Here is a 72,089-nt window from a genome sequence, read left to right as displayed (position 1 = left end):
GAATAAGCCTTGAGTGGAAATACTCTTCTTGCACCAAAACTCTAGTTCACTTCCTTTGGAATTCCTTGGCTTGGATGAACTTTAATGTGTTTCATACACTTGGTTTTGTTGGTTTGATGAAGTTGATCATCAATTCCTCTTGGGTTCTTGTGGATGAAGAGTGGAGAGAATTCTAGAGGGTTCTTGAGGTGTGGAGTGAAAATGAAATGAAATAAATGAAGTTGGGGGTCCTTTTATCAACTTAAAAATTGGACCCGACTCGGATATACGGACCAACATACGGTCCGTATATTTTATATTGACCATATGTCTGGACCGTATATTTGATCCAGTGAAGGCCCTCATTCTGGGCAGAACATATGGCCAGTATGTTTTATACGGCCAGTATATTGGACCGTATGTTGCCCAGCTATCCGGAATTTGTTCTCGTCGACTCGTTTGATCTCCAATCCTTATGGAACCCTCTTAACACTTGTTTAACACCTCAATACCAATCTAAGGGTCATTATCACTCTTCTCCAAAACATCAATAAGCCATCATTAACATTGACACTCGTAAATCTTACCGGACACACAACATATCCCTTGCTTTCATTAACAACTTCCTCCCATTACCTCAAATGTCTTTGAAATCTCGATTAGGATCATCAAATGCTATTTCTTACTTATCAAAACATCGTATACGTCGTGCCCTTCATTAGTCTATTCGCTGTACGTTAACGGAAAATTTCCAAGGTGTAACATCCTTCCCCCTTTTTTGGAACATTCGTCCTCGAATGTTAAGCACTCGAGAAATCTACGAAAATTTCGCCAGAGTTTCCCCTGTAATATGGCACTACCATCCTATCACAACAACCCATAATAACATTGCCTCACAGGGCCACAACACAATAGCAATATAAGTTGGCCACACACGACCCATATGCATAAAAAGAAAACATACATACCTCATAATCTCGATGCCTCATCATGGATCTCTTCCGGGGGCTGAAATAAGTGCGGGTATGTGGATTTTATCTTCTCTTCCGCCTCCCAAGTCATTTCTTCTCGGTTGTTATTGCGCCGTAAGACTTTAACTGAGGCTACTTCCTTATTTCGAAGTCTCCGTACTAGCCTGTCTAATATGGCAATGGGCACTTCTTCATAAACTAGCTTTTGTCACTTGGACATCATCTACTGGAACAATCCTCATAGGATCTCCAACACACTTGGGGAGCATTGAGACGTGAAAAACTGGATGGACCGATTCAAGTTCTAAAGGCAAGTCCAATTCATAAGCTACTTGACCCACCTTATAGATAATCTTATAGGGTCCAATATATCGAGGACTCAATTTCCCTTTCTTGCCAAATCTCATCACACCTTTCATTGGCAACACCTTCAAAAATACCCAATCATCAACTTGAAATTCTAAGTCTCGCCGGCGGTTGTCCGCATACGATTTTTGGCGACTTTGGGCTGTCAATAATTGATCTCGGATCACCTTGACTTTTTCCACTGCTTGTTGGATCAACTCAGGGCCTATTAGTTGTACTTCTCCTATTTCAAACCATCCAATTGGAGACCTGCACTTCCTTCCATATAAAGCTTCATACGGAGCCATTTGAATACTGGAATGGTAGCTATTGTTGCATGCAAACTCAATAAGGGGTAAGTGGTCATCCCAACTAGGGCTGGGCATAAATACCAAAAATCGAAAAATCGAATCGAACCGAACCGAAAATTCAAACCGAACCGAACCGAACTAGTTTGGTTCGGTGTTTGGTGTCCATCGTAAAAAAAATCGAAACCGAAATAGCCGAACCGAAGTTTGATAAAACCGAATTGAAAAATTGAACGCGCACCGAAATTTAATACATTACCAAAAAAAAAATTAAAATAGTCCAGGCCCATTAAGTTTAAATAAAAAAAAACCAATTGTAATAAGTCCTCTTTTGCATTTATATCCCTAATTTTCCACTTCAATTGAGAAAATCAAATATCCTTAACAAAGAAAGGTAACTAGGATGTGTCTTTAGGATTAATGTATGTCCTTTATGTGTTTTCTTAATTATTCTTACGGTATGTATATAACACCTAGTAATCCTATATCATGATTATAGTTTTCTGTTCTGTATCCCGTTTGTTTGATTTTGATTTCAATTTATCAGTTTTATATTTTATTGCTTTTGAGAATATGAATTAGTGTCAATGAAATCTCTTCTAATATTATATCAAAAAAACCGAATTGAAAAAATTGAAACCGAACCGAACCGAACTTTAAAAAATCGAAACCGAAAGAACCGAACTAGTTTGGTTCGGTGTTCGGTGTCCACCTTCAAAAAATCAAATCCGAAATAGCCAAACCGAACCGAAAAACCGAACGCCCACCCCTAATCCCAACTGCCACCAAAATCTAGAACACATGCTCTTAGCATATCCTCCAAGGTCTGAATGGTACGTTCGGCTTGCCCATCAGTTTGCGGATGAAATGCCATGCTGAGCTTTACTTGAGTACCTAGACCTTCTTGGAAGGATTTCCAGAACTTAGCTGTAAATTGCGCTCCTCTATCTGTGATAATGGATATCGGAATACCATGAAGTCGCACAATCTCCTTAAGATACAACGTTGCATAATCTCCTGCTGAGTATGTGGTTCTGACAGGAAAAAATAGGTTGCTTTCGTCAATTTATCCACAATCACCCATATGGAATCGTACTTGCCTCGGGAACGGGGTAACCCACAATAAGATCGATGTTGATCACTTCCCATTTCCAAGTAGGGATTTCCATTGCTTGCAATAATCCTCCTGGCTTTTGATGTTCGATTTTCACTTGCTGGCAATTTGGACATTGAGCTACAAATTCTGCTATGTCTTTCTTCATTCCATACCACCAATAAATTAAGTTGAGATCATGATACATCTTTGTCGTTCCTGGATGAATAGAATATCGAGAATAATGAGCTTCTTCTTGGATTCAACGACGTAATTCTGTAACATTTGGAACACATAGCCTGCCTCGGTATCTAAGAATTCCATCTATAGAAGTTTCAAATGGAGACTTCTCTTTTTCATAAAATGTGTCTCTATAATGGCTCAACTGAGGATCTTCATATTGCCGCTCTTTTACTTCCACATTCAAGGACGAAACTGTGGGATTATTAATGCCAATTCTTGCACTACCTGTATCAATTAGACGTACTCCAAGATTAGCTACTTGGTGGAGCTCATGAATTAATTCTTTCTTCTCCGAAGGAACTTCACATAGGCTGCCCATTGATCGGCGGCTAAGCGTATCAGCTACTACATTTGCCTTCCCGGGGTGGTATAAAATATTCACATCATAATCTTTCAATAATTCTAACCACCGCCTCTGTCGCAAATTCATCTCCTTCTGTTTAAAAATGTATTGAAGACTCTTGTAATCTGTATAGATATCAACATGCACACCAAACAAGTAATGTCTCCACATCTTTAATGCATGAATAACCTATGACCACCCGCGATCATGAGTTGGGTAGTTCTTTTCATGTTTCCGCAGCTATCTCGAAGCATAAGAAATGACTTTACCGTGCTGCATTAACACACATCCTAACCCAACACCGGAAGCATCACAATATACAATATAACCATCTGGCCCTTCTGGAAGTGTTAAGACTGGAGCTGAGGTTAATCTGTCCTTCAACTCTTGGAAGCTGCGTTCACAAGCATCATTCCACTGAAATTTGGCTCACTTCTGGGTTAGCTTCATCAATGGGGCTGAAATAGATGAAAATCTCTCTACGAACCTTCTATAGTAACCTGCCAATCCTAGAAAACTACGGACTTCTGTAGGCGTCGTAGGCCTTGGCCAAGTCTTCACAGCTTCAATTTTATGAGTATCAACTCGAATGCCATCATCTGAAATAACATGACCCAAAAATGTCACAGAATTCAACCAAAACTCGCACTTTGAAAATTTTGCATACAATTCCCGAGTTCGAAGAATTCCAAGAACAATACGTAAATGGTCTGCATGTTCTGATTCTGTGCGAGAGTACACCAGAATATTGTCAATGAATACTATTACGAATAGATCTAAGAGAGGCCTGAATACATTATTCATCAAATTCATGAACACTGCCGGAGCATTAGTTAACCCAAATGACATCACCCGAAATTCATAATGGCCGTATCTCGTTCTGAAAGCTGTCTTGGGAATATCTTCTTCTCTAACTCTCACTTGATGATAACCCGACCTCAAGTCTATTTTGGAGAACCACTTGGAACCTTGTAATTGATTAAACAAATCATCCATCCTGGGGAGAGGATATTTGTTCTTTATCGTCACCTTATTCAACTGCCTATAATCGATGCACATTCGTAGGGAGACATCTTTCTTTCTTACAAATAGGACAGGTGCTCCCCACGGTGATGAACTGGGTCTAATAAACCCTTTCTCAAGCAAATCTTTTAACTGTGCCTTTAACTCTTTCAATTCTGCCGGAGCCATTCGGTAAGGAGGAATAAAAATAGGCTTGGTGTCCGGTAACACATCAATAGCGAAATCAATCTCTCTTTCTGGAGGAAGGCCTGGAAGTTCATCTGGAAATACATCTGGAAATTCATTCACTACTGGAACGGATTGAAAAGTTAACGACTTTGCTTTGGTGTCATGAACTCGGACTAAGTGATAAATATAGCCCTTAGCTATCATCTTTCTTGCCTTAAGGTAAGAAATAAACCTACCTCTTGGAGATGCTGTATTACCCTTCCATTCAAGCACGGGCTCTCCCAGAAATTAAAATCGAACTACTTTCATTCGGCAATCAACATTAGCATAACATGAGGCCAACCAATCCATACCCATAATCACATCGAAATCCAACATTTCCAGCTCAACTAAATCAGCTTTAGTCTGGCGGTCGCATATCACAATTACACAATTTTTGTATACTTGTCTAGCTATCACGGGATCACCAATCGGAATAGATACCTCAAAAGGTTTAATTGGCTCGGGTTTCACCCTAATACGACCAGCAACATACGGAGTAATATAAGATAGGGTAGAACCCGGATCTATCAATGCATACACATCATAGGAAAATACGGATAATGTACCTGTAACCACATTCGGGGAGGACTCAAGATCCTATCGTCCGGCTAAAGCATACATACGGGGCTGAGTGGCACACAGTAGATGCTCCCCCTCGGCCTCTACATCACCGTCGGAATTGGGGGAATCGCACTGCGGCGCACTGAAGAAGAACCAGCCGCTGATCCTGTGGGCTGGACCCCAACTCTACCACTCATAGACGGGTAATCTCGCATCAAGTGCCCAGTCTGAGCTCAGGCATAGCAAGCATCTGAACCTTGGCGATACTGTCTGGAATGTAACCTACCGCACTGGCTGCATCGTGGTACTGGGGGTCTCCTCTGGCTATAATCTCCCCCAAACTGAGAACTTGAGGCCCTCGAACTCTGACCCTGTCCAGAATGAAAGGAGCAATCAAATCTCCTACTTGAAAATCGTGGAGGTGCACTAGTCACCGACTGGCTTGAGTGTCTAAAATGTGACTGCCTTGATCCCCTTCTATAATCACTACCTGCCTCCATAGATCTGGCCCTCTTGCTTTTCCCTCTATCAATATCACGATCACCCCTTTGCGGATGTTGTTATCCTTCTAGATTCTGGGCATGGGCTTGAATGCGGGAAATATCCATCCCATCTTGCAACGAAGCCGTCAAGCAGTCCTTGAACAAATGTGGCCGTAAGCCACTCACAAATCTATGCACCCGATCTCCCATGTCGGCTACCATAGTCGGAGCATACCTAGCCAAAGAATTAAATTGAAGGCTATAGTCCCGGGCACTCATATTTCCTTGCTTTAGATTTAAGAACCTATCCGCTCTAGCTCGGCGGACCTCGGGTGGCAAATAGTGGCGAATGAAAGCATCTACAAATTCTTGCCAAACCGGAGAAGGCGCATTATCTTTTCTTGATGATATCCAATTATTGTACCATAATACCGCCAAATCTCGGAGTCTATACGATGCCAACTCCACAGATTCAGTTTCGGACGCATGAATAATCTTTAATGTTCTCAACATTTCATCGATAAAACTTTGCGGGTCTTCATTTGGCTTTGACCCGAAGAACTCTGGAGGATTCAGACTCATGAAATCACGGGCTCTGGTACTAGCTGCCCTGTCACTTGGACCTGTACCCTGCCGCTGTGCTTGGGCGGCAACTAACTACGTCAATAGATGAATATCCTCGGTCACTTGTTGACCCGAAGTGGCCAGTGGCGAAACTGGAGGCATAGGAGCTGGAGCTGAAGCCCCTTCTTGTTCTTCTATAATAGGCGGAGTAGAAGAGGCAATAGATGGAGCCTCTTTATGTGATTCAACCTCTTCAACATTCATTGGCGGCTCTCTTTCTACCCGCTTTTTCATTGTAATCTTGCCCTTCTGGGAGGCTGTAGCTTTTCCCTTTGGCGGTATTTCTGAAATCATAGCACACTATTAGGGCGGAGAAAATCTTATAACACAGCTCTATCACACGATCTCTTAGGATGAAAGATGGTCATTTTTCCTAGATGCCCTGTAGCCTTCTGTTTATTAGCGTGGCGCACAACACACCATAAACAAGATTCTACTAGACACGGCTCGTAGACATTTCCTAGGATTGAACTGCTCTGATACCACTTCTGTCACGACCCGACTGGGGCCATGACGGGTACCCGGGGCTAACCACCGAGCACCTCTCATTCTATTACTCATTGTACACATTAAGCGTTCATTCATTAATCTTATACGCAAATCATAGGAAAACCATTTTTCACTTGAAACATATTTACTTTATATACATAAGCCCTTCGGCTATCAAAATTAAAATAATGCATATACATACGATGAGAAACCGTGAGACCATACTACCCACACATACGTATCTAAGAGCCTCTACTAGAGTGCTAGACATAGGGACGGGACAGGACCCCGTCATGCCCAAAACATATATATACCAAAAGAATAAATCAATGGCACCTCCGGAACAATGGAGTGCTCTCAGTCAGCTAATAGCTCCTACGAGTCTGGATCACCTCCCTGTCTACCTGTGGGCATGAACACAGCGTCCAAAAAATATGAACATTAGTACGAACATTTTACTGAATATGTAAGGCATAAACAATAATAATACGTCAATGAAATAAGGAAGCGTCAAATAAGGAGCAACCTGTAACTGATTGTCAATTATAAAAGAAATAATGCATGCTGGCTTACTTCATAATCATCATCATATCATGTATGCATATACGTATAAGCTGCCCGACTTGTAGGTACGGTGTGATAATCATTAGCCTACGTCAAGGCCTCTCGTGTCCGGGGGTACCATCTCATGCCGCCCACTAGTGGTGTCTGCCCATGCCGTCTAGACATGGTGTATACGCTGCCCGCCTTAGCGGTGTCTGCCCGGCCATATAGGCGCGGTGTAACATCATCATCATATACTCATCATAATGCATGCATAGAAACTCAAAGACAACTATACTTTATCGGGGTGACATAAGGTCGTAAACCCCCGATTCCATTATGGAGCATTTATAAGCATTCTGCCTCACCTTGAAGGGATTAACATATAAGGTGAGTGTATACAATAAACAACATCATTAGCTTTGTAGAAACATCAAAGCATGAACTCTAGAATCTTTATACTTAAGCTCATCATCATCGTTATCGTGCTCATAATGTATCTCTTAGCTCATATGGCTATTCATGAACATAAACTCTTAGTTTCTCCGGAATATAGGAAATTCATGGGAAAGGAGGGAAAATCATGTCATAAGATTCATGCCTTAGAAAGAAGGGACTAGCCTTACATACATTTTTCGTTTAACTATTCTATCGCTTGCTCGTTCTCCTTCGATGCCCACGTTTCTACCTTCAAGAGAATTCGCATCAACATTAGCTAATCGATTACACGAACGTGCTTACTAATGCTAGAGAAATTTGGGAAGCATTTCCTTTGTTTATATAACTTTCCTCATATTACATATCAACTCCCAAACATCCATAACGACATTCACAATATTATAGGCAACAATCATCATTCATCAACATTATCCACATTTCTCAATTTCACTTCAATTTCTCCATAATCATGGTCATAGTTCGCTATTACGTTTTCTCACATATAATACTTATCCCATGTGTTACCTGTCATTCATAACATACTTACAATCACAACATATCAATATTCATGACTCATTCCAAACTACTACTCAAAATGTCACTATTCTTACATTCATGACCCATTTCCTATTTCCTTCTACAATCCAAGTGTTTCAACTCTCAATACCTTAAACAACATGAAAAGACTACAAAACTTACCTTAGATAGTGTAGGAATAAGCCTTGAGTGGAAATACTCTTCTTGCACCAAAACCCTAGTTCACTTCCATTGAAATTCCTTGGCTTGGATGAACTTTAATGTGTTTCATACACTTGGTTTTGTTGGTTTGATGAAGTTGATCATCAATTCCTCTTGGGTTCTTGTGGATGAAGAATGGAGAAGATTCTAGAGGGTTCTTAAGGTGTGGAGTGAAAATGAAATGAAATAAATGAAGTCGGGGGTACTTTTATCAACTTAAAAATTGGACCCGACTCGGACATACGGACCAACATACGGTCCATATATTTTATACTGACCGTATGTCTGGACCGTATGTTTGGTCCAGTGAAGGCCCTCATTCTGGGCAGAACATACGGCCAGTATGTTTTATACAGCCAGTATGTTGGACCGTATATTGCCCAACTATCCGGAATTTGTTCTCGTCGACTCGTTTGATCTCCAATCCTTCTGGAACCTTCTTAACACTTGTTTAACACCTCAATACCAATATAAGGGCCGTTATTACTCTTCTCCAAAACATCATTAAGCCATCATTAACATTGACACTCGTAAATCTTACACGACACACAATATATCCCTTGCTTTCATTAACAACTTCCTTCCCTTACCTCAAATGTCTTTGAAATCTCGATTAGGATCATCAAATGCTATTTCTTACTTATCAAAACATCGTATACGTCGTGCCCTTCGTTAGTCTATTCACTGTGTCATGACCCAAACTGATGGGCCGTAACAAGTGCCCGACCACTACTGGCCAAGCACTCCTATGCTTACATTCTTGCTCACCGACTATCCCGGGCCCATACACAATACAGAATCGAGCCAGTACTTGTCTCCCGGAACAATCAACATAAAAGACACCGTACCGGGAACTCACGGCCAACGCATACATATAAACAAAAACACTAAGAATAACAGCGTGAGTCGATTTGCCACCACACATATATACTGTACAACAAAATACACGCCGACGAGGCTGCATAGTATCATGACTACATGTCACTGTCTACAGACCTCTATGGAGTACAAACTGTAGAAATGACAGGACAAGGCCCTGCCGTACCTATATATGTACATAACCGAATAGCGTACCAAAAGGACTAAAGCTCCGGATCAATGGAGCGTACCGACTGCCGCTGAGGGGAGGTCCTACTGCGGTGAATCATCCGACTGGCTACCTGATCTTGCGGGCATGAACGCAGCGTCCACAAGAAGGGACGTCAGTACGAGTAATGTACCGATTATGTAAGTCATGAATAGTAACATAATAAGGGATGAAAAGTATGAACAATAACAGAATGGAAATATAGAGCATATCGTGAGATAAAAGAATAACCTGTACATGTGAGTGCCTCTTAGGGAGGATGCCATGCATGCTAGCTTTCTTTTGAGAAACATTTCTTGTTCATATATACAGAAAATAGAACATATCATATTGCCGAGGCGTCGGCTCCGATCCATTTAACCACACATGTCCTACGTCCGGACATCCTGCGTCCGGGATGAGATCATACTATACCAACTGATCAGGTGGTTACGCGTATATAACGCTCTGGCCCTTTTTCCCATATTCCCCATTTACATATACCTATATCATATAAGCAGCATGCAGGAGAGCCCAAGGAAAGTTATAACTCTATCGGAGTGACGTAAGGTCGGTAACCTCCGATTATTTTATGGAATGATCATCGTTTTGTCTCACCTTGAAGGAACAATTATTATAAGGTGAGACTATCAATGAAGAATAATATTGAGAGAAAACATAGAATAAGGTCATAAATCTCATAAGGCGTCAATTCATATACTTTGGAATCTTTTAAAAAAAATAGTCATCATCCATGAATAAAATTGAGAAATCAAGAAATAGCTCAACGTTCTTATATCGTTATTGAAATCATAACTTGGAACCTTGAAACATGAAATCGTTCTCATAATAGTCATCATAGAAAATATTCTCATCTTTGGCATCATTGTCATCATGATAAAAACATGTCCATCATTATTGTCATAAGAGTTTACAAAATCATAAACCACTGTTTTGGAAGAATACGGACATTTTGGAAAACGTTTATGGGTTATCGGGAAAGGAATCATGCCTTGGAATCATAGACTTCTAACTTTTGAAAACAAAGAAGTTATGAAAGCATTTATGAAATCGTAACATAGGAATTATGCCTTTGAAAGAAAGGGACGAGTATTAACATACCTTTTTGGTCGCCGTAACATTAACTACTCAATGCTTGTCTTAGTCCTTCAAATAAATCTTTTTAGAATCTACCGAAATTTCGGCAGCATCTCCCCTGTTTATATGCCTAGCCCAAAATAGTAATTCAGCAACCAACAACAACAACATCAATACCAGCATTAATCTTAATATTCTCAATACCAAAATACTCCATAACATCCCATATGGGGTTTATCCCATATTTCCACCAACAAAACTATTATACGGCTATTTGACAGTTTTATCTCCGTAACTAAACCAAAATAAACATTAATAATAGGAGATTCATACCTTACTCCTGATAATATCGCTATATCTTCACTTTTTCCACCTTAAATTTGAACCACACGCGTCGCTATATGATTCTATACTCGCAACTATATATTGCACGAACCAGAATTCAGGAAATATCGTTGATTTAGGCTTGAAATTTGGGTTTGAGAGTTGGGGAACATTCTAGAGAATTTTGGAGTAGTTTGGAAAATGTTTTGGCTGAAAAAAGAGGGGGCAAGCCCCTTTTATATTAGTTCAAATTCGGGGGGTCACTGTAGCAATACTGTAGCACGCGTTTTTGCTCGGTCAGCTGAACTTGTAACGTCCATAATTCTCTACTGCGATATCGTATCGACGAGCGGTTTGTTGCGTTGGAAACTAGACTCGACGAAATTCCTTTTAGGCTTTTGAAACACCTTAAAACTCTTAATATACTAGGAGATATACCCTTCCAAATTTGACCCAAAATTCTATCAACTTTTTCCAAATTCTCGACAAATTTATTTTTTTCGATTTGCTTGGTCCCGGAGTTTCCCATAGCTTATTATATGAATGTAAACCTTCATGACCATAGGATTACTTCGTATTATATCATACATCCTTGAAGGAAACTTCAGTATTCATACTTAGAATGTCCAATACTTATAAATTTTCACGTACGAAATTATGGGGTGTAACATTCTCCCCCCCGCCCTTGAAAAACATTCGTCCTCGAATGTTAAAGTAGAGTTCGCTCTGAGGTAAATGTCCATTATCTTACCTGCATTCACTGGTAATTACTTTGCTCACTTGCTCAATTAAAACAGAAACTTATTCGAATTACGCAGGTTATCTTTCTTCCTTTATCGTTTGCATTTTTATAATACATACTTCCATTCAGAATTTCTTGATCTCACCAATATCCCCTAACTTCATCTTCTTAGAGTTTAATTCATTCTCATTCCTTCCTTTTTAATATCCTCAAATTAGTCATATCACAGCATCCTTCGCTTTCCATAGTAGTCAAATTAATCCTTGCGATACCTTTTTATCAATCAGTTTAACACCGAAATTTTTGCTTAACTCCTCTTGCTCTTAGTTGGATTTCTTACACTTGCGCTTGCTGACGGTAGCTCTTGTACTTGGATCAAACATCACAAATCTCTTCCTTAATAATTCCTTTCCTTCAACTTATCCTTAAAGTCTCTGATTCCTTAGTTCGGCTAATAAATTAGGAGCGAACTCTTAACTAAGGGTCTTTGTCCTGTAGCGAATTCAAATCACTTGTTCTTTCCTTATCTGTAACCTCCATTCCTCCCCCCTTTTTAAGGGAAGCCATTATTTTACTTTTTCCATGAGGGTTCATTATCACCAACTGGTTTCGACCAAACGCAATATCCTTTGACCATTTCCTTTGGGGTTCTCCCTTTATTTTTGACCTTTGCCCGACTCTCACTTGATAAGTCTAATGCACTTATTTGTTGTTTCGGTTTATCAGTCAAGCGGATCTCTTAATTCCTTACATCCTTGTCGCCATCTCTTTTACCCTTACATTCCAAATGTTTACCCAAAGATAATGTGTCGCTAGTGAACCTAGTGGTTATGTCCCTTTCTAAGGCCAGTTATATCATTATCCGAGATACGTATATACGTAATGTTTCTTCGCCATTTATTATCCTTCGCAGTCCAGTTGCACTCATGGCAACCTTATAATCCGAGTTCAACTAATTTCATAGCTCGCAACATCTTTGAGCTCCTGCTACAATTTTTTCTTTACTTCCTTCCCTCACATCTATCAATACAATCCCAGAAGCATAGGACTACGACAATTCTTCTATTATGACTCTCTTGAAACACAAGTATACTTATCTTCGATTTCCTTGTATCAGCGATCGTTTCGTCAGTCGTTATTCCTTGTTGGCTTTTTGGTGTGGCCTTCTTACAATTGTAGTTGGGCATAGATTCACGTTGACGGTTCATATAATTCCATAGCATATGCTCTCATGGTCAGTATGATTAGTGGTCCATGAACTATTTCCTAAGATCCGGTGAAATCTTTTATTTCCATTCATAGGAGCAGCAGTCTTTCTTTCCTTCAAAAATTTCCAAACTACCAATTGTTGTTCCCTTTTTATTACAATTGTCATTGTCATCCCAAGTGTTCTTTCGGTTCGTCATCCTCTCTAACACCCTTTGTAAATTTAGCTTAGAGACCTTTCTTGCTCTTTTCATTACCCTTTAGGGCATGTCACTGCATACTTAGGTACGGCGCAATTTTTGCCTGATACGAGGGATTCAAATCATGGTCTAAAAATATCGTAGTTCATCTTGGCGTAAAGTGCTCTCTTTAGATATCTTCCATGCTCCCTATGTCTGCCTCATGGTACACTTATTGTTAATTCGTTTCTACTTCTTTCTGTTACCTTCCCGATATGCCAATACGCCTCGAACTCTGGCCCTGAGCTAATAAATCTCCTTTTCTGGAGCTTGAAACGTCATAGTTCCTTTCAAGTCTAGTATGTTCTTCCCCCTTATTAAAGAGGTCCTTATACGCCCATAGCCTTCGAGTAACCGTCGTCTTCGATAATTATCTGCTGCCCTTCATGATCTTTTTAGGGCCGGGGTTCCGTCATCGTATGGTCTGACTTGTCTATCTTCTTGCTAGTTACAGTCTTGTATCCAATCGGAATACTTATAAGGGTTAGATCCAATTCCGATGCCTTCTTTTCCGTCTTTTCACACCTCTGTCTTTTATGACTAACGGTTTTCCGAACCCGCAAGTTAATGGGGAGATCGAGATTCACCACGTCCTTTATGTCTATATCATTTTTTTTGTCAATATCTCCATACCCTTCCATCCACTACTAGTCCTTTCGCCCGTTTAGCTCACTTACCCATAATTCTTCTTAACTACGCGTTTGTGTTGCAGCTGTGCGTCTAAGTTTTCCGAGTGTCCTGCTACTTTTTCTCTTAGCACAGAATTCTTATAGTTTACACTCTCTCTATCCTCGTTCATCGAACCTTTATCTATCTTTCTAATGCTACGGTCGGGTGGTCTTCCATGCACGTTCCTTACGTTTCATTCCATTTCCTCTATCATCGAATCTCTCGGTCTTCACATGAATTCTCATTCCATGTCATTAATTTTCTAATCAATTGTATTGACTCATCATCCTCGTTCTTTACTCGATGAGTAATCGGTTTCCTACCGCCAACTTGTTAAATTATCCTTCTTACTCCCATGGTTAAAGATTTCCAGTTACTTTACTCCTAAATGCTCTCCTATTCCTTCGACCAACCCATTAGTATACCTTTCCTACTTTCATTCTTAACCTTCCTTGGGTTTCTTCCTCCTCGAGCACCTTTCTTCTCTTATTATTTGTAGTATCGGCTCTGAAGTTCATAAAATATTCCTTTAAACGCGCAAATCCGTTCTATTCTTAAGTCATTTTCTTGGAAAGCTTCTCCAGGTCCGAGGCAACCATGTTAATTTGACCACACACTTATCCCTTTATATACCTTTCAAGGGCTGGAAATCTCTTAACATCGTCGCAAGGCCTAACCATTCTTTCTCTTACTTCACATTCCTCGTCATGGTCACTATCCTTTTAGCCCCACTTATCGAAGCCTATTCTCTGACCCCACACATTTCTCTTTTGTTCCTTACTGCCACACTTTATCCAATTCACATGCCTACCTTCAATTTTTTTTACCTAAATAGTCCCGTGCTTGCCCATCGTCCCTCTTGGAGGCTTCACTCACTCATGTTTCCTACTTTTCACTTTTTTCGACATTTTGATCTCCTTACCTTCCATCTACTCACTTTCTTTCCTTTCCAGATGTCATTACATTAAAGCTCTCCAAGCCTAACCTGTAGTGAAAATAGCATCAGCTTACCCTGTAACATTTGTACCATTTTTTTTGTTACTTGGACTTCGTTACCCTGTTCGATTAATGCCTTCCATATACCGCAACGTTGGTTGCCGGGATACACATACCCGCTGATATAGCCACGTATGGGATATCATAGGCATATGTATATCTATAATTACTACCATCTCGCTTACAAAATATTTCCAAACGCTATTCAAACTCACCCTAATTCTAGAGCTGTGATGCACCTTCTTTCTCTTCACCGGTCTAGTCCGCCTCGTCTTACGCTACCTCTTAAGGTCTCCAATCACTCCGCATACTCCAATCTCCCTTAGGCTGCTCTAGCTTCTCATTTTCCTCTTATATCTAAATTTATAGGACTTTTTGTACACTTCCCAGGGGGTCACCCATCCTAGTATTTCTCTCACCCCAAAGACGTTTAACCTCGAAACTTTGATGAAATCCGGTGTGTTAATGCTAGTATAATCGTATCCACCTCACCGCATGACCTTCACCACATAATCTAAAGTAAGTTGAAGTCTTGACAGATTCCAAAATGTTCTCGTAACGCATCTCCCTCCGAATTAGAAAGGGTCTCTTACTCTTCCGACTACACAATTACTATTTTAGCTTTTTTAATTCTCAATATTCACCTTTCATCTGTATGCATGACTACTTTCCGTCCTAGATTTCCAGATCCCCAATAGTAGCGAACACACCTTGGTCGTCGTTACTTATAAATACTCGGTTATCGGCCTCTTTGGGTTTCCGCTCGCCACTATTAAATAATAATCTACAACAAATGCACATACATAGAAAATTCCAATAAGGACTCATATACCTGTAGCCGATCGGTCTCTAGTCTGATCTGGTGGACTATAAGGTGAAGTGTGCTCCTCATCATCGTCTACCCACCATCTGCTCATCTGTCCTTCGTCATCTCTCTCATCTGAATCCGAGGGATATAAATAACCGAGCAACTCCTGGTTTACTGACGACCAGGATAGAGGGCTAGAGTAATCCGTGACACTCACTGGAGAGGATGGTCTGACGTAGCGCTCTGCCATAGGAGCAGTTGGTACAGCCTCGGGAATCTCCTCCTCCGGTGTCCCAGATGAATACTCGGACGGATCTGTGTCATAACTGCCCTCAGGGGGGTCCTCCTCCCTGGAAGTCAAAAACTCTGGAGGAATCGTCGCTGGGTCCTCCGAAGGATCAGTCTCAATAGAATAACTGAGGCTCCTCCTGCTCGGTCCTGGAGCCTGGGGTCTTGGAGATACTCTAGGGGCCTTCTTAGCACCCCCACTATTTGAAGCTGATCTCTTTATCTCTCGTCAGTCGGTACTTACCTGTAGGAAAAGGGATCAGAAACGATCTTTCCTAGACTCTGGCTCTATCGCACGATCTAAGATAAAAGGAAAGGTCAATGATTCCTACATGCCCTGCAGCCTCCTGTTTATAAGTCTATAGACAATCCCTAGGACGAACTGCTCTGATACCACTTTTGTCACGACCCAAACTGATGGGCCGTAACAAGTGCCCGACCACTACTGGCCAAGCACTCATGTGCTTGCATTTACTGCTCACTGACTATCCTGGGCCCATACACAATCTGTAACTGAGCTGTACTGTCTCCCGAACAATCAATATAAAAGACACCGTACCGGGAACTCACGGCCAATGCAAACATATAAACATAAACACTGAGAATAACAGCGTGAGTCGATTTGTCACCATACATATATACTGTACAACAAAATACACACCGACGAGGCTACATAATATCATGACTACATATCACTGTCTACAGACCTCTATGGAGTACAAACTGTAGAAATGACAGGACAAGGCCCTGCCGTACCCATATATGTACGTAACCGAATAGCGTACCAAAAGGACTGAAGCTCCGGATCAATGGAGCGTACCGACTGCCGCTGAGGGGAGGTCCTACTGCTGTGAATCGTCCGACTGGCTACCTGATCCTGCGGGCATGAACGCAGCGTCCACAAGAAGGGACGTCAGTACTAGTAATGTACCGAGTATGTAAGGCATGAATAGTAACATAATAAGGGATGTAAAGTATGAACAATAACAGAACGAAAATATAGAGCATATCGTGAGATAAAAGAATAACCTGTACATGTGAGTGCCTCTTAGGGTGGATGCCATGCATGCTAGCATTCTTTTGAAAAACATTTCTTGTTCATATATACAGAAAATAGAACATATCATATTGCCGAGGCGTCGGCTCCGATCCATTTAACCATATATGTCCCGCGTCCGGGCATCCCGCGTCCGGGATGAGATCATATTATACCAACTGATCAGGTGGTTACGCGTATATAACGCTCTGGCCCTTTTTCCCATATTCCCCATTTACATATACATATATCATATAAGCAGCATGCAGGAGAGCCCAAGGAAAGTTATAACTCTATCGGAGTGACGTAAGGTCGGTAACCTCCGATTATTTTATGGAATGATCATCGTTTTGTCTCACCTTGAAGGAACAATTATTATAAGGTGAGACTATCAATGAAGAATAACATTGAGAGAAAACATAGAATAAGGTCATAAATCTCATAAGGCGTCAATTCATATACTTTGGAATCTTTTAAAAAAATAGTCATCATCCATGAATAAAATTGAGAAATCAAGAAATAGCTCAACATTCTTATATCGTCATTGAAATCATAACTTTGAACCTTTAAACATGAAATCGTTCTCATAATAGTCATCATAGAAAATATTCTCATCTTTGGCATCATTGTCATCATGATAAAAACATGTCCATCATTGTTGTCATAAGAGCTTACAAAATCATAAACCACTGTTTTGGAAGAATACGGACATTTTGGAAAACGTTTATGGGTTATCGGGAATGGAATCATGCCTTGGAATCATAGACTTCTAACTTTTGAAAACAAAGAAGTTATGGAAGCATTTATGAAATCGTAACATAGGAATCATGCCTTTGAAAGAAAGGGACGAGCCTTAACATACCTTTTTGGTCGCCTTAACTTTAACTACTCAATGCTTGTCTTAGTCCTTCAAATAAATCTTTTTAGAATCTCAAGAAATTTCGGCAAAAGATCTCTCTCCGTTTATATGCCTAGCCCAAAATAGTAATTCAGCAACCAACAACAACAACATCAATACCAACATTAATCATAATATTCTCAACACCAAAATACTCTATAACATCCCATATGGGGTTTATCCCATATTTCCACCAACAAAACTATTATACGGCTATTTGACAGTTTTATCTCCGTAACTTAACCAAAATAAACATTAATAATAGGAGATTCATACCTTACTCCTGATAATATTGCTATATCTTCACTTTTTTCACCTTAAACTTGAACCATACGTGTCGCTATATGATTCTATACTCGCAACTATACGTTGCCTGAATCGAAATTCGGGAATTATCGTTGATTTAGGCTTGAAATTTGGGTTTGAGAGTTGGGGAAAATTCTAGAGAATTTTGGAGTAGTTTGGAAAATGTTTTAGCTGAAAAAAGAGGGGGCAAGTCCCTTTTATATTAGTTCAAATTCGGGGGGTCACTGTAGCGCATACTGTAGCACGCGTTTCTGCTCGGTCAGCGGAACTTGTAACGTCCATAATTCTCTACTCTGATATTGTATCGACGAGAGGTTTGTCGAGTTGGAAACTAGACTCGACGAACTTCATTTTAGGCTTTTGAAACACCTTAAAACTCTTAATATACTAGGAGATATACCCCTCCAAAGTTTACCCAAAATTCTGTCAACTTTTTCCAAATTCTCGACAAATTTATTTTCTTCGATTTGCTTGGTCCCGGAGTTTCCCATAGCTTATTATATGAACGTAAAACTTCATGACCATAGGATTACTTCGTATAATATCATACATCCTTTAAGAGAACTCCAGTATCCATACTTGGAACGTCCAATACTTATAAATTTCCACGTACAAAACTATGGGGTGTAACACACTGTACGTTAATTTCCAAGGTGTAACAGGTATCTAGGTTGTTGCCTGACCGTGAGGTACATGGACTCCGCATGTCCCCCATGGGTTGTGCTAATGAAGATCCTCCGTGGGCAAAGCTCCAGAGTCTCGTTACTATTGCGCAAAGATTTGGAATGAGTGGTACATAGACTTCGCGGGTCCCCCATGGGTTGTGCTACAGAGACGATGATGCTTCTGTCTGAAGTACATGTGTACACAGCATTGCATTCATACATTATTACATTGCATTGCACTATGGCTTATATTGTGATGATATGGTGATTTGCTTGTGTTATTTGGATTCAGATTGAATATATTGAGACTCGTCACATTGGGTTTAGATGCTACAACCTAGGTGATGACGTGTACTTGGTTCTGTCTTGTGTTTGACTTATACTTGTCGATTTATCTGCTTATCTTACTTTATTGTCTCGATTATGTTAGCTAAACTTAGTTAGCCTATGATACCTACCGATCGTTGTGGTTTTGTCTTGACTTCGCACTTCGCATTCTTTTATGGTAACGCAATTCCAGGTTGGATCTACTTCTCTTTCTCGTGGCTGATAGTCGCTCCGAGATTTTCTTAGAGTCTACAGGGTGAGCATGAGACGTCTGCTGCTTTGAAGATTCTTCTTTATTTATGTCTTATTTTTCATTCTGAGACATATTTAGACTTGATGTATTATTGATATTCTAGACTTGGATATTTCTAGTTAGATGTTGTTGTATGGATTAGACCAGAATCTGGGGTGTATTTCCTTATTTTCGCACTGTTTCTTTATTATTATTGTCAAACATACGTGATTTGTTCTCTTCTGCTTATTGAATTATTTATTTACATTTTTACTATCGTTAGGTTGAGGGTTCGCTTACCCAGGTGGGAAAGGTAAGTGCCCGCACGACTTAGCTAAATTGGGTCGTGACAATCTCATGCATATATTATTTGATTTTATATATGTGGTCCGAAGGGAAATTGTTCTGGACGCGACATTGCACAGATCTGGGAATAATTGTGTATTGGTTGTTAATTTACAGATGTTGTTGTGGTTATTCACCCCCATGATTACTGTTGAATTCAACATTCATGCATGCATTACATCCTGTATTTCTCATGGTAATGTGATGTGGTTCTAATGGAAAGATGATGAGAAAAGTGATATGGTATTGATGATGAAAGTTCTATGGTAACATTGATGAAAGAAACATGTGAATCCGTGATCCAAGGTTGTTATCGGAGTGGATGATTGTGTACAGTTTTATATGAAAGTCATCTCTGGGCTGTGTGCGGAGTGACTGGTTCATGGACTTTGTGGGTCCCCCATGAGTCATAACTATCGAGACGTGGAGGACTTCCGTCTGTAGAATGTGTGTACAGTATGAGACAGTTGGCCAGTGCATTGCATCGCACATGCATTCATATTACATTCACTCATATCATTAATTCTGTTTATTGCATTCATGTCATTGCATGGTACGTTTCCGCATTGATGGATCCAATCGATATTGATTTTTTTAATTGCAGATAAACAAACCAACCTTTTGTCATTAATCTTCGGAGGCGAATTCCATATTCATATCCACAATAAAAGAATTAGTGAGACTCCCTTTCTTTTGATATCCCCAATCTTATTGAGTTTTGGAAGTCAAATCATTTCACGCGCCTGGTGAAATGAAAAACTACAAAGAGGAATTCACATGGATTTAGGAAGGGCCTGCTGTGCTTGCTAAGTGTTTCCTTAGAAACTTGATGGACTTAAGGATTGGAGGCTTTCACCTGGGCTATGACTTGAGATTACTGAGATCTATTGTGGTTCCTAATACTGTGAGTTTTGCGTGAATATGCTTAGTGACTGTACTTGACTTCTTACAAGTCTACTAGTTGATTTCTTTCTTACATGCATGAACTAATTGTTGCCAGCCTATGATACATACAAATACATAGTGTTTGTACTGATATTACCTTGTTGTACTCCTTTTGTAGTGTAGAGTTCATCACAGGATCCACGTTAGCACCTCGTGGGTGATTCCTGAGGCATCTTATTGAGTTTCCAGGGTGAGCCATGTTGCAGATCTGCAGCCCAAAAAACTCTTCTCTTATGATATCTGTCTTTCTGTTTCGAGACAGTATTTCATACACTTACGTATTTTATCATTGCAGACTTATGTAGTTTTGTTAGTGGCTCTTGTACTATGCCTTGGCCAGATCTTTGGGGTGTCGTTCATGTTTCCGCACTTAGGATTTATCTATGATATTGGGACTGCTTTTATTACTTAATTTCCATATGTGATAACTAAAAACGATTAATTAAAGGGAAGGGTTCACCCATCAGGAGGGTTAGTGTGGGTGCCCGCTCGACCCACGAGTTGGATCGTGACACTTTACCATATGGACCAAGAATGGCTTGTGCCAATGGCTTCTTCACTTCGCAAATTTATTGGCATAACTTATGTGAGTTTTAATGATTGACAAAGCAAATTAACAAAAGCAAGTGAACCAGGATGTGCCGAAGTGAGCATGTACAAAAGATAGGGGGAAGAAGCTCGTAAGAGTAAGCAAATAGGTCTGCAGAGATGAGCTAGGAGAAGATAAGCCTGAGATAGTTGCAGAACAATGGGAAGTGAAACAGGTTTATGGACATGTTCCATCTCAGAAAAGTGAGAAGATTCAGAGAAGAAAAGAACCAGGTGCTTGGACCAGGTTCTAGAACATGTTCCGACTCACCATCCTACTCGGAGTAGGATTTGCGTCTTATGGTAAAGACTTAGAGGTCAGGATGTGTAGGATTCCTTGCCAGAATTATCAAAATATTTCAGACTCCTACAAGGACAATGAATCCATATGGAAAGGCAAGAATCCTAAGTCAACTAAAATACTATTACAACTAATGGGGCGATTCACGAAGGGTTTATGTTTTGACAACCTGCTGCCAACTCAATGTCATATATATCTGAGTCTTGCCAAGAAGAAAGTTGGCGCACCTACAAAGAGAGAAAATCAGAGTTTGAGCAAAAGCTGTCAAAGCTATAATTGAGAATTTTTTTTATTACAGTCGTGCGACCTTGACACTACGAAAAAGATTAAAGAAGTTGTTTTACAGAGTTTATGTTTTATAGCTCTTTAGTCTAGACTTGTTTATTAGGCTGTTTATGAGTTGTACCTTTATCTATTTTTATAGAAGCATACATTATAGGTATAAATTATTAGTCAAATTCAACTTCAAGTTAGGATAACTTGAAGGGGGCTTGCTAGTCTAGGGAGATTAGTAATATAAGAATTAGAGTTTAGTTCCTAGGTTACAAAGTTTGTAACTTGAATTTGCACAGGCTCACAGTTGTAGTGGAGTTTGGTAAAAATCCTACATAAGTGTAGGTCGTGATTTTTTCACCCTTGTGAGCCGGGTGATTTCCACTTAAACATTGTTGTGTCTTTGACTTTACTGTTTTTTTTTACTACTCTGCAAACGGTAGTGTGGAATAGGTAGAGTAACATGTTTTATCCCATAAGTGAAGATATGGTATTGACTAAGATAGATGAACATAGAGTGTGCAGCGCAACAAGTGGTATCAGAGTAGGTTCTCTTTAAGAGCTTAACACCTTAAGAGAAGATAATGACAAATAGGTTACTAGAAATTGGACAAAGTAAAGGGAATCAATCTACAAGCCACCAGTGTTCAATATGGAGCATTATTATCTATGGAAGAATTGAATGCAGACCTACCTAATAGGTATGGCCTATAACCTATGGATAATCACATTTAGAGGACCACTAGTTCCCATGGAGTCCATGCCTGATGGACCAAGAAGACCCAAGACTGAAAAAAATTCGTGGGTGAGGACTTCAAAATGATGGAGTTAAATGCCAAGGCAGTTAGCATCCTTCGTTGCACTCTGGGAAAAGACTATTACAACAGAGTCTCAGGTTGCTCCAATGTCAAAGAAATTGGGACTTTCTAGCATAAACTCATGAGGGGATCTCTCAAGAAAAATGACTCAAATTAAGTTTACTCATGAGGAGATATGAACAATTTGCAATGGATGAAAAGAAGTAAATCAGATACATGTTTAGCAACTTTATCAACATCACCAGCAATCTTGTTGCACTGGGCAAGTGTTTTCCCACTAAAGACTTAGTCATGAAAATTCTGAGAAGTCTTCCTCCCTCGTGGAATGCACGAGTCATAGGCATTGAAGAAATATGTGAGATAAACTCAATCCAGATGGATGAGTTATTCGTCAACATGCTAACACTTGAAACCAAGGAAGAATCTTCAAATTCAAAAGTCGTAAAATTTGACTTGTAAACAAAGAAAGAGAAACAGGGAGTGTGTACTTACACAAGGGACAAGAACTACAAGATGGATAAGACTGAAATAGAAAATCTACCACATCATGATCAACACAAAGAGCGCCACATCTATGGTAAATCAAATTCCATTATTGAGAATCGCCCACCGTGGGGACCTGGATGGAAAGTGGCTATGACAATTGCATGGAATTCAAGCTCCACGAATGATTCTATGAATGAAGTTGACCACTCTGCTCTCATAGCTATCAAAGACTTAGATCTTGACTTCAAGGGAGATAGCTGGGAAGGTATCCTTGATCTTGAAAAGCTAGAAGTCGTTCCTAAGAAAAGTCTCACGAATATGATAGTAAATTTGAGTAATGAATATCGAAAAAATGAGTAACGAAAGAGTTGAGTTGCTTAGTAACATTGTCGGCTTAAAGAATGGACTAGTGAATATCGAGATCAGCAAAAGAAATACTGTGAAGGCACACTTTCTCCTGAAGGAACAAATAGCTCAACTTGGTTCACTCATCTTTGACTTTCAGGCTGAAGTTCTAAAGCTGACTAAAAAAGTCGAAGTCATTCTAAAAAGAACAAAGCCAGAACTCACGGAAGAAGATTTGAGGAGCACATATGGAGAATTTGATCATGGTAAGGTCACGCATCTAGCAAACACTGGCTACAAGGTAAGGAGACTAAAAATTGTAGACTAAAGGAAGGATGAAACAACTAAAGAAAAGGGACCCAATCCAGGTTGGGCTCTAAATACTAAGATGTGATTGTCTTGCAAGAAAGAGTGACATAAAGAAAGCAAATATATAATATGAACATGCTTGCTCAACAGGACATAACAAGAATGAATCACTAATTCTGTTCACTGTAAATGGTAGAAAAGGAGAAGGATTGCATATCGATAGGGGGAAAACATATTGAAAAATTAAAAGAAGAAACTAAAAGGAGCTTAGAAAGGATTCTCCAAAAGGGGGGGTTCAACCTCGGAATGACTAAGGAGTGCACATGTATCGCTATATGTCTAGAATGGTTGTTTCAATTAAGTTATTACATTAATTAAAAAATATTTTACTCAGTCTTGCACTATTGGTTATATGTCCTATACCATGATTGATCATTATATCATAACTTCTAAATATATATTTGATGGCACATGACTAGCTTGATCATGGGTCTGTGAATGGTTCATCACGTGACGGATGTGTACATTTATCCATATGGTTAAATGCACATTCATATCAGTAAGACACCCTAAAATACTTGCTACTCATTCAGTTCAACCGCCAAATCTCTACTTTGAGGGCCTTTTTAAGAGAAAAGGAAGTTTGGGCATGTAACTGTTATTAAACATTAAAAGAGCCTTTTGTAATTATGACTCAGTTTTGAAACCATACAACTATCATGTCAAACTCTTCCCAAGATTTATACATGGACTAGAACTCCTTAAAACAAGCAATTCAACCATATCCACTCATCCAATTCTCTCTCTCCCTCCTGTACTTAATTCAAAATAGTTCACTTCTCTCTTCATCTTCCCTTAGTCATCTAAAATTGCTTAAGACCTTCCTTTGAAAAATTTACTAAATTATATCTCTAGACTCAAAATGGATCAACATGCATCAACCTCTACCACTCCTGAACAATCTCAGACCTCCGATCAAATCAACCCTAATCCTTCATCACCTCAACCAATTACCACTCATGTAAATCCTCTCACCACAATCATATAAAAAACTATGCCTACATTGACACTTCATCAACCCTAAATCTAATTGAAACCCTATACTATCTGACCCGTTGTAAACAGACAAGGCTGGAATAGATCATGAAAGTGTATCACTCCATCCAAGAGGTTCAAAAACTGATCAAATTCATGACTCTGTCAATGATGAAAATCCTAAAACACCTGAGTTGTCTGGAGTAAGTCTTGAGAAACTAATAGAGGAAAATAGGGAAACAAGGCTAAAGGATGAAACAAAGGAATCAACTAGAGCATAATATAAGGGGGAACATATGCAGAATCTTGAAGAGGAATCAGGTTCACCGGAAAGGGCTAAGAAAGTAGAAAGTGAAAAAGAGGAAAAAATGGAGAAGATAAAACAAAAGTGAGTATCGAAGAAAAGAATGAAGTAAAAACTATTGAAGGGGAGATAACTGATGAGAATTTAGGAAATGAGGAGAGAGAGGAAATGGCATAAGAAGGATTGGACACTCCTGCAGCAGAGGAACCTATGGAACAACCTGTTCCAGAAGTGAAAAATGTGGTTTTCATGGAACAATCTATACAACCTGTTCTAGGAATTTGTACTTCCACTGGATATGATAATGAGGAGGTTCATATCATTCAGATCAGAACCAGACTTAGAAAAGCATCTGGAAAGAAGATAGCAAAACCTGTTGAGGAAACTCCTATAAAAGGAGGAGTCAAGTCCTATCTAGGATCCCTTATACTAGAAGCAAGAAAAGGCAAGCTGATGCTGAACTAGAAAAGCCTTGTTGACCGGTAGGAATTCAAAGCCCATAAGCACCAGAGCTGAGAATACATGAGAAAAGGTTGATACACAGGGAGAAACCTAAAAAAGAAATAGCAAGAAAAGGGGAAAGGTTGTTGCTACTACATCTGATGTCAGGAAGAGTGCAGCAAAAGAAAAGTCTCAGAACAAGCTGAGGAATAAGCTAGTTGAAAGTGAAGAAGAGGTATACTCTGTATCTGCACATGAAAAGAGTGATGACATTGAAGCTCATGAAGTGTTAACAGAAATGACTACCTCTAAAATTGATAGGGCTACTCAGTTTAAGTCAAGAACTCTGCTGAGTAGTAGAGTGATTACTAGCCTAGAAGGACAAGAGATACTTACGCTATTAGAGAAGATCACATTGCAGGGATAGAACAACTTGTTTTTTCCAAGAGAAGATGTAAAAAAAAAAAAAAAAAAAGGAAAGGGAGCAGGTGAGGCGAGTTCTATATCAATGCAACATGCACAGACACTGCACTGACCAGCATTGTGCTTGGAATGAAGTTCATTCTTATATTGGGAGAGATTCTACATGTGCCCTCAGAAGGATGAACACATTATGTGAAGAGTGAATGACCACCACTGAATGGAATCACTACAACATTGGAAGTTACCAAGAACTTATCCAATAACCCAAATGCCATAAAGTCCAAGAGAGTGCAGAAATAGAGATGGTGAAGTTGAATCAACTATACTTTGAGAAAGTTCATAGGATGATTGTCCCAAGGTGTCAGAGCAGGAGTAAAGCTAGTTATCTAGATATGATATTGATGGACCAACTAGACATTGGTGCTCAGATAAAATTGCCTAGCCTTATGCTTCAACACATGACTAGAATCACACAATAAAGAGACAAGGAGTTTGCATTTGCAAATGGATTCTAGTTGGCTGATGTATTTGAGTATTTTCAGGTACCACTTAAGGTGTGGTGGTATGAGACTTCAAATGATGTAGTTGGGATCATGGAAAAGGATGGTCAACCTGATCTAGATAAAGGCAATGAGGCTAAACGACAAACCTTACTAGATCAAATTGCAGCCAAAGAGGCTGAGATTGCAGAGCTTAAGGTTCAGCACCAAGAGAAGGTGGATCAACTTCATGTAAAATATGATCTTTAGAAAAGGGAATTGAACGCTCAATTTGCAAGTCTGCCGACGGCGTTAGACAAAGAAAGGGCAGATAAACCCAAAACTCTACAGGAATTAGTTAAGTCCCTTATTAGTGACCCATCATCTTTCCTTAAGACTTCCTCATAGTTATCATTAGCAAATTTGCGTGCACAAATCCTAGTCCTTTTTATCTATCTAGTCTCTTCCTAGTGGCTGATCTATTTGTTGCAAGATTAAATCGATGGGTTGATGTTACATATCCTCTAATGACAACCGTTTTGCTTTCTTATACTTCAATGCTATATTTGTGTTTAAAATATTCATGAAGATATAATTGTTAGTGTTAAGATATGATGACAAGTTTTGTGTGCAGGAAAATACTCAAGGACTTTAACAAGCCCACTGGATGAATCCTACATACAAATGAGTCGGCCCATTAGTTTGTGCAACCCTTAAAGTTGTACATTCAATCAGCCCAATGCGAAGAATATTCTCATCCAAGTAAAAATAATCTTGGAATTTTCTACTCAAGGAAAGAAGATACACCTACGCGCCTGCATTAAATACAGTCAATCAAGGATCTTTTCATTTAAGGAAGTAAGTACCAAGGGACTACATCGGCAAAAAGAATTTAAGGAAGAAATTACTAGAGATCTTCAATCAAGTACCAAACGCAGTCATCTATAAGGAAACCCGTATTAAATAATTTGAAGATCAATCAACTATGAATGCTCTTGCTTTATTCATGGAAATTAGGATCCTAAATATTCCTATTTTCCAAGGGTCAAATCTCTTAGTTGCCTTCTCTTCTTGAAGAGCCAAATGGCTATATTCTGAAGAATATAAATAGAGGCTCAAGAGACGAATGCAAACTTATACTTTCGTCTAAACTTCTCAAGCTTTCTGCTCTAATTTTTTTAAGAAGTGCAGTTCTGAGTGACTTATAGTGTAAACAAAAAAAAGGAGAAGAGAGATATAGTATAGTTTGTAAGGCATTGCATTAAAAGATTAAGAGTATTTGAGTGTAGACATAGGAGCTACATTCAAACAAACTATTGTACCAACCCCAATTTCAAAAGTGCTTCAGAGAACACCCTTGCAACCCAAGGGGATTGAATTAGGATTCACATTGAGTCTGAACCAGTATAAGATATCTGGTGTCATTTACTTTCAGGAATTTACTTTCTGCACCTATTTTGCTACTAGTCGTCTAATAATCCAAAGTAGTCGACCAACTGAGCGAAAATTTACAATTCACCCCCCTCTTGCACTTTCAATTTGTATCAGAGAAAGGCTTCCTGTCTAGTTGCTTAGCAGCTCATAAGGAAAGATCAATGACTGGATATCACATTCCTAGAGCTATGTAGCAAGATGGGCATTCTACTACTAGACCACCATACTTTAGTGGTGAACACTACACTCATTGGAAGGAAAGGTATAAAATCTTTGTTCAGTCAACTGATTATTAGGCATGGCTGATGATTAAAATAGGACCAAAACCTATTCCTACTACTGGCTCAAAGGATCCTAAAGCCAAGGTTGATATGGAGTCTTTTGATATTACTAAGAAACAAGAAGAAGTTATTACGACAAATGCTAGAGCTATAAGTCTGCTCTATTGTGTAGTAAGTGGAGAAGGATATGGAAAGATTTCAACTTATGAAACTACCAAAGAAATGTGGGACAACTTGGACGTGACTTACGAAAGACTTCCAAAGTCCAAGAAAAAAAAATCGATGCGGTACAACATGACTATGAAACTTTTATGATGAAAGATGATGAAAACATGGAATCAATGTTTGCCAGGTTAAGTAAAATCATCTGTGAACTCAAGTCTCTTGGAATTGTGTACTCAAACTCTCAACAAGTAAAAAAGCTTATCATAAGCTTACCAAAGCCTTGGGAAACCAAGGCTATTATTTTGGAAGATGGAAATCTGGACAAACTTACTTATGATGAACTAAGAGGAAATTTAATGACTTTTGCGAAGAATCAGATCAATAGGCATCAAAGGGAAGAAAATAAAAAGGTAGTTGCATTCAAATCTCAAGTTGAAGAAATTGATGATGACTTCAAAGACGAAGAAGTTGCAATGATATCCAGACCTATGGTAGAAGAAATGAGAAGGTAAAGAAATAAAAGAAGAGGAAGTTCAAATTTTCAAAAAGGAAAAACTTCAACTGACCAACAAAGGAATGATGGAAAATGCTATGAATGCAGAAAGTATGGACACATCGCATCTGAATGTCCTGAGTTAAAGAGAAGACCATCTAGAAATTATCAAAAGCAAAGGGCCTTTAGCAGCTGGAGTGGAGATGAAATTTTTGAAGATGATGATGAAGGAGTAGAAAATATCTGTTTCATTGCATTTGGTGAAACAAGTGAGGTAAGACCTTGTTCCTACTCTAAATGTAATGAAACTCAAGAACTCTTATATCAAACATTGGAAGATTTAAATAGAGTTTTTAATGAATATAAAAAATTACAACGAGTAAAGAAAGACTGGGAAATCAAATTAGAAGTATGGGAAATCGAAAAAGATCTTCTTCAAGAAGAAGTTCATGATTTGCAACTACAACTTAATAGTTTGCGTAAATCTGTCAGTCATAGTTAAGTCAGGTCTAACCAGTTGACTCGTAGCCACAATTCAATTGGGAAAAAGCCTGTCAGTGACAAAATTGCTCCCAATAAGTCAACCACTCATTTCAAAACTGATCAGTCAACTCGTTATGTCAAGTCAACTGATAAGAGGTCGAGAAGTAATAAAACTTTCTCTGATGAGTCGACTAACTAGTCAATTACTGAAGAACACTTTTCTCAAAAATGTTTTTGCTGTGGTGAAAATGGTCATAAATATTACCGGTGCAGATTTCACTATGCAGTTACACCTAGCTGGGTATGGAGACCCAAAAATGATAATCTCAATGCTACAAAAGACGTCGGTTGACTCAACCTTTTTGAACACTCTAGATGGCATGTCCTTCATTTTCGAGCTAGCGGGATCACTAGTGGATAGTTGGCTTGAGATTTGTTGATATCCCTTGGGTGGGACATAAGGATTAGAGCTTCGGTGATTGTTGTAATTGTTGTTGTAACCACCTTGGTTGTTGTCCCGCCCTTGTGAGTTTCCTTTCTCTTTGTTCCAACCTTGATTCCCTTGACTTATGCCAGGAACCCCCAGCTTTGGTACTTATGCCAGGAACCCCCCGCTTGATTGTTGAAAAAATTAGCCTTCTCATCATATATTTGAAAGCATTGCTCATCTTGAGGTCCCCCTTCACAAGACCCTACCGCATTCACCCATTTAGTGCTTCCTCCTAACATATGCTTCGTAAGAAACTCTATTTGAGTGACCAACTTTGCCATTGTTTCATCTCTCTATTCTTTCTTATTGATTGTCTCTCAAGACAATTCTATTTTAGATGGACCTCCTCCAACTACTTTCGTCTCTCTAGTATGTTAAGATTCATTGGTCTCGGTCAATTTGTCGAGGAGAGCACGCACCACATCATAAGAATTGTCCATAACGGACCCCTCCACAATATTATTAGCCACCGACTTGTTGACCGAGTTAAGTAACCGATAGAATGTTTGGAGAAGAACACTATCTAGCAACCTATGCTTTGGATAACTCTTGACTTTCTTTTTAAATCGAGTCCAAGCTTCATGTAGAGCCTCATTTGGAAGTTGATCAAAGTTGTTGATTTCATCACGGAGTTGCAACATCCGGGATGGAGGGAAGAACTTCTTAAGGAATGCTTGAGTCAATTCAGCCCAAGTTGTGATAGACACGGTCGAAAGACCATCCAACCATGCGGTAGCTTCCCCTGTGAGATAGAACGGGAAAAGCCTCAACTTGATGATCTCACTTGAGACGCTCGGGTGCACGTTAATGGTACACACCCTAAGAAAGTTCTTGAGGTGCCTATTCGGGTCATCAGTGGGTAGACCTCTGAATAGGCCCTTAGTGTTGAGCAAGTGCGACATTGTGTTATTGACATAGAAACTCGGGTTCCCTTGAACCTGAGGTGAGTGGATAGCGGTTGCATTCCCAGTCTCCTACACCATGCCATCATCGGATTCGGTATCCGTCATTTCACCTAAATCAACAATAAAAAAGTAAGAAGAGAAATAAAAACTAAAAGTAGAGTTTTACACTAATTGGTAAATTTCTAGACAGTATTCCCCGACAACGGCATCAAAATTTGATATGCCTAAATTACACCCTTAAATTAGGAGTAAAGTGATCGTTGGTCAAATATAGAACCGAATGAGGTTGGGGTCGAATCCCAAAGAGAATACGATGAAGAAATGTACTTAGCAAGTGTAATGCCCAACTAATAGTCTATAATTCTAGGGAAGGGGTATAAATAATAGTTGATTTTAAGTTTGTCACGTTAATTGCTAGAGAAATCTTGTTGTGAAATTTAATCTATTGGTAAAAGACTAAGGTTGTGGTTCCAAAGGAAAGTAATGCAACTGGGTATCAATTCAACTTATCTATTTGTTTAAATGTAGTAAACAATGGGTTACTTAACTTTACCAAAAGTCCTTCAACCAAATTGGTAAATCTCATTACTAAACTTTTTCAAGCCTTAGAATGTTACACATGTGATCACCCATTTAGTTTCAAGTAGCTTTCCTATTCTTAACTCAAGCTATTAGATGAGGTTTAATGCCCCAAATTCTTGCTATCTAACTCTTTCCTAACTTCTACCTTCTTTTCAGTAATTAGACACAAATAATGATGGCCACCATTAAAAGTAGTTCAAGCTTGAAGAGTTAAAGAAACACCTTTTAAAATACAAATATAGTTGGAATACAAAAATCCAATCACATAACTAACACATTTGGTCCCACAACCTTAGCTAGTGGGATTAGCTATTCATTTTCATTAAATAAAAGACAAGAGTAAAGTAAATATTCATAACACTTACAAAGGTAATGGAAGATGATGACAAAAGTACAAGATTCTTAAAGTCTTCAACAACCAACACTCAATGCTTTTAATACTAAGAGACAACAAATCTAAATAGAGAATGCCTTTTTACAAAACCCTATGAGAGTATTTATAACATCCCAAAAATGTGCACTAGCTTTGGACAAAAATACCCCTGCATGCATAGCATGCGATCCGCAGGTTGTAGCAGGTGCAACCTGTGAATCGCAGGTTGTGCCAAACTTCAGCAAGTTGTGCCAATTTAACTGTGGGGGTGGCAGCATCTGCGGCATCAAATGTGACTCGCAGGTTGAACCTGCGTCTCACAGGTGCTGCTTCCAATTTCCCAAATTTTCCAAAATGGCTATCACCTTTTGCGTTTAATCTGCATCTCGCAAGCATGACCTGTGGTTCGCAGGTCATACTCCCTTACATCCTTGGCCTGTTTTGCTCCGTTATACTCTCTGAACATCTTATCCTACGAAACAACATAAACACAAGAAAAGTAACACCAAAAGTACTTGAAGAGTCGCAAAAGCCTAAGGAATCAGCATCAAATTGTCACGACCCAACCCGCCATGACTGGCACCCAACTAAATCCTAGTGGGCGAACCAACACACAAGACATCTATCCATTCAAATTCGATTTTATATTAACCAAGCTAATCAGTTATTACTCATTCAAACATCAAATGAACAAAATAAGTCATGCCATAAAATACTGAAATAAGTGAGGAAGTTCTAACTATTACAAAATCCCCAAAATCCGAAAGTCATCGTGCAGGACTCTAATCTAAAACATGTTTAAGGAATGAAGTCTGACAAATAAACAACCATAATGTCCAGAGTAAGAAAAGACATCATAGCAAGAAGATCTTCGAGCTGCCTGGCATGGGAAGAAGCTCACCCTAAAATCAATGAACACGTGATAGTGTTCATTGATGATATCCCATATTTTATAATTGTAAAAACTTGTAAGTATTAAACCCATTCCGTTAAGACAAGAATAGTAGCGACCCTACTCGGAAGCGATTCCGGGTGCGTCCTAGTTTGGAAACGAACGAGTTGAACACTTGGGTAGATTTTCAAACCAAAACCCCTTTATTTAAAGGGCAATTTTTGTCAATTTTTTTAAAAATACATGATAATATGAACATAAAGATGCTATATTTTTGCGAAAAAACTTTAAACACATAAGCAAATAAATAAACCTTACAGTGAAGCTCGTAGGTTAACCGTATTCTACGGATCCTTAATACCAGGGTGCTGAAAACCTTCCCTGGGGGATCACCAGAACTCTTACCTCGAACTCTTGTCCAAAAGACATTTTCTCGATCTGAAAACTCTTTTAACCCGATTTTTCTAATTTTCTTTTTGAATAAATTAGGTGGTGACTCTGAAACACTAAATATCCAATTTAGAGCACCAACAATCTCGGATTACTTTTATGCCTTAAACCCGCGTAAAAGCAAATCGTAACAGATGGCGACTCCGCTGGGGATTTTTTAGGTTCTGACCATAAGGGTTTCATTATAATAGGGTTTATTTTATAATTATTTCTTTATTTGTTACTTTCTGCAATTTAAATTAGCATGCATCATATCATAAACTCCGCCACTCCTAGCAAAAAGCATGGTTTCAAAGGGGACACGCGGGATCGCAGTCTAGCCTTAGTTAAAATCTCGAAACACCTTTTTTTTTGGAACACACTGAACGTTATGTTGGTGTGCGATCACCCAATGGCCGATAACGGTTCACCCCGAGTACTCCGCTCGGGTCCAAGGTCAATTTGAAAAAATCACTCTTGCATAAGCCTAAGGTAGAGCTAAGCCAAATCCAAATGAGAAGTAGACTGGGTGGTTTGGATATTTTAGACGTATCCAAACCCGATAAGGAGATTACCCCATGTCAAGTACGGTCCATGACCCGAAAAAACCCGTATATCATATTATGTGCTATTTGGAAACGTTTAAATGTGCCTATGAATGAAATCATTGCCTAGTGTAGGGGGGGGGGGAATTAACCTTGGGTTTTATTTTGTAGATGTCGATCAATTTGAGTTTTGATATGGTCCTGACTACACCTGAGTTGCTGTAGATTTGGTGGGGCCAAATGCCCCCGGAAGAGAAAAGGGAAATATCATGTCGTTTAGGAAATTTGACATCCATCATGACTATGACCGGCTGTAAGGAACTGATAGAAGTAATTACTAGATTCTGGGATAGGGACCGGATGGTTTTCAAATTTGGGGATGACATTGAAATGACACCGACAAATCGGAGAAGTTTAGGGATGTATTGACTAGCGTAGACTCGGGGTTGAAAAGAAGAAAGAAACCCGACCAAAATGCTTTGATCCTGGAAAAACCCACCTACTCCCAAATTTGTAGGATGCTTTCTTTAGACTATGCCAATTGGGCCCATGGTCCCACCATACCCTTTAGGGAGTTGTACAGAAGGTTTTGGCCCGGATGGATTTGTAGAATATCCCGGAGAATTTAAGACTTATGCCGACTGGACGGCCACCAAACCCTTAGCTTTCGCCATCTGCTTTTTGAAAACTATGGTCTTTCTTAAAGATTTGTCCTTAGCCATAGATACCCGATTCATTTCGGTCACCCATGCCATCTTCTACGGAATAACCCAAAAAGAATAAACCAAATACTTTGACATAACCCCGATCATATTAGCCGATTTATACCGAGCCACAGTCTCTGCCGTAATCATTACAAATACTTCCAAGGTTGTAATTTACTCCTACAATGGTAGATCCTCAAACATATGGTCAAGGTTAGGGGTGACCAACACATGAGTAAGTTGGCTGAAAGAGATAGATTTCGGGATTTTCGCCCGAACTTTAGAGAACAAAGTAGACAAAGTTGGACATTCACCTTCTCAAGATTGAAGGAAAAAAGCATTTAATGGATGGTCCATGACTTCGTATCCACTGAAGTTGTAGTTAAGGGAAGAAAGTGTCCATTTTTGCCACTTATGGGAATTTGAGAGATTCACCCTTATGCTTTTGCCCGGATTCTGAGACAATTTAGGAGAACCCAAGTCGTACCCCAGATTAGAGGCATGGGAGATTTAATCATCGACTATGACATTGTTAGACCATTAAGGGCTTTGGATTGTGTCCGAGAACGGAACGGTTGCATGATTTAGGGTCCCGATACCTTAGCTGAAGATAGGTTTCATCCGGGTTGTGTCATAGAATATGAGGATTGGTTGAGCCTCGACTTGCAAGGCACACTTCCTCCTAGGCCTATTCTCTATAGCCGTGTCCAAGACAAGGATTCGCAAGCCGAGATCCGAGCCCGTTTGATTCAAAGGAGAGCCAACGATAGGGATGCTAAGTATTTGGAGAAAAGTGAGCATGACAATGCCGTCATAGAAAGTCTGAGGCATGAGTTAGAGCTTACCAATGATTGTTTGGTTGAGCTAGACGACCGAACAAAAAAGATTTTAGATGACGTCGCTCCCCTGATCTTCACACAGAAAGGGTTTCTTATGGAGGCGACTTTGACGTCAGCCCATCTTCATATCCAGACTACCCTTTGGAAAGCAAAGAAAGCCAAGACTGATAGGGATCGGGCTTCATCATCCACTACTGGAGGACATTTCTGCTGATTTATTTTTATGCATTGTCTTTACTTTATCTTTTGTACCCCTGCGGGGAAGAATATTATTATTAATGATTATGGGGCAATGGTTTGATTCAAATGGCACATTTATGTTTCAAACGTTTAGTTATGCTTAAGAACGCGCGTAGTATAATCTTATGAACTGCTTTGTGTGACTTTATTTTCTTCCATATGTTTCATTTAAATACTCAATTGGCCTCGAGTACTGTCCACTGACCCAAAGGAAAACAATGAAAGAAAAATACCAGCACTAAGCCTAACGAGTTTCTCAGAACCTGAAGATGAACAATAAGACTGCACCTGAGCTTGAGGTCATGAGGAAGAATAGGTTTCGCTGCTACGAAAGATTCAAGATCTCGAAAAGCAGATCCGGATAGTAAAGACCATGATTAAGGAGGCGGACGAGTTATTGGATTCGGTGGAAAGTTCGCCTGAAAAACCTGTCGAAGCTCAAGGAGAAAATACCCTTGACAAGGGAAAAGGAATTCTTCTCCAGTACATCCCGATAATGGAAGAGTCCAAGGAAAAAGAAATGGAGTCGGACCCACAGAAGCCCACATGGCTATCAAAGGAGGCTGCCTCCGCTGCACCCTCAAGCATAAAAAGGGAAGAAACCTCTGTTGTACTGTTGAGCCCCAAAGGGGAAGGAGCTTCTCCTGAGTTATCAAGACCTAAGGAGGAGACCATAGAGCAAATGAAGTATGCTCGACCAGCTTCACCCGAATGGTGGGCTATTACGGTCAAAGCATTGGATTGTCCCTACCGAGTCTCGCATCAGTAGGTTACGAATGAGGAGATGATGATCAAGTTCCGAAGCAAAGGAATAGTTAGTGTTTGCTTCGACAAGTTGCCGCTTTGCCCTCCGGTCTTCGCACATAAGAGATGCCCTTATCACCAAGATCAGGCAGGGCATACCCTCAATGAATGCTTAGCCTTCAAAAGGAGACTCATCAGGTTGATAGATGAGAAAAGCATCACCAAGATGTGGGGCCACATTCACTATTGGTCCATGACAACATCATCCCAACTGAAGGGATTACCTAGAACACTCGTATTTGGCATTACGACTTCACATTATTCAGGGACTTTTATGCCAGCATCTTCTATAAATTGATCAGTATTGGGAAGATTAACCCTATCAGAACCAGAAGGGCCCAAACCAGAGGAGTTGGCCACCGCAAAATGTGTCTGTATCATTCTGGAGCTTTAGGGCATGACATAGAAGAATGCGATGCATTCAAGTTTGAGTTGGAAAATTTGGTCTACAAGGGCGCCCTTAAGTTGGTGCTCCCTTCTCAGTATTAGGATTTGGGAGCCTTAGGGGTAGGAAAGGTTGAACAAACAAACAACCTATATTAACCTCAAAAGAAAGGTCTCTTTTGGGTAGTTTTAGGGGGATCCCATTTTTTATATTTAACGCGGATTTGTTCCCCTCCCCCCCCCCCCCCCCAATTTTGTGTAAACGGAACTGTGTCGACCTGATGTCCCAAGGAGGGATACGCAGGAAGCCTCTATCAGGCCTGGTCGCAGGTAGGTTTAAGTTTATTTTTATGTAAACCGAACTACGAAAGGGTCTGACTTCCCGCGGAGGGATACGTAGGCAGTCTACGTAAGACTCGATCCCTATATATTAAATATTATATTCCCCTCACTCATACAAAGCCCAAGCACCCAAAACTCGGTACAAGAGATCAATTAAGCATTTAAATCAAACATATGACCATTTATGTGCTAAATAATTAAACCGCCGTTTATATGCGATATCTTGTTTTTCTTTCCATTATTTGATGGAACTAACATTGTTTGCCTTTAAGTTATTCTTTTTTCATAGAAAGAGAAGTTGATTTGTGTTCACACTGGCATACTTCAGAAGGTCTAAAGCTACAATAGTATCCTTATCCCTACAAGACAAAGGCAAAGAGAAAATGATTGGTACTTCGGAGAACGAAACTACCCGTACTACATCGCTCTCAGAGAATCGCCTCTGCCCGAATCATCACCTACTGAATATGTCATGAAAATGATGTTTGAAAAAATCACCCATATTTAAGGAGAATTAGTGCGAAATAAAGCTGCTAATGCTACCCGAGAGTCCCCTGTTGAAGAAAGAAGGCCTCCACCATTTTTTCTGTTACACCTCGAAAAATCTTCCGTTGATGCAGAGTGAATAGAATAACAAAGGGCGTGAAGTATACGATGTTTTTATAAGTAAGAAATAGCATTTGATGATCCTAATTGAGATTTCAAAGACATTCGAGGTAAGAGAAGAAAGTTTGCCAAGAAAGGCAAGGTATACGTTATGTATCGGAAAGGATTTACGAGTGACGAGTTAGTGATGACTTAATGATGTATTGAAGAAGAGTTATAACATCCCTTAGATTGTTAATGAGGTGTTAAACAAGTGCTAAGAAGGTTCCATAAGGATTGGAGATCAAACGAGTCGACGAGAACGAAATTCGGAAAGCTGGGCAATATACGGTCCAACATACGAACCGTATATAACATACTGGCCGTATGTTCTGCCCAGAATGGCAGCCCTCACTGGACCAAAGATACGGCCAGACATACGGTCCATATAAAAGATACGGACCGTATGTTGGTCCGTGAAACCGAGTCGGGACAGATTTTAAAATTGATATAAGGGACCTCAACCTCATTTATTTCATTTCATTTTCTCACTCCACTTCAAGAACTCTCTAGAAAGCTCTCCATCCTTCTTCCACAAGAACTCAAGAGAGTTTTATGATCAACTTCATCAAACCAAGGAAATCAAGTATAAGAAACTCATTGGAGTTCATCCAAGTCAAGAAATCCCATTAGAAGTGAACTAGGGTTTTGGCTCAAGTGAAGTATTTCCACTCAAGGCTTATTCCCACACTATCTAAGGTAAGTTTTATGATCATTCCATGTTCTTTAAGGTATTGATAGGTTGAAAGACTTGGGTTGTAGAAGGAGATAGGAAATGGGTCATGACTATGAGAATAGTGGCATTTTTTAGTAGTAGTTTGAAATGAGTCATGATTCTTGATATGTTGTGATTATAAGTATGTTATAAATGACATTAAGATCATGGGATAAGCATTATATTTGAGAAAACATATCAGAGTACTATGACCATGATTATGGATGAATGGAAGCGAAATTGTGAAATGTGGATAATGTAGGTGTATGAAGATTATTGCTTATGGTGTTGTGCATGTAATTATAGATGTTTGGGAGTTGATATATGGTATGAGGAAAGTTGTATAAACAAAGGAAATGCGGCCCAATTTTCTCTAGCTTTAATTGAGCATGTTCATGTAATTGATTAGCTAACGATAATACGAACTCTCTTGAAGGTAGAAACGTGAGCGTTGAAGGAGAACGATCAAGTGATAGAATAGCTAAACGAAAAGGTATGTGAGGCTAGTCTTTTCCTTCTAAGGCATGACTCCAATGGAATGAATTCTCCTATTTTTCCCATGACCTTCTTACATTCCGGCAATTATGAGTCTATGATTATAAAGAGCCCCCGAATGAGGTAGAGAAACGAGATATGTTATGAGCATGATAGTGATGATAATGAGTTAAGTCTAAAGATCCTCAAGCTAATGATTCTAACTACGATCCATTGATGTTGTTCATTGTATACACTCACCTTATATGCTAATTCCTTCAAGGTGAGGCGGAGAACTTTATGAATGCTCCATGATGGAATCGGGGGTTCACGACCTTATGTCACCCCGATAAAGTATAGTTATCTTTGTGTTTCTATGTATGCATTATGATGAGTACATGATGATGATATTACATCGCGCCTATTTGGCCGGGCAGACACCGCTAAGGCGGGCAGCGTATACACCATGTCTAGATGGCATGGGCAAACACCACTAGTGGGCGGCATGAGATGGTTTCCCCGGACGCGGGAGGCCTGGACGCAGGCTAATGATGATTACACCGTACCTATATAGTCAGGTTGCTTATACATATATATATATATATGCATACATGATATGATGATGATGTTTATGAAGTAAGTCAGCATGCATTATTTCTATTAAAAATTGACGACCCGATAGATTATTCTTCGTTTGATATCCCTTGTTTCATTGATGTATTGTTATTGTTTATGCCTTACATACTCGGTACAATATTTGTCGAGTTCCTTTGCTTTGACAACCTTTGTGTTCATGCCCACGGGTGAACAGGGAGGTGATCCAGATTCATAGGAGCTATCAGCAGACTTTGAGAGCACTCCATTGTTCCGGAGGTGCCATTGCTTATATTTTTGTATACATATATTTTGGGCACGGCGGGGTCCTGTCCCGTCCATATGTCTAGTACTCTAATAGATGCTCGTAGATACGTATGTGTGGGTAGTATGGTCTCACGATGTCCTTATGGTATGTATAATATTTTGATAGCCGAAGGGCTTATGTATATAAAGGTAAATATGTTTCAAAATGGAAATGGTTTTCCTATGATTATAAGCATGAGATTAATGAACGATCGCAGAAAGAGTATGATGAGTAACAGAATGAGTGGTGCTCGGTGGTTAGCCCCGGGTACCCTTCATGGCCCTTAGTCGGGTCGTGAAAAAAGTGGTATCAGAGCAGTTCAGTCCTAGGAAGTGTCTACGAGCCGTGTCTAGTAGAGTCTTGTTTATGGTGTGTTGCGCGCCACACTAATAAACAGGAGGCTACTGGGCATTTAGGAAAAATGACCATTCCTCTTCTTATGAAATCGTGTGATAGAGCCATGTTATAAGATTTTCTCCTCCCTAATAGTGTGTTATGATTTCAGAGATGCCGGTAAAGAGAAAAGCTACAGCCGCCCAGAAGGGCAAGACTACGATAGAAAGACGGGTAGAAAGGGAACAGCCAATGAATGTAGAAGAGGGTGAATCACATAATGAGGCTCCATCTAACACCTCTCCTACCCCGCCTAATTTAGAAGAACAAGAGGGAGCTTCGACTCCGAAGCTCACTATGCCTCCAGTTCCTCCCAGGTTACTTCGGGTCAACAAGTGACGAGGCTATTCATCTATTGACGCGAGTTAGTTTCCGCCCGAGCACGGCGGGGTACGGTTCAAGTGACATGGCGGTTAGTACTAGAGCCCGTGATTTCATGAGTTTGAATCCTCGAGTTTTTGGGTCAAAGCCGGATGAAGACCCGCAAAGTTTTATTGATGAAATGTTGAGAACATTGAAGATTATTCATGCCTTCGAAACTGAATCTATGGAGTTGGCATCTTATAGACTCCTGGATGTGGTAGTTTTATGGTATAATAATTGGATATCATCAAGAAAAGAGAATGCGCCTTCTCCAGTTTGGCAAGAATTTGTAGATGCCTTCATCCGCCACTATTTGCCACCCGAGGCCCGTCGAGCTGGAGCGGATAGATTCTTAAATTTGAAATAAGGACATATGAGTGCCCGAGAGTATAGCCTTCCATTTAATTCATTGGCTAGATATGCTCCGACTATGGTGGCCGACATGGGAGATAGAGTGCACAGATTTGTGAGTGGCTTAGGGCCACATTTATTTAAAGATTGTTTAACGGCTTAATTACAAAATGGGATGGATATTTCCCATATTCAGGACCATACCCAGAACTTAGAAGGGCAACAACACCCACAAAGGGGCGAGCGTGATATTGATAGAGGGCAAAGCAAGAGGGCCTGATCTATGGGTGCAGGTAGCGACTATAGAGGGGGATCGAGGCAGTCATATCCTAGACACTCAGGCCAGTCGGCAACTAGTGCACCACCACGATTTGTAGGTAGGATATTTAACCGCTCCATTCATTCAGGGCAGGGTCAGAGCTCGAGAGCTTCAGGTTCCCAGTTTGGGGGTGATTATAGCTAGAGGAGACCACCAGTGCCGCGATGTAGACAGTGCGGTAGATTACATTCTGGCCAGTGTCACTGAGGTTCAGATGCTTGCTATGCCTGTGGCCAGGTTGGGCTCATGATGCGAGATTGCCCGTCGATGAGTGGTAGAGTTGGAGTTCAGCGGCTGGTTCTTCTTCTGTGCGCCCGATAGGGCAGACTCCCCAGATTCCAGCAGGTTGAGGTAGAGGCAGAGGGGAAGCGTCTACTTCAAGAGCCACTCAGCCCCGTATCTATGTTTTAGCCGGACGACCTGATCTTGAGTCCTCCCTAGATGTGGTTACAGGTATATTATCCGTATTTTCCCATGACGTATATGCATTGATAGATTCGGGTTCTACCTTATCTTATATTACTCCGCATGTTGCTGGTCGTATTGGGGTGAAACCCGAGCCAATTAAACCTTTTGAGGTATCTACTCCGGTTGGTGATCCCGTGATAGCTAGACAAGTATATAAAAATTATGTAATTGTGATATGTGACCGCAAGACTAAAGTTGATTTAGTTGAGCTGGAAATGCTAGATTTTGATGTGATTATGGGTATGGATTGATTGGCCTCATGTTATGCTAATGTTGATTGCCGAATGAAAGTAGTTCGATTTCAATTTCCGGGAGAGCCCGTGCTTGAATGGAAGGGTAATACAGCATCTCCAAGGGGTAGGTTTATTTCCTACCTTAAGGCAAGAAAGATGATAGCCAAGGGCTATATTTATCACTTAGTCCGAGTTCATGACACCAAAGCAAAGCCACCAACTTTCCTATCCGTCCCGGTAGTGAATGAATTTTCGGATATTTTTCCAAATGAACTTCCAGGACTTCCTCCGGAAAGAGAGATTGACTCTGCCATTGATGTGTTGCCAGACACCCAGCCTATTTCTATTCCTCCTTATCGAATGGCCCCTGCAGAATTGAAAGAGCTAAAGGTACAATTGAAGGATTTACTTGAAAAAGGGTTCTTTAGGCCTAGTTCATCACCTTAGGGAGCACCAGTCTATTTGTGAGGAAGAAAGATGGCTCTTTAAGGATGTGTATCGATTATAGGCAGTTGAATAAGGTGACGATAAAGAATAAATATCCTCTCCCGAGAATCGATGATTTGTTTGATCAATTACAGGGTGCCAAGTGGTTCTCCAAAATAGACCTGAGGTTAGGTTATTATCAAGTGAGAGTTAAAGAAGAAGATATCCCCAAAACAGTCTTCCGAACGAGATATGGCCATTATGAATTCCGGGTGATGTCATTTGGGTTAACTAATGCCCCGGTAGTATTCATGAATTTGATGAATAATGTATTCAGGCCTCTCTTAGATCTGTTCATGATCGTGTTCATTAATGATATTCTGGTATATTCTCGGACAGAATCAGAGTATGCAGACCATTTGTGTATTGTTCTTGGAATTCTTCGAACTCGAGAATTGTATGCAAAATTTTCAAAGGGCGAGTTTTGGCTGAATTCTGTGACATTTTTGGGTCATGTTATTACAGATGATGGCATTCGAGTGGATACTCAGAAAATTGAAGCTCTGAAAACTTGGCCAAGGCCTACAACGCCCACGGAAGTCCGTAGTTTTTACCGGGATTGGCGAGTTACTATAGAAGATTCGTGGAAGGGTTTTCCTCTCTCTATTTCGGCCCCATTGATGAAGCTAACCCAGAAGTCAGTTAAATTTCAGTGGAATGATGCTTGTGAACGCAGCTTCTAAGAGTTGAAGGACGAAGTTAACTTGACCCCCGGACTTGACACTCCCGGAAGGGACGGATGGTTATCTTTTGTATATTGTGATGCTTCGGCATTAGGTTAGGATGTGTATTGATGCGGTATGCGGTAAGGTCATTGCTTATGCTTGAGGCAGTGCGGAAACATGAAAAGAACTGCCCGACTCATGATCTTGAATTAGCTGCAGTTATTCATGCATTAAAGATGTGGAGACATTACTTGTATGGTGTTCACGTTGATATTTACACAGATCACAAGAGTCTTCAATATATTTTCAAGCAGAAGGAGTTAAATCTACGGCGAGCGGTGGTTAGAGCTGCGAAAGATTATGATGTGAGTATTTTATACCACCCCGAGAAGGAAAATGTAGTAGCTGATGCGCTTAGCCGCAGATCAATGGGTAGCCTATGTGAAGCTCCTCCGGAGAAGAAGGAGTTAAGTCGTGAACTCCACCAGCTAGCTAATCTTGGAGTTCGTTTAATTGACTCAGGTAGTGCGAGAATTGGTATTAATAATCCAATTGTCTCATCCCTAGATATGGAGGTAAAAGAGTGTCAATATGAAAATCCTCAGTTGAGCCACTATAGAGACACATTTCATGAAAAAGAGAAGTCTCCATTTGAAGCTTCTATAGATGGAATTATTAGATATCTAGGCAGGCTATGTGTTCCGAAAGTTACAGAATTACGTCGTCGAATTTTAAAAGAAGCTCATTATTCTCGGTATTATATTTATCCAGGTGCAACAAAGATGTATCATGATCTCAAGTTAATGTATTGGTGGGATGGAATGAAGAAAGACATAGCAGAATTTGTAGCTCAATGTCCAAACTGTCAACAAGTGAAAATTGAACATCAAAAGCAGGAGGGTTATTGCAAGCAATGGAAATCCCTACTTGGAAATAGAAAGTGATCAACATGGATTTTATTGTGGGGTTACCTCATTCCCGAAGTAAATATGATTCTGTATGGGTGATCGTGGACAGACTCACGAAAGCAACTCATTTTCTTCCAGTCAGAACCACGTACTCAGCAGAAGATTATGCAAGGTTATATCTTAAGGAGGTAGTGCGACTCCATGGTATTCCGGTGTCCATTATTACTGACAGAGGAGCACAATTTACATCTAAATTCTGGAAATCTTTCCAAGAAGGTTTGGGTACTCAAGTAAAGCTTAGCACGGCATTTCATCCGCAAACTGATGGGCAAGCCGAACGAACCATTCAGACCTTGGAGGATATGCTAAGAGCATGTGTTCTAGATTTCGGTGGTAGTTGGGATGACCACTTACCCCTTATTGAGTTTGCATACAACAACAACTACCATTCCAGTATTCAAATGGCTCCGTATGAAGCTTTATATGGAAAGAAGTGTAGATCCCCAATTGGGTGGTTTGAAGTAGGAGAAGTACAGCTAATAGGCCCTGAGTTGATTCAACAAGCAGTAGAAAAGGTCAAGGTCATCCGAGATCGGTTGTTGACAGCCCAAAGTCGCCAGAAATCTTATGCAAACAATCATCGACGAGACTTAGAATTTCAAGTTGATGACTGGGTATTCGTGAAGGTGTCACCAATGAAAGGAGTAATGAGATTTGTTAAAAAAGGAAAGTTGAGTCCTTGATATATTGGACCTTATAATATTGTCTACAAGGTGGGACAAGTAGCCTATGAATTGGACTTACCCTCAGATATTGAATCAGTCCATCCGATTTTTCATGTCTCGATATAAAGTAAGTGTGTTGGAGATCCTACGAGGATTGTTCCGATAGATGATGTTCTAGTGACGAAGGTTGTCTTATGAAGAAGTACCCGTTGCCATACTAGATAGGCAAGTACGGAGACTTACAAATAAAGAAGTAGCCTCAGTTAAGGTCTTATGGAGAAATAACAACCGAGCAGAAATGACTTGGGAAGCGGAAGAGAATATAAAATCCAAGTACCCGCACTTATTTCAACTCCCGGAAGAGATCCACGATGAAACATCAAGATTATGAGGTATGTATGTTCTCTTTTTATGCATATGGGTTGTATATGGCCAAACTTTATTGTTATTGTGTTGTGGCCTTGTGAGGCATTGTTATTATGGGCTATTGTGATAGGATGGTAGTGCCATATTACAAGGAAAACTCTGGCAAAATTTTCGTAGAATTCCTGAGAACTTAACATTCGAGGACGAATGTTCTAAAAGGGGGGAAGAATGTTACACCTCGGAAAATCTTCCGCTGATGCATAGTGAACAGAATAACGAAAGGCGTGAAGTATACGATGTTTAGATAAGTAAGAAATAGCATTTGATGATCCTAATTGAGATTTCAAAGACATTCGAGGTAAGAGAAGAAAGTTTGCCAAGAAAGGCAAGGTATATGTTATGTATCGGAAAGGATTTACGAGTGTCGAGTTAGTGATGAATTAATGATGTCTTGGAGAAGAGTTATAACGTCCCTTAGATTGTTAATGTGGTGTTAACCATGTGTTAAGAAGGTTCCATAATGATTAGAGATCAAACGAGTCGACAAGAACGAAATTCGGAAAGCTGGGCAATATACGGTCCAACATCGTACCGTATAAAACATACTAGCCATATGTTAGGCTGTATGTTCGGCCCATAATGGCAGCCCTCACTGGACCAAAGATACGGCCAGACATACGGTCCATATAAAAGATACGGACCGTATGTTGGTCCGTGAAATCGAGTCGGGACAGATTTTAAAATTGATATAAGGGACCTCAACCTCATTTATTGCATTTCATTTTCTCACTCCACTTCAAGAACTCTCTAGAAAGCTCTCCATCCTTCTTCCACAAGAACTCAAGAGAGTTTTATGATCAACTTCATCAAACCAAGGAAATCAAGTGTAAGAAACTCATTAGAGTTCATCCAAGTCAAGAAATCCTATTGGAAGTGAACTAGGGTTTTGGCTCAAGTGAAGTATTTTCACTCAAGGCTTATTCCCACACTATCTAAGGTAAGTTTTATGATCATTCCATGTTGTTTAAGGTATTGAGAGGTTGAAAGACTTGGGTTGTAGAAGGAGATAGGAAATGGGTCATGAATATGAGAATAGTGGCATTTTTGAGTAGTAGTTTGAAATGAGTCATGATTCTTGATATGTTGTGATTATAAGTATGTTATAAATGACATTAAGAACATGGGATAAGCATTATATGTGAGAAAACATATTAGTGTACTATGACCATGATTATGGATGAATGGAAGTGAAATTGTGAAATGTGGATAATGTAGGTGTATGAAGATTATTGCTTATGGTGTTGTGAATGTAATTATAGATGTTTGGGAGTTGATATATGGTATGAGTAAAGTTGTATAAACAAAGGAAATTCTGCCCAATTTTCTCTAGCTGTAATTGAACATGTTCATGTAATTGATTAGCTAACGATAATACGAACTCTCTTGAAGGTAGAAACGTGAGCGTTGAAGGAGAACGATCAAGTGATAGAATAGCTAAACGAAAAGGTATGTAAGGCTAGTCCTTTCCTTCTACGGCATGACTCCAATGGCATGAATTCTCCTATTTTTCCCATGACCTTCTTACATTCCGGGAATTATGATTCTATGATTATAAAGAGCTTCACATGAGGTAGAGAAACGAGATATGTTATGAGCATGATAGTGATGATAATGAGTTAAGTCTAAAGATCCTCAAGCTAATGATTCTAACTACGATCCATCGATGTTGTTCATTGTATACACTCACCTTATATGCTAATTCCTTCAAGGTGAGGCAAAATGCTTAGGAATGCTCCATAATGGAATCGGGGGTTCACAACCTTATGTCACCCCGATAAAGTATAGTTATCTTTAAGTTTCTATGCATGCATTATGATGAGTACATGGTGATGATATTACACCACGCCTATATGGTCGGGCAGATACCGCTAAGGCGGGCAGCGTATACACCATGTCTGGATGGCATGGGCAAACACCACTAGTAGGCGGCATGAGATGGTTGCCCCGGACGCGGAAGGCCTGGATGCAGGCTAATGATGATCACACAGTACCTATATGGCCGAGCAGCTTATACATATATATATATGCATACATGATATGATGATGATGTTTATGAAGTAAGTCAGCATGCATTATTTCTATTAAAAATTGACAGCCAGTTACAGATTGTTCTTCATTTGATATCCCCCTGTTTCATTGATGTATTGTTATTGTTAATGCCTTACATGCTCAGTACAATATTCGTACTGACGTCCTTTTCTTTGGACGCTGTGTTCATGCCCACGGAGTAGACGGAAGGTGATCTAGATTCATAGGAGCTATCAGCAGACTTTAAGAGCACTCCATTATTCCGGAGGTACCATTGCTTATTGTTTTGTGTAGATATATTTTGGGCACGGTGGGGTCCTGTCCCGTCCATATGTCTAGTACTCTAATAGAGGCTCGTAGATACGAATGTGTGGGTAGTATGGTCTCACGATGTCCTTATGGTATGTATATTATTTTGATAGCCGAAGGGCTTATGTATATAAAGGTAAATATGTTTCAAAATGGAAATGGTTTTTCTATGATCATAAGCATAAGATTAATGAACGATCGCAGAATGAGTATGATGAGTAACAGAATGAGTGGTGCTCGGTGGTTAGCCCCGGGTACCCGTCATGGCCCCTAGTCAGGTTGTGATATTTTCCATCTCTGAATTCACCTTTACCAGATCACTTCCCCACTAGGTTTGTTATGATCACCATGCCATTTACCCTGATTGATGGACACATTGGTGCCTCAGGTCACATCCTACCACCACTTAACACCAACTAAATTTCCGGGACCGCCCACTCTATCCCCTCTTACCCAACACCATAAAATACCCATCCTAGCATCACCATACAACCAAATATCACCCCACTATCAACTGATAAAAGCACCCCTATTACCCGAGTTCGCCCTGTTGTTCCTTTCCACATGCCTGTCACACCAGGTACCTTCTTGCCCGATCAAGAAATTGACCATTGTGAGGAGATGGAAAAAGCATGGAAAGCTGAAAAGGAAAAACAAGAAGAAAGGCTTGAGTGGAAGATGACCGCAAGGTTGGAACGATCTATGAGGACTACCCTCACTGGCACAGGTCTAAGCTATGACGATTTGTGCATGCATCCCAATTTGGATTTACCCGAAGGCTTTAAAGTACCCCGCTTCGAATTGTTTAACGGAACGGGCAATCCCAAAGCACATCTGCGGGCCGACTGTGACCAATTGGTCGGGGTCCGGGACAATCAAGCACTCATCATGAGGTTGTTCGGCCGGAGTTTGACAAGAGAAGCCTCGAAATGGTTCACGGCGCAATATATACGTCGTTGGGTCACATGGGAAGACATAGCTGCTGCCTTCATGGAAAGATTCCGCTTTTACATGGAGACGGTTCCAGATAGATATTATTTGGAGAAAGTGAAACAGAAATCCATCGAGAATTTTCGTGAATACGCAAGCAGGTGGAGAACGGAGGCTGCCCGAGTACAACCTCCTATGGATGAAGAAGAACTTGTGTCGGTCTTTATCTGTTCACAAGAAACATACTTCTATGATAGAATGCTTGAAATGGCAGGGAGACCTTTCTCTGAATTGGTCAAAATGGGCGAGGCCATAGAAGACGGTCTCAAAATTGGCCGAATCATAAGCATGACTGGAAAACCCACTAGGTCAGGCTCTACCGGGTTCGCACGTAAGAAGAAAGAAGACGTGGCTAGCATATCCTACACCCCTAAGCCCAAAAGAAGGGAAGATTTCTCGATGGAGGCATATGCTTCACCTCCTCCAAATACCTACGTACCTAACCCTTATAACACAGTGCCTGTATATTACGTGTAACCGACCTTCCAATCACCACCCCAAAACTACCAAGCTCCACCAAATGCCTTCCAATCACCTCCCCCAAATTACCAAGATCCACAGCTAAATTATCAAACTCCCCCACTTATCTACTGTGCCCCATAAAATAACCAACCCAATACCTACCAGAATCAACTACCACCAAATGCTTATAATGCGCCACTCCCCAATTTTGAGAAAAAACCCCCTCGGGTATTCACTCCACTGACGGAATCTCAGACTGATTTGTTCAAAAGGTTAAGTGCGGCTGGGATGATTCAAGTGCTCCCGCCAAAGGCCGTCGATCCAAAGAACCGATTTTATCGAGCTGACCAAACACGTGCCTATCACTCAAATGGCATAGGGCACAATACTAAGAATTGCATTAATCTCAAGTACAAGATACAGGATCTGATTGACCGAAAAGAAATTGTGCTCCAAACGGCCTCTCCAAATGTGAACACCAATCCTTTACCAAACCATGGCAATAACGTGATTCACATGATTGAAAGAGAAGAAGATTGGGTCATAAGAAGGCCCACAATCCGCGATTATGGCAAAAAACTAGAGGGCACGGTGGCGTCATTATCCTTACAAGAACCTCGCAATTCAAGGTATTAATCCCTGCGCCGGTGACAGCACATGTTGCTCAAGTAGCTCCAGCGCCACCTTTCAAAGAGTTTGTAGTCTAAGTTGTCGCCGCACATGGTATCACAAGATCAGAAAAATGTTATACTACTGAAGACCTGACCCAAGGAGTACCCCGAAGGGAGGGAAATCAGAAAAAGACTATCACTGAAGGTGAAGCTGAAGATTTTTGGTGCCAAATGCAGCCAAAAGAATACTCCCTTATTGAGCATTTAAAGAAAACGCTGGCCCAAATATCGGTGCTGAACGCCGGCCCAAATATCGGTGTTGACATTGGTGCAAAATTCACCCCAACACCGAATGGCTTTAATGAAGGTGTTGGAGAAAGCTCATGTCCCAGCTGGAACAAACAGTGAAAACCTGACCGAAATGGTCGCTCATGTTATGGGAGAACATCAAATTGCCTTCACAGAGAAAGAGTTGACCAATGAAGGCATAAATCACAATAAAGTGTTGCACATCACTATCATGTGTCGCAACAAAGTGGTAACCTAGGTGTTAATTGACAATGGGGTAGGACTCAACATTTGCCCCGAATCTACCCTGACTCAGTTAGGGTATGACCTGGGAAAGGTTCGTCAAAGCCACACTAACATAAGAGCATTTGACGGAGGGCGTTGTGATGCCACTGGAGTAGTTGATTTAGATATTCAAATAGGACCAGCCGAGTTCACCACGGAATTCCAAGTCATGGAAGTACCCGCTAATTATAATTTACTTCTGGGAAGACCATGGATCCATATGGCAGGGGCAGGAGAAGAAGTGGTGATCCACGGAGAAGCCAATATGCATAATTATCCAGACAATTCTGCACCTGTCATTGAAGCCGCACCCAAAGGAACGAATTTCCATGTCGTGGAGTTAGTGGGAGTAGCTCACAAGATAGACTCTATGGAAACTCCCATGCCAGCGGTTTATAAAATGATTGCTTCTACCATGATTCTGAACGGGTTTGAACCCGTAAAAGGTTTAGGGAAGAATCTGCAGGGCATCACTGAGCCCATTCCTATCCTACAAGATAAGTTTCGCTTTAGGCTTGGGTACATCCCAATAGAGGAAGAGATGGCTACTAGGAAGAAGCAAGAGGTTGCGGATCTCTGCAAACCCATTCCAAATCTGTACCAGTCATTTCCCCACAGAATGCCTATGCCTGAGGATGATGACATTGAAAAAGGGATAAGGATGATATTCCAAGAGGAAAATTGCTCCGTTATTCTGGAAGAATGTGTTGAAGCACCCAGCATCGAGAGAGCGAAACCGGATGAGCCGAACCGGACCTTATATCCTTCAGAAAGATGAATTTATTTTTGAAAATGGGGAGAATCGGTTGAGGCCCGATTACTTACCCTCTTTGTCACTTACATACCTCGTAATGTTTTCAAAAACGAAAAAGGCTTGACCTAAGCCAGGACCACAGTTTGTATTTCTAAATATTTTTAATTAATGAAAGTCTCGGTTTATCAAAACTGTTTTATTTGTTACATGCATATTTTATACTAACATATTTCACCTTTAATTTCTTTTCAGTAATAAAAATAATAAAGCAACCTTAAATGTCATGACATACCGCGAAACGAATAAGTCGAGCAGCATAGAGGAAAAAGAATATGAGGAATATGATGAGACCACAATGCTACCCGAGGGTCTCACAGAGGAAGTATAACAATTGGAGGATGATCAGAAGCTGAATTTGGATGAAACAGAGGCCATAAATCTAGGTGATGAAGAGGTTGTCAAGGAAACAAGGATAAGCGCACACCTAGATATCCCTCTCAAAGAAGAATTGATAAGTTTGCTAAGTGAGTATGTGGATATCTTCGCATAGTCATACGCCGACATGCTAGGGCTAAGTACCAGCATAATGTCTCACAAAGAAGCCCATCAATGAGGGTTTTGCTCCAGTAAAACAGAAAACCCGACAGTTCAAACCAGATCTCAATATCCAAATCAAAGATGAGGTGGAGAAACAGATTGAGTCTGGAGTGGTGGAAGTGACATCGTATACCACATGGCTAGCCAGTATAGTCTCGGTGCCCAACAAAGATGGCAAGATAAGAATCAGCATGGATTACCGAGATCTTAACAAGGCTAGCCCAAAGGATAATTTTTCACTCCCGAACATCCATATACTCATAGATAATTGTGCCAAGCACGAGCTACAATCGTTTGTGGATTGTTTCGCCGGCTACCACCAGATCTTAATGGATAGAGAGGATGCGGAGAAAACATCCTTCATCACCCCATGGGGAGTGTATCATTAAAGGGTAATGCCCTTTGGCCTCAAGAATGCCGGCGCAACATACATGAGAGCGATAACTACCATTTTCCACCACGATCCATAGAGAGAGATTGAACTATATATGTGGACGATGTCATTATGAAGTTAAGGGAGAGTGCGGAGCATACCACACACTTGAGGAAATTCTTCGACAGACTCCGAAAGTTTAATTTGAAATTGAACCCGACCAAATGTGCCTCGGAAAGCTCGGAAAGGTTGCGGGGTTCATAGTCAGCGAAGAGGCATAGAGTTAGACCCAATGAAGATCAAAGCAATCCAAGAGTTGCCTCATCCCCACACTAAGAAAGAAGTCATGAGCTTCCTAGGAAGGTTAAATTACATTGGGCGGTTCATAGCTCAATCCACCATCATTGTGGAGCCCGTCCTCAAGCTTTTGAAAAAGGACACTCCTACAAAATGGACAGAGGAATGCCAAGAGGCATTCGACACTATCAAGAGATACTTGTCCAACCCACTAGTCCTGGTACCACCAAGACATGAGAACCCTTTATTGCTATATTTGTCAGTTGCTAAAAAGGCCTTTGGGTGTGTATTAGGACAACACGATAAAAAAAGGAAAAAGGAGCGTGCCATCTATTATCTGAACAAAAAGTTCACGGCCTACGAGGCCAGATATACGCTAGTGGAAAAAACTTGTTGTGCTCTAACTTGGGTGGCTCAGAAATTGAGGCATTATTTATCTTCATATAGCACCCACTTCATATCCAAGATGGATCCATTGAGGTACATATTCCGTCAGCCCATACCCATCGAGAAATTAGCCAAATGGCAGATGTTGTTGAGTGAGTTCGACATTGTATACATAGCCTAGAAAGCCGTCTAAGGACAGGCCTTGGCTGACCTACTAGCCGCAAGCCTAGTGGATAAAGAGCTTGAACCACTTCATACCCATTTCCCAGATGAAGGGGTGTTGGCTATAGAAGAAGGAGTAGCAGAATCCTATACTGGCTGGAAGTTGTTCTTTGACGGAGTAGTGAATTACAAAGGTTCTGGAATCGGAGTGGTCTTGATATCAGAAAATGGGCAGTACTATCCATGGCCGCTGAGCTCAAATTCTGCTGTACCAACAACATGGCTGAATACGAAGCCTGCATACTAGGCCTCAGAATACCGTTAGATATGGACATCAATGAATTATTGGTCATTGGAGATTCCGAATTGTTGATTCATCAAGTACAAGGCGAATGGGCCACTAAGAATGAAAAGATCTTACCATATGTGAACCTGGCACAGAGATTGTGCAAGAAGTTCAGAAAGATTGAGTTTCGACATACGCCAAGGGCTCAGAATGAATTTGCTGATGCACTGGCCACAATAGCATCAATGATCCAGCATCCTGAAAGCAGTCACATCGACCCGCTAAGGATAAGTATGAAAGAAGAACATGCCCATTCTTGCTATGTGGAAGTTGAACCAGATGGCAAACCATGGTACAGCGACATCAAAATGTATCTGGAAGGACGAGAATACCCCAAAGGCATTACAAATGGACAAAAGAAGACCATCCAAAGAATGGTGAAAGGTTTCTTCCTAAACAAAGAAGTGCTATATAAACAGATGCCAGATTTTGGTCTGCTTAGATGTGTAGACGCCGGCGAAGCCACCAAACTGCTAGAAGAAGTACATGTGGGAACATGTGGACCCCATATGAATGGATTCATCCTCACAAAGAAGATTCTACGAGCAGGGCACTATTGGATGATTATGGAGAGTGACTGCTACAAATATGTGCAAAGGTTCCATCAGTGCCTGATCCACGGTGATTTGATCAAGGTCCCTCAAAGTGAGCTTAATGTTGTGAGCTCACCATGGCCTTTCGTTGCTTGGGAATGCATATTATTGGACCTATTGAGCCGGCAGCTTCAAATGGCGACCGGTTCATTGGTCGCCATTGACTATTTCGCCAAGTGGGTGGAAGCAATATCTCACAAATCAGTAACAAAGAAGGTGGTGGCGGACTTTGTGCAAAACCACATCATATGCAGATTCGGTGTGCTCGAGTCCATCATAACAGACAACGGGGCAAATCTGAATAGCCACCTGATGAAGGATATCTATGAGAAATTTAAGATCACCCATCGAAACTCGACAGCTTACCGGCCGCAAATGAATGGAGCCGTAGAAGCAGCCAACAAGAATATCAAGAGGATATTGAGGAAAATGACTAATAAACATAAGGGTTGGAACGAGCAGTTTCCTTATGCTCTACTGGGATACCGTACTACAACCAGAACCTCAACAGGAGCAACTCCATACTTGCTGGTCTATGGAACTAAAGCAGTCATACCCGCTGAAGTTGAGATACCTTCCCTGAGAATCATTCAGGAAGTAGAATTAGACGATGCTGAATGGGTTCGAGCTCGATATAAGCAATTAGCATTAATTGATGAGAAAAGGATGGTTGTTGTATGTCACGGTCAATTGTACCAGCAAAGAATGGCAAGAGCTTTCAACAAACGAGTCAGAACCAGATTTTTTCAGATCGGGCAACTGGTGCTCAAAAGGATTTTTCCACATCAAGAGGAATATAAAGGGAAGTTTGCTCCCAACTGGCAAGGTCCTTATGTGGTCCACAAAGTACTCTCCGGAGGAGCAGTAGTACTGGCGAAAATGGATGGTCAAGAGTGGCCGAAACCGATCAACTCAGATGCAATCAAGCGCTACTATGCATAAAGAAAGAGCTTCTCAGTTTGTAATAGTACTATTTACTTGTAATTGTTATTCCATTTGCTTGTATCAATTATTTCCCTTTGCTTGTAATCATTTTGTAATAGATAGGATAAACAAAACATCTTTTGTAATATGAACTACGCAATGACCTGATTTCCCCATCGTTGGATACATAGGCAGTCCATTTGGGACCCCGTCGCTTTATTAGTAAAACCCAAAAGTCCATTATTTTTATTTCTAAACTACGTTTGACCTGAATTCCTGCTGCGACAGGATACGTAGGCGCTCTTTGAGCTTGGTCGCATCAAAGAAAAAACCAAGAAACCCCTAGGGAGCCTCAGAGATAGGACTTCACAGAGGAGCGAGGACTACTGCATGCCCAACCGGAGCAAATTTTTTTAGAGGATCTCAAAAATTCGCACCGTCAAGCCACTACAAAAAATCCAGCTAACCCAGGACTATAAACTGGGGCATATCTGTCATATCTGTCATTCGCATTCACATCACTTCTTCTTATTTGCCGAGAGGGTTATTGCACGTTTACTTTCTTGCTGCCGAGAGGGACATTCATACAAACATGCCGAGCGGGCCATTGCATGTTTATTTTCCTGCTGCTGAGAGGGACATTCATACAAACTGCCAAGAGGGCCATTCATATAAACTGCTAAGAGGGTCATTCACACAAACATGCCAAGAGGGCCATTTATTTTAATTGCCAAGAGGGCCATTTTTTGTTTTTTCTCTCGCCAAGAAGGCCATTCATACAAACATGCCAAGAGAGCATTTTTCAATTGCCAAAAGGGTCATGCATATAAATTATGGGATATAACAAGGCAGCAAAGCGATATAAAACCGGTCATGAGACCGCAGTATTCGCTAAAAAGGCAAGACGATGTAAATCCGGTCAGATGACTTCAGTATTCGTCATCCATAAAATTAACGTCACTCAGCAGACGGAAGCAGATTGGTAGCCTCTGAGGAGCAGGCTGATCAAATCAAATCCAGACATATTGCGGAGCAAACGTGAAACTTTTTCTTACGCAGCCGGTCGAGATAAAATTCCCATGAGAGTTATGATCTCCGGCTAGGACTTGAAAGATCACTCCTCACCATGCTCAGCCATACCAGATTATGTATTACTTAAGGGTTTTTTTTGTTTTATTATTCCACAACCGGTCGGATACACACCGGAACACACAAAGGCCCTCCCGCATAAGGGATGTCCTTTTCCTCCGATTGAATCGAACTATAAGTAACTTGATTCCCAAGAACAGGGATATGTAGGCAGACTCAATACCAGAGAGTCAGTCACACTCTCACCAATCACGCCGGACTTCCCAGTTTGACAGCCGAAAAAATCTGAGAATTTGCTTTAATTTGCATTTAGAAGTCATAGTCATGTCAAACTACAAATGACCTGAATTCTCATGAAACTTGAGATATGTAGGAAACCCAGAAACCAGGTTTTGGCCATATATTTTGAAAAATTGCATAAAAATGAGGGGCAATATGACTTGGGCCAGCCAAAAATCAGGATCAGTCAAATTTCGTTGCTCGGGAATGGTCCCATGCAACGACCCGTTTGGTCGTTATAGTTCTTTTGGAATTTTTCCTCATTCCCGAGCATTGATTAGCTAGCTTTTAACCCGAGGGGACCGCTAATATCCTTTCCGAGGTGCCTAGACCGGATTCGGGCAACTTTTGTGAAAATATAGGTTTTAAGTCAAAAATGGTTAACCCAAAGTTGACTTCTTGGAAAATGAACCTTTTTCGGAATTCCATCGATTCCAAGAGGTCCAGATGGTCGTTTAGAACTGGTATGTATGTTTGGTCCGGATCCCAATGCACTTGGATGCATTTCGGGACTTAGGATGGGAAAATTGAAATTAAGGCACCGGGAGTTGACTCTGTTAACGAGACCTCCGTTGGGAATTCCTAGGCCACAGGCGCGTTCGTAGCTCATTTTATGTGGGACTATGCGACTGGTATGTGAGCAGATGGCCTCGGGAATTAGTCAGAAAATCGGATCGAAAGGTGAAACTTGGGCTAAGTTTCTAGTGTCTGGTGCCCGCTTTGGCGGCACCAGCACCATTGGAGTGGTAGCCCTGCCGCTGAAGTGGTCCTAGCCATTTAATCGAACTCTTAACACACGGCTCTATCGCCCGATCTAAGAGAGAAAGAATGATAATTTTCTAAATGTTCTGCAGCCTCCTATTTATAAGTATGGTGCACGACACACCCATAAACAAGACTCTACTAGACACGGTCTGTAGACAACCCTAGGATGGAACTGCTCTGATACCACTTCTGTCATGACCCAAGCCGATGAGTCGTGATGAGCGCCTGACCTCTAGTGACCAAGTACCCCTATACTCATACTTGGATAACACTGAATAACAAGGGCCCATGAATAACTCGATCCGAACTATACTGACTCAAGAAAGGATAACATCATGAACTCTGTACCATCATAATATATATATGCTGAAAAGAACAGTGTAAGCTGACTAGATCCTTACATATGCTATACACAAAAGAATAGGAGCCGATAAGGCTACATCACGTACCAACTACATACCACTGTCTACAGACCTCTACTAGAATATAAAGCTATAGAAAGGACGGGACAGGACCCCACCATTCCCATATATATATATATACATCCCAAAATGACATACCAAAATAGACTGCAGCTCCGGATCAAGTGGAGCGCACTGACCACTCGCCGGACGGGAGTCCTACCGAGACCACCCCACCGTCTACCCGAACCTCGCGGGGTACGGCGGCCCCGAGCAATAGAGGAGTCAGTACGGACAATGTACTGAGTATGTAAGGCATAATAGTAACATATACATAAGAATCATGAAAAGAATCTGAAACTCATAAGCCAATTGACTGTCGAAATGCGTCTGTATGACTGAATATCTGAAAATATTTGTATAACGGAAAGTGCCTCTCGATTGCGGTATGATATGCATATATATATATATATATATATATATATATATATATATATATATATATATATATATATATATATATAGTATACTGCCCGACCATAGAGGTACGGTGTTATCATTATCATCATCCCACTTCTGGGCATCCCGCGCCCAGGATGATATCATAAGCCGCCCAGTACAGTGGTGTGTCTGCCCGGCCATATAGGCGTGGTGTTATACTGCCCGGCCATATAGGCGCGGTGTAAGAAAATAACTTTACATATACATATAAATGCATGAAAGACTCGGAAGAGAATACTCTGAACTACTCTAAACAACATAAGATCTCTGGAAGCCATAGATATAAAACATAGGAGGTCAAGGATACGCTAAATCCAATACCATCTAGGAGTAGAGTTTAGAACTCGCTTTCTTACTCTGTTCGTTCATAAGATAAGGATCATGCCAAAAAGAATAGAAAGGACAGCCTTAACATACCTTGAAGCGCGTCTAGTCATCCAACTTCTACTTCCCGAACTTGTAAGTCTACAATCAAGATAACATTGACCACAATTAGACCCTTTACAACACTTACTATCCAATTCAAGTACGGAAAGAACTTAACGAATTGCAGGTAGCATTTCCTTTGTAACCCTAAAAATCCTTCAACTCCCAATCAATTCAAACATCAACGACAACATCAACAATAGCAATATCAATTCTTACTTATCAAAATACAATCAATTATACTCCAAATTCTCTCCCAAAATAGCCCCTTAACCCTAACTTTACCCTTATTCAACTTCCCATTTCCTTAACTATATTCCTTCACTTAAAATCACTAAAATTCTTGATACTTAGCTCAAACACAAAGATAAGAATCATATACATACCTTTAAGGGACTAGAATACCAAGATTCAACTTCAACTCCAATTCCAAAGCTTAACAACTTCAATAGAACCCTAGGGACAACTTTCCCTTCACAAGCTCTAAGCCATTTTGGCTCCTGATCTTGCTAAATCTTCACTATGATGATGGAAAATATTGAGAGGAATATTCTAGGACTTTCTCTGACTTGGGGAATGAAAATAATGAGAATAAAAAGTGAGGGCTAAATATATATAGATGGAACTAGAAAGTTCCAGCGAGGCGGATTGTCGGATAGGTCGACGGCGCATCAGCGTGTCGATGGCTCGTCGATGTGCTCCATTGACCTACCGCCATAAAGTTCAGAGGTGGTGGAGCATGGACCGCACACCACGACGGCTCGTCGACGTATCGACGGCCCGTCGATGGGGACTGGTTTCTGCAGACTCTCCTGAGTCGCTCCGGCTCGCATCGATTCGATTCGTTTAACTTCTAATCCTGTCGTACTGCAAGAAACATGTACTTATACTTTGGAACATGTGAGTTAAAGCATTTAATCTCCTAAAGACTCGAGTACGGATCTCTATCCTAAGGGTATAGACCACTCATAAGTTAAGGACTTTCTTGCGATGAAAATGACAGGTGTAACAACCTTAATCTTGGCTGGGTCTAGTTCTATGCCCCTTTGGCTGACTATGAATCCAAGCAACTTTCCGGAGGGCACTCCAGATGTGCATTTTGCCAGGTTTAGTTTCAAATTAAACTTTCGGAGTCTGTCAAAGAACTTCCTCAAATGTGTGGTGTGCTCTAAACTTTCTCTTAACTTAATGATGATGTCATCCACGTATACTTCAATTTCCCTGTGGATCATGTCATGGAAGATAGTGGTCATAGCCCTTATGTAAGTGGCCCCAGAATTTTTGAGACCGAAGGCATCAGCCTGTAGTGATACACTCCCCATGGAGTGATGAAAGCTGTTTTTTTCGCATCCTCTTTGTCCATTAGGATTTGATGGCATCCGGTGAAGCAATCCACCAATGACTGTAGCTCATGCTTAGCACAGTTGTCTATGAGTATGTGGATGTTTAGGAGTGGAAAATTATCTTAGGGACTGGCTTGGTGTCACGACCCAACCCCGTGGGCCGCGACTAGTGCCCGAGCTGGGCACCCGTACGTGCCAACGCACAGTATCGCATATGTTAATAAGAAAAATCAATAAGGTAATAACTCGAATATTTTAGAGAAATCTGGGCAGAGTTTCCTCTGTTTTTCCTACCGACCAAAATTTACCTGCACTCAGAAAATACCAGCAAAGGCCACACACGGCCATCATGTCATATAAACACATACATAGGCGAGCCGGCAAGGCTGCCGCGGTCGATAACCGCCCAGACATGTACCACATACACATACTGTACAGACGGAACCATAACCCACATTCTGTGTCTACAGGCCTCTACATAACAGAACAGAACATACGGTCATATGACGGGACAGGGCCCCGCCGTACCCTGAACAAATATACACATGTGTAACAAAGAGACTGTACCAAAATCTGGGCTCCGGACAAGGGAGCTCTTCAAAATAGCCGGACAGGGGACCCTGGCCGGCGGCTCACTCGAACGTATATCCGCACTCGCGCGGCATGAACGCCCCCCGAATAAAAGGGGTCGCACGAAATATGTACCGAGTATGTAAAGCAAAACACAATAACCGAATTATACGGAATAAAGAGGACAGAGAATAAGACAAAGAACCGAATCTCATAAAACTTACCTTGAACGTAAATCATGCTTTTCAAAGTCATTAACGAACTGAGTATCATACTTAAAGAAATCATCATGAACATGTGCGTACATAACATGCCCCGGCCCTCTAGCGAGGGGACGCGGTAAGTAAAATCATCATGCATATATATGTAACGTGCCCCCGCCCCTCTAGTGAGGGCGCGTGAAAGGAATCAAGCATGTGCCATCATGGCCACCTCCCCCGTCATCACATCATCATCATAAGTATATATATATATATAACATGCCCCGGCCCTCTAGTGAGGGACGCGGTGAACAATGCAAAGGAATTGCACGAATACATGCCCGGCCCGGACGCGAGAAAGATGTCATAATAGTCCGCACGAGCAGAGTAGTGAGGTAACCATATGCATGTAAACAAATAAGTAAACAAATTATTTTCAAACTCGACGGACAATTACATTTGCCGTCCTTCGAAAGTGTAGAAACAATTACCGAATTAATCAAAATTGTGCACAAAAGTTACGAACTTCGGGAGTCATTCTTACCACCAACAATATCAAAATATGTTGTAGTATTCGATGGGACAATCAAAACAATCATCGTACTCGCATACTACTTAAAAATAATTCAATTAAGTCGGCATAACAAAAATCTCGGAACTAGTGGGCCCACCTCGGGTCAAATGAGGCGGCGTACATGATTGACGTATAATACGCCTCATGACATTGCTTATGGGAGTTTTTAGGGTAATCGGATCCTATCCATGCAAGTTCTAGGCGTTCGTACAATTCTTTCAACTATTCACGAGCATTTGATTCAATTCTACTAAATGAATAGTAGCCAATTTCAATGTCGGACTTCTAGAATTAGAGTGATCCCCGAGACATGTATTCAAACCTATTACATCTAGGACATGCCAAAGAAAGGAGAGGTAAGCCTTACATACCTTACGGATGACTTGCGCTCGCTTAAACTCAAATCCCGTTCGTCGAAATACGAAATGATCACTTTTACCAATTACTATTCATAAGACTTGAAATTCCAATCTTAAACTAATACTTGTCTACCGGAATTCCGGCACCTCCCCCTATAAATACAACACCCCGAGAATTAAACTCGGCTCAAAACAAGCAACAACAACCAAACCAACAATTAAGATACAATATCGATAATCAATTCAAAATACATTTCCACACTAGTAACGCTCTTTACATAATTTCCACAACTTTCCCAACATTCCAACATACTACTTACATTCCAACCAATATCGACGTTTATACGTTCAATTACTAATCCGAGCCCATTCACACAATGAACAAGAACACTTTAAGCAATTCATACAATATTGCAAACAATCCAAACATTTTACCAACTTACCCGAAATCCAACCCAAACCCGAGAGCAACATGACTTGCCTTCCTTTCTTCCAAATTCATAAATTACACTAACAATTCATGCATTAGCAATGTCATTCTCTTAAGTACAAACTTTTGCATTAAACGCACAATGACTTCCAAAACAGTCCGCAACCATCGCAACATGAACTTTGATCATCCAAGAGCTCATCATCGATGTAGAACTCACAACGACAACAACTAAGGCCTTAAATAACATTTGCTCATCCTAGGCACAAACATGGCCTACATTCGGCCAGCTTAATACACACACATACATATGGTTTCTGTTCGCTCAACACACAACAACAACATGGAATCATGCTACATAGAACTCCAACTATCAATCCTACAACACATTGCACATGCACGGCCACAAACCAAGCATGGTCCATGCTCACGGTTCAACTCTAATCTATAGGTTTTCATGAATTTCATTCATTTTTTGCATACTACGACATGTCCACACCATTCACAACACATAAAGGAAATGAATTCTTACCTTTTCTTCTTCACTTCACACGTTAGCTCTAGTCCTCCAAGAGGGAAAACGAGCGACTTGCTTGTCCAAACCACGACTCCACGTTAACGAGCACCCTTGAATTAGTTGTTTTGCTACAAGAATCGATTTTTTTGATGGAGATTTCTTGGTCTTGATTTCTCCTCACTTTGGCCGTGAGTTTGCTTCTCTTGCTCTCTCTCTGGAAGGCTTCTTGAAATTTCTCTACGGATGGAATGAAAAAGATGACTTAGTCATCTATTAATTTGGCCAAGGAAAAATTAATTTATGTGGCCATGGCCCACAAGTAATTGGCCGGCCACATTTGGCCCTTTAATGCAATAATTCCCAAGTTTTCTTAATCAATCTTTGGCCCCAAATGTTTACTTAATAATTCCCATGCCAAGAAAGTCATTCATCACTTATGCTTTTAGAACAAAATCGTGGTTGAAAGTCCCGACTTCATGTCCCGGAATGGTCTTTCCCTAACTTGTCATAATTTACGCATTTTGTCCCGTTGTTCAAAATACGGGATATAACACTTGGTTGAGGTCACGGTAATCCACACATATTCGTATTTTCCTATCCTTTTTTGGTACCTGCAATATGTTGCCAACCACGTGGGATACGAGGTTACTTCTACCACTGTTGATTTAATTTATTTTTCTACCTCATCCTTAATACGGATACTGAGATCTAGCATGAACTGCCTGATTTTCTATTTCACGAGGGTAAAACCTACATTGATGGACAACCTGTGGGACACTACACTGGTACTCAATCTCGACATGTCAGCATATGACCATGCAAAGATGTCCATATATTGTTTTAGTAGACTTATCAGTTCTTCCTTTTGGGGTGCTTCTAGGTGTGCACTTATCCTAATTTTCTTGATGTTCTCTTCATCACCTAGGTTGATGGCTTCTGTTTCATCCAGATTCGGCTTTTGTTCATTTTTCCAACTGTTCTACCTCCTCTATGAGACCCTCAGCTAGCATTGTTTCTTCGTCATATTCCTCGTACTCTTCTTCTTCAATACCGTTTGACTCATTCGTTTTGCAATATGTCATGACATTTAGGGTTGCTTTATTATTTTTATTACTGAAAAATCAAGGCAAAGTGAGGTTAGTATAAAACACATACATTAAAAGTGAAAATAAAAGCCAAGTTTTTTTCCATGATTCGAGGCTTTATTAATTTGATTGTAATGAAAGTACAAACTGTGGTCCAAGCTCGGATCGAGTCATTTTCATTTTTGAAAACATTACGAGGTAAATAAAGTGCAAAGGGTGAGTGATCGGGCCTCGATCGATTCTCACCGTATTAAAATAAATTCATCATTTCTCTACCGAAGATCCAAGAGTGGGGTAGAGGTACAGTTGAACAGTTGCTCGCCCGGATCAGCATCACGGATGGTAGGAGCTTCTGTGCACTCGTTCAATAACACCAAGCAATCTTCCTCTCGGAATAGCATCCCTATCAATTCTTCTCTGTCTGCATCATTCGGCATAGGCATTCTGTTTGGGAATGACTGGTATATATTCGGAATAGGCTTGTAGAGTTTCGCAGTGCCTTTTTTCTTCTTAGTGACAGTTGAGACCTCGTCATCAGTTGGGATATACCCCAGCCCGAAGCAAAAATTGTCTTGTGGAATGGGAATTGGCTCTGTGATGCCATGTAAATTCGTTCCCAAACCCTTCCAGGTTCGAACCCGTTCTGGAGCATAGTTGATGCAATCATTTAATATACTGCGGGCATAGGTGCTTTTATGGAATCTATTTTGTGGGCAACCCCCACCAGTTCCATCACGTGGAAGTCTGCTCCTTTTAGTACTGCCTCAATGATAGCCACTGAATTGTCCAGGTAGTTGTCAATGCTCTCTTCTCCGTGTATTACAACCTCGTGGCCCTCCCACACAAACTTTAAAGACTGGTGGACTGAAGATGGCACGGCTCCTTCCATGTGGATCCATGGCCTTTCCAGTAGCAAATTGTAATTTATGGGTATTTCCATGACTTGGAATTCAGTTATGAATTCCGCAGGCCCTATTTGAATGCTGAGGTCAACTTCTCCGGTAGCGTCACATCGACCCCCGTCAAATGCTCGTATGTTGGTATGGCTCTGACGAACCTTCCCAAGGTCATATCTTAGCTGGATTAGAGTGGACTCGAGGTAAATGTTAATACCAGCCCCATTATCGACCGAAACTCGAGTTACCACTTTGTTAGTGATATGTAGCGCCTTGTTGTGATTCGTGCCTTCTTTGGGCAGTTCTTTCTCAGTGAAGAAAATTTGATATTCCTCCATGACATTGGCGACCATTTCTGCCAACTTCTTACTACTTGTCCCAGCCGAGACGTGGGCTTCTTCCAATACTTTCATCAAAGCTAAACGGTGCTGTGGTGAACATAGCAAAAGTGCCAATACAGAAATTTGGACCAGGGTTTTCTTCAAATGTTCCACAATGGAGTATCTTTCAGTTGCATCCGGCGCTAGAAATCTTCCGCTTCGCCTTCAGTGATGGTCCTCTTTTGATTTCCTTCTTTCCGAGGTGCCCCTTGGGCTAAATCTTTGAGAGTATAGCATCTTCCCTACCGTGTCATTTCATGAGCCGCAGCTACTTGCACCATAAATTCTTTTCGAGGTGCTACTGCCACCACTTGGGATACGTACGCAACTACTAGCGCGGGAGTCAATACTTTGAACTGTGGGCATTCCTGTGTAGAGAGTGACGCCACTGTGCACTTGAGTGCTTGAATAAAATCTCAGATAATGGTACTGCCTGCGACCCAATTGTCACAACCCAATCGGAGGGCCATGACGGGTACCCGGAGCAAACCTACCGAGCACCTCTTAACATACTTATCATACTCATATCTAAAAGGACCACAAAGGATAACTCATAAATTTCATAATTTGTAAGGGTATGGGTCTCAAAAGATAAATGTATATCTATATAAACGACATCAACTATGCCCATATGTACAAGCCGACAAGGCTGCCAAAAATGATATACAAAATATGAACCGATGAGGCTACAGAACATCTAACTAATATACATCTGTCGACGAGCCTCTACATAGAGTGCATAACATCATAAAGACGGGACAGGACCCCGCCATGCCCACATATGTACACAAACGAATAGTACCACTAAACTGCAGCTCCGAAGCTAATGGAGCGCTCCTGATCAATCGCTGATGAAGTAGCCTAGGGGTCTGGTCCATCTCCCTGTCTACCTGCGAGCATAAACGCAGCATCCACAAATAAAAATGACGTCAGTACGAATAATGTACTGAGTATGTAAGGCATGTATAACAACATAACAAAAATATGAAAGAAGCATAAGGTAAGAGACATAACCTGTACATCTAATTGCCTCTTAAGACGGGTATCATGCATGCTTAGCCTTTATAACAAAAAACATTTTCATACATACATATATAATATAAGTGTTAGTGTTGCGGAACGTGCAACCCGATTCATATATCATATCATCCCACGTTCGGGGCATCCCGCGTCTGGGGTATCATTATAACCTGCTCACTACAGTGGTGTGCACATCCACGTGCCTGCCTGGCCGACTATAGCGCGGCGCGGTGTGAGAAAATACATACCCATATATAAAGCATGAATGAGAGCCCAAATAAAATGTTACAACTCTATCGAAGTCGGTAAACCTCTGATTTCTATTATGGAATCATCATCGTCGCTATATCTCACCTTAAAGAACAACTACCATAAGGTGAGATCAACAACAATGAATAAAATCAATAATCATAGAACAAGATCAATAATATCATGAGAACATCAAGATTTATAAGCTTTGGTATCTCTAGAAGTGGAATCATCATCATCATCATCATGGAAAACATTTATCAACAATATCGTAAAAACCTTGAGAATCATGAGCTACTACCATTTCGAGGAATAGGGATATTATGGATATCATGTGTCGGTTCACAAAAAAGGAATCATGCCTTAAGAAATAAAGGGTTAGCCTTAACATACCTTTACGTATCCTTAACTACTTAACGTTCTCCTCTCAAGCCCGCAAATCTACATTCAAGAGAATTCGTACTAAGGTTAAGTCTTGAAAACACTCTTAAGTTCAAACTAGAGTAACTAATGAACTAGCGGAATTTGGGCAGCACTTCCCTTATTTTGTCTACTTCTACCAATTTTCAAAACAACACCCAATCAACCATAACAACATTCACAATACAATAATCAAAGAATTATATTCAATGTAATCTCAAATTAATCAAAAATCTTCTTTCAAATTCATCTCATAGTCATCAGCTTCAATTCAATACTTTGTGACTTCTCCACTTTGATTCTTTCCTTTCCAAGAGTTATTAAACCTTTAAACCAAATCAATCATATGAAAATGGAGAACATACCTTATAATAGAAGAACTTCACCTCACTCAACTTCTCCCAAGATCAAGTTCATCACAAAATTGAAGAGAAGCAAGAATAGTCACCTTCCATGGATTATCTTGGGGTTTTTTGATGTTTGATCTTCTATTTTAATGGTGTAGAAGGTTTTGGAATATTGTATAACCTTCAACAACCCTCTAACAATGTGAAGAGAAGAGTGTGGAAAGTGGGTGTGAAGAATGGGATCTTTTGGAACTTAAAAAGGGTTTTAAATCGTCCTCCCGCTTCAATTTGCGGTGGAGATGCGGCACCACATACCTAGTATGCGGCCGCCTCTCCCCTCCTCTCCTTGGAGAAGATTTTGGGCAGTGATTTCCCCAATTTTTGGGATTTTCCGGCCAATATGATGCACAACATACAAAGTATGCAGCCGCATATTGCCCCAAATTTTCGATTTCGCGAAAATGCGTTCTTTTCGATTCGTTTGACCTCCAATCCTTATGGAACCTTCTTGTAACTTGTATATAAATTCATTAACCATCTAAGGATCCCTATATCTTCCTCTCAAGGTGATGTTGTATAACACAAATGATACGAAATATTCCCAAAACATAACTCAAATTCCAATCCTTCAACGAGCTTACTTCCGCCGATTCATTTGACTCTGAAACCTTAAGGTAAATACTTAGAATTATTATATTCCCTCCTTAACCTTGTAAGGTCTTCATATCCACTTTAGGCTTACGTTAGTTTAATTATAATGCAAGCGATGCGAAATTTTCCAAGGTGTAACACCAATAATCTTCTTTTTCAATTGTGCATTACATTGTTGTCGCGGTTAGGCAAAGGATTAGTGTTTACATTTGGCACAGCCTTCTGGAGAACAATTTCCTTCCTGTCAATCATATCTTGTATTTGGTACTTTAGGTTGGTACAATCCTCAGTATTGTTCCCTACTCCGTTAGAATGGTTAGAGCATGTTTGGTCCGCCCAATAAAATTGATTATTGGGATCGATGACCTTTGGGGGAAGTGTTTGGATCATCCCGGCGGTGCTCAATCTTTTGAATAGCTAAGTTTGAGTTTCCAGTAATGGAGTAAATGTGTGGGCAGGTTCTTCTCGAAGTTTTGACGTGGCGCATTGTAGGCATTTGGTGGTGTTTGGTTTTGGTAATTTGTGGGTGGGTTATTTTGTGGAGGTCTATAGGCAGGTGCGGGATTTTGGTAATTTGGTTATGGAGCTCAGTAATTTGGTGGTGGCGACTAAAAGGTATTTTGTGGAGCTTGGTAGTTAGGTGGTGGTGTTTGGAAAGTGGGTTGTGCGTAATAAACAGGCACCGGGTTATATGGAGCGAATATGTAGGTATTTGAAGGTGGTGAAGAGTATATTTCCATCGGAGGCTAGAATTCCTCCTTTCTTTTGGGTCTGGGCTGGGAGTTAGGAAATGTTCGCCACGTCTTCCTTTTTCTTTCTGATAAACCCTGTTGAGCTTGTTTCGGTAGCTTTGCCAGCTACACTCATGATTCTTCCTGATTTTAAACCATCCTCTATGGCTTCCTCCATTTTGACAAGTTCGGAAAATGGTCTACCAGCCATTGACAACATTCGGTCGTAGAAATCCGTCTCTTGGGAACTGATAAAAACTGAGACTAGCTCTTCTTAGCCCATTGGCGGTTGCACTTGAGAGGCTTCAGTTCTCCACCTACTCGCATATTCACGGTAGTTCTCGGTGGACTTCTGCATTACCTTTTCCAAGTAGTACCGGTCCGGTACTGTTTCCATCTTAAAACGGAACCTTTCTATGAAGGCTTCAGCCATATCTTTCCACGTGGTCCACTGGAATATGTCTTGTGCCATGAACCATTCAGAGGCTTCTCCAGTCAAGCTTTGGCTAAACAGCCTCAAAATAAATGCCTGATTGTCCCAGACACTGACTAATTGGTCACAGTAGGCTCGGAGATGGGCCTTGGGGTTACCCGTTCCGTTGAACATTTCGAACTTTGGCACTTTAAAGCCTTCAGGAAAGTCCAAACTTGGATGCAAGCACAGATCATCGTAGCTTAAACTCGTAGCTTTTCAGGTAGCTCTTGTGGATTGCTCCAACATTTCACCCATTTTGCGCTATAATTCCTTATCGCGCCTATCCTGTTCGTCCCTCCACACCTTTTCCATCTCTTCATAGTGATCAATCTCTTGATGATCTGGTGAGAAGGCATTTGGGGTGATAGGAGTGTGGAAAGAAACTGCTGGGTGTGCAGGGTGATTTTTAAGCGTATGGGTGGCTTTTACGGTTGGTAGGGGAATGGTGCCTGGGCATATAGTGGATCTAGGGTGGGTTTCTTGCGGTGCTGGGTAGGAGGGAACTGAATAAGTGGTTTCGAAAATTCGAACAGCGTTGGGAGGTAGTGGGGTTTGGTATGAGGTACCAACGTGTCCAACAGCGATTAGGTTTGGGGTGAACGGCATTGTGGTCCCAGTGGGGTAGGTGGGGAAGTGATCAGGTAGTGGTGAGCCTAAAGAGGGAAAAGGTGGTGGAGGCCTTCTTGCCTCAATGGGCACCTATTTGGCAGCATTGGCCGTTTCCACTCTTGTGACCTTTTCTTGGAGGTCAGCAACTTTGTCAAACAATATCTTAATAACATCCTCAGAACGTGAGGATTCTTGCAATTCCGGTATGGGTGACTCCCTAATGGCGAGTTCAGTTCGATTTTGTTCATCTTCCAAAGTACCAGTCATTTTTGCTTTGCCTCGGTCTTGTTGGGATAGGGATGCTATTGCAGCTTTAGATCTTGTGAAGTATGCCAGTGTGAACACGGATCAACTTGCTATTTCTATAAGAAAATAACAACTCAAAGGCAGATGATGTTAGTTTGTTAGAATGTAATAAAAAGGCAAGATATCACACAGAGTTGACATGTAAAGCACGTAGCGCATAAATAATCATATGTTTGATTCAAATGCTTGATTGATCCCTTGTACTGGGGTTTCGGGTATTTTTGTCTCTTTTGTTAAGTGGGGGGAATATATATTTATATAATATAGGGATCGAGTCTTACGTAGACTGCCTACGTATCCCTCCGTGAGAAATCAGTCCCTCCTGTAGTTCAAGTTACATAAATAATGATACTCCTACTTTAAACCTACCCAAAACCTTCCTAGACCAGGCCCAATAAGGGCTTCCTACGTATCCCTCATCGGGACATCAGGTCGGGCATAGTTTCTTTTACATATAAATAGTGGGGCCACAAATTTGTTCAAAATACAAAAAGGGGATCCCCTAATGTCTACCCAAAAGTGACCTCACTTTGAGATCGGAACAGGTGTTTGTCCTTTTCACCATGTTTTCTGGCCAAAGGCACTACTTCCTAATATTGGGGAGAAAGTATTACCCAAATCCCTCCCGTATGGAACAAATGCTCTAGCTCAAACTTGAAAGCATCGCATTCTTCAACGTCATGCCCCGGGGCTACAGAATGAAAAAGACAAATCCTTCTTTGACTTGTTCCCACAGACGAGGCCCTCCAAGTGGCTCTAATTGGCTGGATCTTCCCCGTGCTTGCCAATTTCGGGAAGATACTTGCGTACGAGTCCTTAAAGATGGTGAGGTCGTAACGCCAAATATGAGTGTCCAAAGTAATTCCTTTGTGTGCGAAGACGGTATCATGGACCAACAACGATTGGGGTCCCTATAGCTTGTGAATTATCTTGTCATTGATCAACCTTATAATTCTCTTCCTGAAAGCCAGGCATTCATCGGCAGTATGGCCTGGTTGCTCTTTGTGGAACAGGCATCTCTTGTGCACGAAAATTGGAGCGCAAGGTGGCAGCCGTTCATGGCTAGTTCAAGTGGCTCCCACACTCTTAAGCTTATCAAATATTTCATCGCATGTCACATGTCTTGGTAAGACACGGTAGGGGAAGGCAACAGCCTTGAGTGCAATTGCCCTCCAAGCTGATGACGCCGGGTGAACAAACACTGTTTGTACTTAGGGCTCTTCCCCTTGTTTTGTGGAGGCAACAGAGGCTGCCTCTTTAGATGGCCAAGTGGGCTCTTGCGGGTCCGATTCCACTTCATAGTCCTCGTCTCCTTGTCCCTCAAATAGGGGTATGTACTCGTGAGGTATTTCTTTTCCTTTGTCCGAAAGGTCTTCTTGGTGATGCCCTATCTCAGTGGGCTCTTTAGGCGAGCTTTCCACATAGTCCATCAACTCGTCGGCCTCTTTGATCTTGGTCTTGACCGCCCGGATTTTCCTTTCCAGGTTTTGAATCTTCCTATTAAGCGATCCTTCGCTTTCCCTTTTGATGGCAACATGCTCCGAGGTGTTCATGGTAACCTTTAGAAAGGTGACTAGGGTTAGTTGAATCAATTGGCTTTCAAGTTATTTTGGGTGTTTTCTTTGTTTTGCTTTGGGATGGTGATCGGTATATGAGATCAATCAAATCATTCAAACGAAACATATGAAACACAAAAACACATATTCACATAGCAATATGTCAATAAGCATAAATATACTACTCGTGTTCCGAAGGTTTTCTAATCATTTGGAACATAAACGTGCCATTTGTACCAAATCATTTCCCCTATAATCATAAATCTCATTAATAATATTTCTCCCCGGAGGGGTACAAAAGATAAATAAAGACAAGATAGAAAAATAAATCAGCGGAAGTGTCCTCCAGTAGTTGATGATGAAGCCCTATCGGTCCTTTCCTTCTTGGCCTTTCGGAGGGCGGTCTGGATGTGGAGATGGGCTGTCAATACGGCATCCACCAATAAACCCTTCTCCGTGAAGCTTATTGGGGCAATGTCGTCTAAAGTCTTCTTTATCCGATCATTGAGCTCAGTCAAGCAGTCATGGGTGAACCCCAACTCATGCTTCAAGCTTTCTATGGTAGCTTGATCTTGCTCTATCTTCTCCAAATACTCGGCATCCCTTCACCGGCCCTTCTTTGATTCAAACGGGCTCTATTCTCGGCTTTGGAAGCCATATCTTGTACACAACTGTAGAGAATCGGCTTAGGAGTGAGAGTGCCCTATAAGTCGGCCCTCAACCAATGTCTATACTCTTGGTCACAACCTGGATGAAACCTGTTGGGAGCTAAAGTGTCTGGACCCCAAGATATGCGACCATTCCACTCACGAATACAATCCCCGGCCCTCGGAATCCTATTACCGTCATAGTCAATGATGAGATCCCCCATGTTTCCAACTTGAGGTACGATTTGGGTCCTCCCAAATTACCTCAAGACTCTAGATGGTGCATAAGGGCGAGTCCCTCGAATCCCCATAAGTGGTAAGAATGGCCATCCCCCCCCCACCCCCTGACTACAACAGTATTAGTTACGAAGGCATCGAACATCCACTGTATGCCATCCTCCCGAAGTCTAGAAAAGGTGAAGGCCCAGCTCTATTTGGTCTGATCCTCAAAATCAGGGCAAAAGTTAAGAAGGCCATCCTTTTTCGCCGGATTACTCAAATACTGGGTACCCCCGACTCTGATCATGTGTTTGAGGATGCACCATTGTAGGAGTAGGTTGCATCCTTGGAAGTATTTATAGTGGTTTCTACAAAGGCTTAGGGCTCGGTACATAGCGGCTAGGATGATTGGAATTAAGTCAAAATATTTGGTGTCTTCTTGTCGGGTTATGCCATAAAAGATAGCATGGATGACTGAGATGGCTCGGGTGTCTATGGCTAAGGTTCTTTCTTTGAGAAAGACCATGAGTCCCAAGAGGTAAATGGCAAAGGCTAAAGGTCGGGTGGCTTCCCATTTGGCATAGGTTTCGAATTCGGCTGGGTGTTCCACAATCCACTTGGGTTACCGAATCGCTTATATAACTCCCTAAAGGGTATGGTAGGACCATGTGCCCAATTGGCATGGGATAAAGAAAGCATCTTAAGTATTTGGTTGGGGGTAGGTCTTTTTGGGATTAGGACATGTTTGTCGGGGTTCCTCCTTCTTTTTGGACCCGACCCTACACTGGTTAGGACATCC

At 40.9% G+C, this 72,089-nt stretch overlaps 2 protein-coding genes across 2 annotated transcripts; both read left to right on the top strand.

The window, feature by feature from the left end:
• The first annotated feature begins 47,740 nt into the window (after nt 1-47,740).
• LOC132038485 (uncharacterized) lies at nt 47,741-49,264 on the top strand. Its single transcript, XM_059429147.1, has 2 exons — nt 47,741-48,628; nt 48,794-49,264. The coding sequence occupies exons 1-2, from the start codon at nt 47,741-47,743 to the stop codon at nt 49,262-49,264; spliced, it is 1,359 nt and encodes a 452-aa protein (XP_059285130.1).
• A 3,445-nt stretch (nt 49,265-52,709) lies between these two features.
• Nucleotides 52,710-54,263, top strand: LOC132038484 (uncharacterized). The gene has a single exon (XM_059429146.1). The coding sequence runs from the start codon at nt 52,710-52,712 to the stop codon at nt 54,261-54,263; it is 1,554 nt and encodes a 517-aa protein (XP_059285129.1).
• Nucleotides 54,264-72,089: the final 17,826 nt, after the last annotated feature.

Source organism: Lycium ferocissimum, chromosome 11 (assembly GCF_029784015.1).
Source record: "Lycium ferocissimum isolate CSIRO_LF1 chromosome 11, AGI_CSIRO_Lferr_CH_V1, whole genome shotgun sequence".
In the NCBI taxonomy this organism is placed as follows: domain Eukaryota; kingdom Viridiplantae; phylum Streptophyta; class Magnoliopsida; order Solanales; family Solanaceae; genus Lycium; species Lycium ferocissimum.
The sequence above is the reverse complement of the archived record's forward strand: the minus strand, read 5'-3'. Positions and strand labels throughout refer to the sequence as shown.

What these genes read in the sequence shown, in the direction of transcription:
- LOC132038485 (XM_059429147.1), top strand. Translation starts at nt 47,741, where the DNA reads ATGCCTGTCACACCAGGTACCTTCTTGCCCGATCAAGAAATTGACCAT. An exon ending in ACCCTTATAACACAGTGCCT is followed by an intron (nt 48,629 to 48,793) that starts GTATATTACGTG and finishes AATACCTACCAG; the next exon opens with AATCAACTACCACCAAATGC.
- LOC132038484 (XM_059429146.1), top strand. Translation starts at nt 52,710, where the DNA reads ATGGACATCAATGAATTATTGGTCATTGGAGATTCCGAATTGTTGATT.